This window comes from Hippopotamus amphibius, chromosome 9, assembly GCF_030028045.1.
Source record: "Hippopotamus amphibius kiboko isolate mHipAmp2 chromosome 9, mHipAmp2.hap2, whole genome shotgun sequence".
Lineage (NCBI taxonomy): Eukaryota > Metazoa > Chordata > Mammalia > Artiodactyla > Hippopotamidae > Hippopotamus > Hippopotamus amphibius.
Genome location: NC_080194.1, coordinates 40,430,602 through 40,497,089, shown reverse-complemented (window position 1 = coordinate 40,497,089; position 66,488 = coordinate 40,430,602). Strand labels below are relative to the sequence as shown.

General features: G+C 35.6%; 8 protein-coding genes across 8 annotated transcripts; 6 read left to right on the top strand and 2 right to left on the bottom strand.

Moving 5' to 3' along the window:
• Nucleotides 1-1,736: 1,736 nt before the first annotated feature.
• LOC130861576 (olfactory receptor 52J3-like) lies at nucleotides 1,737-2,678 on the top strand. Its single transcript, XM_057750597.1, has one exon. The coding sequence runs from the start codon at nucleotides 1,743-1,745 to the stop codon at nucleotides 2,676-2,678; it is 936 nt and encodes a 311-aa protein (XP_057606580.1). The 5' UTR covers nucleotides 1,737-1,742.
• Nucleotides 2,679-9,128: 6,450 nt separating this feature from the next.
• Nucleotides 9,129-10,064, top strand: LOC130861493 (olfactory receptor 52E2-like). The gene has a single exon (XM_057750432.1). The coding sequence runs from the start codon at nucleotides 9,129-9,131 to the stop codon at nucleotides 10,062-10,064; it is 936 nt and encodes a 311-aa protein (XP_057606415.1).
• A 5,447-nt stretch (nucleotides 10,065-15,511) lies between these two features.
• Nucleotides 15,512-16,466, bottom strand: LOC130861473 (olfactory receptor 52E2-like). Its single transcript, XM_057750390.1, has one exon. It carries the CDS (start codon nucleotides 16,464-16,466, stop codon nucleotides 15,513-15,515), a length of 954 nt encoding a protein of 317 aa, XP_057606373.1. The 3' UTR covers nucleotide 15,512.
• A 12,082-nt stretch (nucleotides 16,467-28,548) lies between these two features.
• LOC130860845 (olfactory receptor 52E1-like) lies at nucleotides 28,549-29,493 on the top strand. Its single transcript, XM_057749393.1, has one exon. It carries the CDS (start codon nucleotides 28,549-28,551, stop codon nucleotides 29,491-29,493), a length of 945 nt encoding a protein of 314 aa, XP_057605376.1.
• A 4,254-nt stretch (nucleotides 29,494-33,747) lies between these two features.
• On the bottom strand, nucleotides 33,748-34,731 carry LOC130829308 (olfactory receptor 52D1-like). The gene has a single exon (XM_057695681.1). It carries the CDS (start codon nucleotides 34,729-34,731, stop codon nucleotides 33,748-33,750), a length of 984 nt encoding a protein of 327 aa, XP_057551664.1.
• A 10,922-nt stretch (nucleotides 34,732-45,653) lies between these two features.
• On the top strand, nucleotides 45,654-46,595 carry LOC130861376 (olfactory receptor 52E2-like). Its single transcript, XM_057750204.1, has one exon. The coding sequence runs from the start codon at nucleotides 45,660-45,662 to the stop codon at nucleotides 46,593-46,595; it is 936 nt and encodes a 311-aa protein (XP_057606187.1). The 5' UTR covers nucleotides 45,654-45,659.
• A 5,292-nt stretch (nucleotides 46,596-51,887) lies between these two features.
• LOC130861535 (olfactory receptor 52J3-like) lies at nucleotides 51,888-56,358 on the top strand. Its single transcript, XM_057750501.1, has 2 exons — nucleotides 51,888-52,802; nucleotides 56,350-56,358. Exons 1-2 carry the CDS (start codon nucleotides 51,888-51,890, stop codon nucleotides 56,356-56,358), a joined length of 924 nt encoding a protein of 307 aa, XP_057606484.1.
• Nucleotides 56,359-62,934: 6,576 nt separating this feature from the next.
• LOC130861674 (olfactory receptor 52J3-like) lies at nucleotides 62,935-63,870 on the top strand. Its single transcript, XM_057750762.1, has one exon. It carries the CDS (start codon nucleotides 62,935-62,937, stop codon nucleotides 63,868-63,870), a length of 936 nt encoding a protein of 311 aa, XP_057606745.1.
• The last annotated feature ends 2,618 nt before the right edge of the window (nucleotides 63,871-66,488 follow it).

Below are 66,488 nucleotides of genomic sequence, written 5' to 3'. Positions count from 1 at the left end.
TTAAAATGGAGATTGGGTAGCTTGAAAAATATCTAGACAATCTAAGGCATTTAAAATCTGTCTTCAAAAATGGTTATTTAGTTGGTTGATAAAGTAGAATTTCTGCTTCTGCTATAAGCTATAGGGATCAAATGAAATGGACTTATGAAACATGATGAAAGTCTGAGGCAAGCAGTGGTTATTGAGAGTTTATTTCCAGAGATGAACCCAAGGTAGGCATCACAATATCTAGAAGGCTTGCTCTTGGCCAGCACCCTGGCAGTGCTCAATGGCAATTACGTGGAAGTTTCAGTTTTCAAAACGCACAAATAAAGGAACATTGCAAAATACAGCTCTTCCCTCTCTCTCTCTCCATCTCTGCCTGTCTGTCTGTCTGTCTGTCTGTCTCTCTCTCACACACACACACCCTCCCTCTCTAACTTCAGAATGTACATAACACATTTTATTTTTTCAACCTGATATATTTCCCATGGAAATATGGAATTATACAAAGGATAAAAACAGAAGTCTGTGCTACTTTATTCTGATCTTGAACCATTCTGCCTCAAGTTAGAAACCCAGAGAAATTCCCTTTATTTCATTATTTGAGTTTATGGGGTTTCTCCTGATTGCTTCTCTATCATTTTGAAAGCATTGCAAAAGTACTCTATTTCCTTTACATAATTACAGAAAGTAATTCTCTCTCCTATTAGACTTTGTTATTCCAGACAATTTTGTGATGCTTAAAAATGCCTTACCCAGGTCCATAATGACCTGAAGCCTTCTAGGTTGCCCTCTACCCACATTTCCGTGTCTCTGCCCTCTACCCACATTTCTGTGTCTTAATCAGGCAGGAGTGAACTTAGTACAGGCTAGTTCTGAAGCAGTGATAAAATTAGCAGGTTTTCTCAGAGGAAATGATATAGAGTGGAGAGTGGATGAAGAAATTGTCAAATACCACTGGAAACCACCCTAATCACAACAATCTAAAATGAGCCACTATGAAATGGAATGGCCTTGGGAAAATAGAGACATCAGTGAAAATCTACAGAAGTTTATTATTATCTTTTTATTACTATCTTTCCTTCTGGGCTCTCTCAAGTACAGAAGTATGTGACCAGCCTGTGTCTGCTCTTGTGCAGGCATCCCAGAATATCTGTTTTTGTTTGTGATAATGTGTATCTCTGATATTTTGTTTCTGTCTTTTTGACAGCATACTAGGTTTGATCTTGGAATTTTCTCTACGTCAATAAATCACGAATGAATCATTAGAGAATTTCTGCATTTTCCAATTATAGAAGTGTTTTGTACATTCACGGCTGTGACTTTACTTTCTCATCTGACTATCTCCTTTTGCATTATGTCTGCATTTTCATATGTGTATCCTTGATTTTTCACATGTCCCTCTTCAGACAGGGACTTCACAGAAGGTATGAGGAATACCAAATTATTCCACACTTAATGCTATGTTCTATGTTTTATAATTCTGCCATGGGCTTCATGACAAAACTTACATGTTAAAAAAATAGGATTAAATCTGTATAAGAATTACATTCTTTGAGACTGGCCCATTCAAGTGAGTATGGCTCGGTTTAGAATTTAAAAAAAAAATTAATAAGTCCTTCCAAATAGCAAACCTTTTCATTTTCACTATATATTGAAGCACTAAGCTAATCATTTTCCTAACCAGTTCTTATTGAAAGTTCTTTTTTTCTTCTCTTCTTCTAGGAGTGACAACTTCCCCTGCTCTGTTACTTGGAAGGATGTTTTATCACAATAGGAGCATTTTTCACCCAACCACATTTTTCCTCATTGGAATCCCAGGTCTGGAAGAGGTCCATGCCTGGATCTCCCTGCCTTTCTCCACTGTTTACCTTGTGGCTTTACTGGGCAATGCCACAATTCTGCTGGTCATCAAGATGGAGCAGACCCTCCGGGAGCCCATGTTCTACTTTCTGGCCATCCTTTCAACAATTGATTTAGCCCTCTCGACAACCTCGGTACCCCGCGTGCTGGGTATCTTCTGGTTTGATGCTCATGAAATTAACTTTGGAGCTTGTGTGGCCCAGATGTTCCTGATACATACTTTTACTGGCATGGAGTCTGAGGTCCTGGTGGCCATGGCCTTCGACTGCTATTTGGCGATCTGTGCTCCACTCCACTACACGACCATCCTGACATCCAGGGCTCTGGTGGGCATCAGTTTGTACATTGTAATTCGTCCAGTCCTGCTAACACTTCCCTTGATCTATCTCATCTACTGCCTTCCATTTTGCCAGGCTCATATACTAGCTCATTCCTACTGTGAGCACATGGGTATTGCAAAACTGTCTTGTGGAAACATCCGTGTTAATGGTATCTATGGGCTTTTTGTCATTTCCTTCTTTATCCTAAATCTAGTCCTTATTGGAGTCTCCTATGTTTATATTCTCTGTGCCGTCTTCCACCTCCCATCCCAAGATGCACAGCTAAAAGCCCTAAGTACCTGTGGTTCTCATGTTGGGGTCATCTGTGTTTTCTATATCCCCTCAGTCTTCTCTTTCCTCACACACCGGTTTGGACACAACATACCCCGCTATACTCACATTCTTATTGCCAACCTCTATTTGGTTATCCCACCCTCACTCAACCCCATCATTTATGGTGTCAGGACCAAACAGATACAAGAGCGAGTGCTCCATGCCTTTATTAAAAAATAAGGACTCTTACTTCATTTATTTAAAAAGCATTTTGATCCGGAAGGACAACTGGTATGTTCTTTCCAGAAAGACTTTTCTCAGTCTAAATTGAGTGCTGCCAAATTCCATGCCAGGGGATTTTATCTTGCCTTCTTATTGATTCTATGGCTTGAATAATCTTCAAAATACTTCAAGTTCAAGGGCTGATTCCTATTGTGGAAGTAAGAACTGTTTGTATGACTTCACTTTGAGCATGAATAGTACAGCATTATGTTTAACATTGTTTTCCCCCCAATTTTTAAGTTCGTTATTTTTCCCTCAGCTTAACAAGAGTAAGACAAAGAAATATATTACAAAGAACTTTGTTCCCATAACATGGGATTAAACAAATATTATTAGCATGATTTATTTATCTTAAATTTTATTTTTAATCAAACATATGAGGCATTTGAGTTGAAGTAACCTATAACTACTAACCCAATCCAGTTCCAGTGTGTGTTTTTTTTTTTTTTTTTTTTTTTTTTTCTTATCCTCATAGACAGAAGTAACGACCACAGGCTTTTTTGTCTTTCTTAGAGTCTAAATTTATCACTTTAAATTCAATAATTTCTGGGGAGGGGGTGGTGGAGGTGGAATTGTGATATTTAATTAATGTAAGTGGTAATGCACTGTGTGTGGCTTCACAGACAATTGTTTCACTTAATATTAAATCTAGAGATCAATCTACATTGATAAAAAAGAGATACAGTTATTTCCTTTCTAAATGTAGTAGAATCTTTCATTTGCATTTTGTTTATCTCTTCATCTTTTGATGATATGTATAATATTTTAGTTATTTTTAAGAGAATCAATGTTGTGACATCATTATGAACAGTTTTTGTACATATTTGAAAATTTTCTAAAGATTCTACACTTGTAATTGTTAGATCGTAGGTTACTGATTCAACAGTATTGTTTTCCTGTTCCTGCTTTCTTCTATTGTATTTCTTATTTATTGTAATTTCCTTCCCACCTCATCATATTTTCTGCCTAGCTTCTTAAAATTCTCATCGCATGAGTTATTTGAATACACTTGATATTAACACTTTTCTATAAACCCTCTTTACTACTTCATTTTCACCTGGCGGATTAAATTTTTAATGAAGTCATTACTGATTATATTACATATGGCACAACCTTTGATCACTTTCAAACTTAGGGCTCTGCATAGCTTTACTATATACCAACATCCCAACATCTATTTTATAATTAGGATTTGTGCATGTGTTTTGATGTGTATGCATTAATTTCTACATTTCCTTGTAATCTAACTGCAATTTGTTTGGTGTAAAATGTAAGGTAAGAAAATTAAACACTTTTCTGTTTCTATTCCTAACTTGTTTTATAACATGACTGAGTTACTAACTCAGCACTTCAAAATTGAATTGTGTTTATTCTTTCTTCACATTGAATTTCAATTTTTTACAAGAATATGCTTTTCATTAATATAGTAGGCTTGTCTGCTTGTACTCAGTATCGTGATGTTTTAGTAACTATAGATTTGTGATATATCTGAATAACTTTTAGAGGTGACTACCTTCTACAGCATAATTATCTTTCTCTTCTTTAGTTCTTTACAATAATTTGTAAAAAAAAAAAAAAGTATTGTCATTTTGCCATAGTTAAAAGTATCCTCATGGAATTTTGAGTTAATTTATTCTTGGCTTCATTTAAACAATATATTCATTTCATAAAATATCAGCTAATAGTTAATTATTCTCCACACTTAGGTAAGCACAGATGATAAAATGTTCTGTGGTGATTTTACACTGTGACTATTTAGCTAAGCTAACTCTGTTTCCCAGAACTCTCTTCCCTATAAGTTTCCAGTTTAGAGTTGCTTACATAAGAAATGCATAAGCTGTGGGTGTAAATGTGAAACAGCAGTCCTTATTTTCTGTAGTTCAACATTGTTTACAGGCAATGATATGTAAACAGTGATACTAGAGGACTCTAATTTCTCCTCACTTCCCCCAGCTCGTGTCCACTCTCCATGGCTACCAGCCCTGCTAACCAAGGGATTACAAGTCCACCATCAGATACTTTACTGCAAATACACAGGGGCAGTAGCCTTGGATTACAAACCACCTTCCATAAATTTCTTCACCCACTTCCCTTATGATTCTGTCCGAGAAGCTGAATGTACCTAGATTTCTGCAAAAACCAACTCATTCTTGCAAACCTAATCTGATTAGTAAATATATTTTAAATTTTTTTCTAGCTCCTTCCACACTTGTATCAGTTCTTGTAATAAATTCTTTTCTCCTTATACTCATAGTAGTTCTGAATCCTAACTGACATAAGTATATACAGAAAAAGCAGTGCTTGGGTAAGAAGTTCTTAAGAATGGGAATCTGGGATTAGTTCCTTATTTGATTAGTCTTAAAGTCATTATGATCCCTGCTGCTGTTGGTAAAGAGGACGTTGGTGGCATATGGGATGCAGTGACAAAACTGTTATGTGTATTATCACCTCTAGATCTCCTTAACAAAGTGCTTAAAAAAGGCAAGGCTTTGAGTGTCCAAGTATTTCTGCCAAAAAAGATTTTGATAAGAATAAAGAGAGTACGGATTTGGCTTCTTGTGAAAAGTAAGCTAGAGAACCTGAATAAAAGAAATAATGAGCTCAGGGTTTTAAATACCCAGCCCAAGGTCCAGGTAAGGAAATGGAAAGCATTTTTGACTGTCCTAAAGAAATATTCATCTCCTACTAGTGCATTTATTGGGAAGAAGTAGAGTTCTAAGAATTGGAACATTTGCACTGGCGAATGGAACATATAACATTGGCATTATGTGAACAGACTCCAGGGAAGCAAATCCTGAGTTCTGCCAAACTTCCTTTACCATTAGAAGCAGCTCTTCTTCTCTTTTCTGAGGTTGATAATCTCCTCCTGTCCAAAGAAAATGTAATACTCTCCCCTGACATAGCTCACAAAGTACATTGCTTATCTATCCCATAAACTATTCCCACCACTCCTTATTGTTTCTAGAATGATGATCTTAATAGAAATAAAGTGTGGGTCACCTATGTACTTAAAGCTTTCTAGCAATCATGTTACAAAAGTTGAAGCAAAGTGAAATTAATTTAGTAGACTAATTTAACTTGGAATGTGCAGAAATTCCTTAAATATAAAATCAATATAAAATATCAATTAAATATTTTACCTCCCTTAAATCTTCTAGGTAAATCTTCTTAATCCAGTATTTTACACTTAAAACACAGATTATTCCCTACACTAAATTTTCAATGACAAATAAAATGCAGCCTTATAAAAACAAAGTGAAACACTGTGTTGAACTAAAAGTATTTTATACTACTTCAGATTTTAAACTTAATTAAAATAAATATTAAAATTCAGTTCCTTCCTTTCATTTGCCACATTTCAGATGTTCAATAGTCATGTGTGGCCGTGTCTAACATATGGAAAAGCACAATTCTAGACCTATAACTGGACTCAAAAGGCAGCAGACTCTAGGGAATAAAATATACTAACTGAAAGAATTGCAAGATTTTATAACTCTATACAGATAGAAACCTGGGGAACATGTGCCATAATAAATTCTAAAAGTATTGGATCTGAGTAGAAGGCATATGACATTGCATGAGGCTGAATTTTAAAATGAGGGCATTAAATAGAGATTATAGACTCAATGTGTCTGCGAGCGACTCTCAGGGTTTGTTTGGCTGGTTGACTAAGACCTGAACTCGATGGCCTTCAGTAAATGAAACTGAAATGCCAGAATTTCCTTGGAAAAACTGCAAAAGGAGTTTCCAAAGACTTCAGGGAGCATGGAAGTTTAGAGTGGACTTATCAAGTAATTCCTGTTCAATCAGCCCCTACCTCTATTCTCAGAGGACCCAGAAAACATTCTTTTCATCATGGCTGGGATAAACATACTCATGAGGAGAACTTAGGAAACCAGGAAAATATCTGTTTTGGCTATTCTCTGTAGACCAGGAATGACATCATAAACTTTTGCTGTCAAACTGTTTTCTGAATTCAGTCTTGAGACAATTTTGAAACATCCAGCCCATTGAACTGGAAGCTGTATTTCTTTGAGGAAGGATCCTGCTAAACAGTTAAATACATACTGGTCTTCTTGAAAGGGACATGGGCTCATTTGCCATCAAGACTGTGCATTGGGAAGCAGAATAGCTAGAGTCCTGGGGGTGGGGGTGGGGTCACTGCACACTGGTCCTGAACTGACATTAATATCTGAAGAAGCAACATGCCACTGTGGTTCACTACTCAGTGTAGGGGCACATGAAGGTCGGGGAATCAACGGAGTTTTGCTACTGTCCATCTCACAGTGAGCCACAGCGTCTTGGAAGCTATCACAGAAAACAATACCACATTCACAGATAAATTGCAGAGATTAGTTCCACCATTAAGAGATTAAAATGTTTATTCCTACCATATCTCCATTGAACTTGCCTCTCAACTATGTGAAAGACAGACTGATCTTGGGTAGAATCCATGGGGCTTGGGCTCAATCACATTAACATGCTGTCTTTGAGGGGGTTAAAGAGTTTTCATGAATTGCCAAGGCCTATCTTCCAGAAAAGGAGTATAGTTGGTTCACCTAGGCTCAGGTGCACATCACTGATTCTGAATACTTGGTATCCTTATTCCCAGAGGAGGGCAGAAATCCTTGCTGGATTTTTCTTTCTTACTGCATTTTCATTTTTTCAATCATTATAAGGTCAGGTGTCTCAACCCAGGAAGATGTGTTCCTTGTTTCATATCAGAATGAAGTGAAAAAAAGAGAGAGAAAGAAATCCTAGATGTGTCTTTTCATGTCCCAAGGCTAAGGTGGTTATAAATAAAAGGTATATAAAAAGAAACAGTAGAAATAGTCTGGTCCATTTCTGAGCACTGCTGTGTGCTGTGCAGATGAAGGATCCACCCCATATTCAAAAAGAGTATTGTGCTGTATAAGCAGTTTATAGCATGTATGGACACTAGGAGGGAAACAAACAAGTAAACAAACTGTTATTTCTCCAGAAGTCACAAGGTTTTGCTAATGTATTTCCTTGTAGAGTGCTGGCTTATGACACTTATCTCTTGGGGTCCAGAATTTTCAGTTTCTAGTTCTTTGGAGGGGCATGTATTGTGTATCAGAAAATCAACCATTTCCTGCAACCATAAAGAATTCCCTACTTTATCAGCTAAAATTCCCAAGACAGGCAGTAAACCTCAGGTCCACTTCATGCTTATCTCCATCACTCAAGCTTTAAGACTCTTTTAGGAAACATACTATTTAAGCTATATGTTTCTTTTTATCACAGAAATCTTACAGAGTACTTATATTTTGTTTATTACTTATTAACAACAGAATACAGAGATCACAGTTGAAATAATCTCTGTATTGTACTTTATGTTCACCATTCAAAAAATTCCTTAAAATATGTATTTAAAATTCCCTTGGGACTTCCTAGGTAGTGCAGTGGTTAAGAATCCACCTGCCAATGCAGGGAACACCGGTTCGATCCCTGCTCCAGGAAGATCCCACATGCCGCGGAGCAACTAAGCCCCTGTGCCACAACTGTTAAGCCTGTGCTCTAGAGCCCGTGATCCACAACTATTGAGCCTATGTGCTGCAACTAGTGAAGCCCATGTGCCTAGACCCTGTGCTTCGCAACAAGAGAAGTCACTCCAATGAGGAGCCTGTGCACTGCAATGAAGAGTAGTCCTTGCTCACCACAACTAGAGAAAGCCTGAGTGCAGCAACGGAGACCCAACACAGCCAATAAATAAATAAATAAATTTATTTAAAAATTTTAAAAAATAATAAAATAAAATAAAATTCCCTTAACCAATATGCTAGGCTCAGTACTAGATTTTGGGTATAGACACATAAGTAAGAGAGAGTTTCTTTAACATTAAAGAGCTCACTGTCTAGAAATTAGATTAAAATGGCAGGTAAATATAACTTTAAATAATTTTGTAAAAGGCATTCAAAATATAATATATATGCAAGGGAAAGATCATCCTGTCACTATTCCTTCCTGTCTCTCCAAATTTATAAGACATTTACTTTCAATAAAGAGCTTAAAAAAAAAAGCCATGGGACACACTCAAATGATGTGTTACAGTGAAGAGGCTCCATTAAAATCATTCTTAAGGTTACATGACATCCTATGTTCTAGGCTCTTCTTCCCTTCTTCCCCCTCTTTGTTTCTATGAAAGAAAGATTTAGAATAATAAAACTAATCCAGTTTTCTGTAACTAAATTCCAATTATAAGTTTTATTAAGATAGAGGATTTCAATTATTGTGGCAAAAAGGCTACTGATGAGGTTTCTGACATTAGGATAAACAGATAAGTGCTTTTTTCCAGTACTGTTAAACATCATGGCAACAGACTACAACCTCCTAAGGCGGGCTGGCACACATCTGCAATGAACAGATTCATAGGAAATCACAAGCAACATGCCTCTTTCCAATGGCACCCAGCTTCACCCTTCCTCCTTCCTGCTGCTGGGAATCCCAGGACTGGAAAACATTCACATCTGGATTGGCTTTCCTTTTTGTGCTGTGTATCTGATCACACTCATAGGAAACTTCACCATCTTGTTTGTCATCCAGGCAGAACACAGGCTCCACCAGCCCATGTTCTACTTCCTGGCTATGCTGGCTACCATTGACTTGGGACTGTCCACAGTCACCATCCCTAAGATGCTGGGTATATTCTGGTTCAGCCTCAAGGAGATACTTTTTGACGCCTGCCTCACTCAAATGTTTTTCATTCACACCTTTACTGGCATGGAGTCAGTAGTCCTTCTTGCCACGGCTTATGACCGTTATGTAGCTATTTGTAATCCTCTTCATTATAGCACAATCCTTACTAACAAGATAGTATCTCTTATTGGTTTTGGGGTGGTTGGGAGATCATTCCTCTGTGTATTTCCCTTTGTGCTCCTCATTTTGCGATTGCCCTTCTGTGGACACCGTGTCATCCCCCACACATACTGTGAGCACGTGGGTCTTGCTCGTCTGGCCTGTGCAAGTATCAGGGTCAACATCATATATGGTCTGGGGACCATATCTGTCCTGGGATTTGACATCATGGCCATTGCTCTCTCCTATGTCCAAATTCTTCCTGCTGTTTTCCATCTTCCCTCCCATGAGGCCAGGTTCAAGTCTCTCAGCACCTGTGGTTCCCATGTCTGTGTAATCTTGGCCTTTTACATCCCAGCCCTCTTCTCTTTTATGACACACCATTTTGGTCAAAATGTTCCCCGCTACATCCATATCCTACTGGCCAATCTCTATGTGGTTATTCCACCAATGCTCAACCCTGTCATCTATGGAGTTAGGACCAAGCAGATCCATGAACGAGTGCTCAGAATATTCATCCTGAAATAAGTAGCAAATGAATACTTCCAGATTTGGTCCAAAAGGTTAAATGTTAATGTGTATACATGTGAGAAATGAGGAGAGGCCTTGAAAAGGGTAAATAAGATATAACCATGATTACTTGCTGGGAAGATGTCTTTTTATACGTGTATTTTACTCATTCAGGGAGTGAGAGAAGCTTTGAATTCAAAATATCAAGGTGGATGAACAAACATTTTATATGATTATTCTGAAGATGAACATAAGATTATGTTCATGATTCCCAGAGATTTAGGTGGTCAAGTCACAGAAGACATTTTTCCATTTCTGCTATGTATTCCTCTTCCTTCTCCTCTTCCCTTTTCTCTCTCTAGCCCTCTCTTTCTCCTTTTTCTTCTTTTCCTCTCCTTCCTCTTCCTCCTCCTCTTCCTTCTTCTGTTGCTCATCTTTATTTGTTTTCTCTCTCTCTCTCTCCTCCAAATTTCTGTCAGCCTGCTTCGGTGTGTCTTACTAAAGCTCTTTCTCCCTGCCCTGCACCCCTCTTCTTAACCTAGTTTAGTTCTCCACTTTATTTATTCTCAAAGTACAAGCAGCTTTTTTCTTATTGGTTTTATTGAGCAGTTGAGTAATTGGGTTAGTAATTAGACACAGGAAGTATAAATAAAGGAAAGCAGCCAAGGGGACCAAGTGGAAGGAAAACGCACTCTTACAAATATTAGAAATTCTGTGTGTTTAAAACTAAATACATAAATGTCATTAAAAATATTCTCTATATGGTTTATAGAGTACTATTCACTTAGAAACCAATGATGGATATATTCTGGTCATATCAAACGCCTCTCTTTTAAGGACAGTTTCTTAATTGCCTGATGTTATTTGTACACTTTGGCTGTAAGTGTAATTTGCCTTACAAAAGCTGGCTGTGTATTTGTTGAGAAAACTTAGAATCTCTGCAATGAAACATGTTGAGAGAGGAACATATAGGTTTACCAAATACTACCAAATCTCTCAATAAGAAGGGATTATTTCTATTCGGGGAGTGAATACATGCTCAGTTATCATCTATAAGTGAATGATTGGCAGGGACTCCTAAGACTACTTTTCTATTAGGTACACAAAGGCATTTCAAGAAGAGAAAATATGAGGATGATCACAAAGATTTGATAAAAACTTATTTTTGCAGAGTCACACGTAAAGTAGAGCAGTATGATTAATACTGAGATTGAAGTGCGGACCGAAGGTCATAGGGAAGGTTTTCATCAGCTCATGCACCACCTATTTTCTAAGACAAAGGACTGGGTATTTAACTTACAGTAACTAGCTCTGCAACACTGAAAGGGTTCTCATGTGTAAGCTGGGCCAAATTATATTTGTTATGAGGAAAAGAGATAATATGAACAAAAGGCTAACACTGCAACTAACACATAGCATGGACTTAAGAAATTATATTTTCATTGTCTCAGAGATCAGTGCTATTTTTTGGAACAGATTAAACATTATTGCTTTGATATTATTCTCAAATTTAATTGGAAAATATATTCCTTCCATATATTTAGTTAAAACTATAAGTAGATGCTCTAATTAATATCCTCAAAATACAATGATATACTTTGAAGATTATCAGTCAAGAGTAAGAAAGAGGTGCCCATAAACTTAGATATGGGTATCAAAACATAGTATCTTTGAAGTCAGTATGATCTTTTAGATGTGCAACTAATAATAAAGAAACAAATAAAATATTCAAAATCATATAATGGCTGATGCTTCTGAAGCTCTTATTGTGTATCAGGTACAGTTTCAAATACTTTGCATATATTATTTGATTTCATTATTAATGCATTCCTATAGCTCAGGTGTTATTTTTATCCTCTAATAATTGAGGAAAATGAGATATGTAGATATAAATTATGTTGCCCTAGATCAGGCAGCTAGTAAAACAAGACGTGGAGCCTGGATTCCAAAACTGGGAGTGTGATTCCAGTTTGATTTTTACAACTATGCTACAGTGTAATAGTATCTATAAACTTTAATGAATTGTTTTAAGATATCTTACTTGCATTGGACTCTTTTCATGATTCTGTATTAAGTGAAAAATGCAAGTTATAAAATTGCATAGCATACGAAAAATATCAAGAAAATACAATTTTAACATATATATTTACCAGATTTTTAAATGATTTATCTTTACATTGTGAGATTTATTTTTTGGAATATTTTTAATTGTATAAAATGTTTAATGTTGAACATCTATCATTTTTTATCATAAAATACTATTAAGCCATGAAAACATAACAGAAGAAGGTTAAAAGAAAGTCAAATTGAATATCTACTATTTAATTATTTCTTCTTCACATTTTTCTGGTCACTTTTTAACCTCACTTATAAATAAAAGCCTGTTATTGTCAAAATTTCTAAAAACACATAACACTCCTGTATTTCATACCTTAATTACTGTAGGTCATTACTAGTCCACTTTATATAAGCCTAATAAAAATAAAACATGGACTCACCCTTGAACCCTCTCTTTCTCCTACAATCCACATCAAAACTGTGTCAACTGAATTTGCTCTGTCTTCAAGTTACATACAGAATCTGAGCATTTCTTGAGATAAATTCAAGTTCTGAATATTTCTTAAGATAAATCTAAGGTCAATCTAATTATCAAAATTCAAATTATAAGCTCTCTAGAAGAAATAATAAAGTAATATTTTTGAGATCTTAGGGTAGGAAAAGATTTCTTAAACAAGACACAAAAAAAGAGATACACCTTGGATTTTTATCAGAATTAAAATATTGTATTCTATAAAGAAATTATTTAAAAATGAAAGAGCAAACCACAATCAGGAGGAAAATAGTTATAATACATTATTCTGATAAAGTTCATGTAACCAGACTACATAAAGATATTCTATAACTCAATTACTGAGATGAAAAAAAAAAACATAAAAGAGTGGGCAAAAACCTTGAATACATACTTATAAAAAAAGATATGTAGTATGTAATAAACACAAGAAAATATGCCTAGAAAATACTATTTTTACTATTCTGAAGAAAAATAACTGTCGATTTCAGAATTGATTCCCAGCTAAATTATCATCTATGAGAGAGAAGAAAATATACTTTCAGTAGTAAAAATACAAAAAAAAAACCCAAAACTCCTACATATTGGGCCTGAAGGAGTTCACTTCATTTTAACCATTTACTTCATATAAAATATAGTATACATACATAGCACTTCTATGTTGTATGTAAGTGGGGAAAAGATGGACTAATAATTAAATAATTCTAGAACAATTAGCTCCTCATTCTGAGAGCAAGAAAAACACACACATATCCATACACACATGAACCAGAGAGAGAAAATACATCTTTATTTTATTGAGCAATTCTATTCCTGTATTGATACACTAGCATAACCTTATTAATGCCACTATCTTAGTTTTGGTTCTCTTGAAAGTGTAGTCTTGGACAAGGACTTGTGAGCATATAGTTTATTTGAAGGTTCATCTCAGGAAGCGCGGTAACAGAGTGGGGACATTAAGTAGGAAAGGAAAAAGAAATCACTCCAATAAAATTGATGTGTTGGTTACCATTGTGGGCAACAATATTGTACTAGGGTCTCTGAAGAACCAGACTGAACATACCTCAGAGTTGTCCCTCTGAAGGATGAGAAACATATTGCTTCAAAAAAATTGAAAACAACCTAGACATAAAACATCAGGGTAATGGCTAAATAAACCTGTTACATACATGCAATGAATGATAAATACCAGGAAAATATCAACAAATAAATCAATAAAGTAATGTAGTATATATAAACTCTAAAATATTATTGTCATAAAAAGAAGGAACTCTTGCCTAGAGGACATTTTGCTAAATGACATGAATCACATGCAGAAAGACAAATACTGTAAGATTTCACTTTTAAGTGCAATCTAAAAAAAGTCAGATTTACAGAACCAGAGAGTAGAATGGTGGCTGGGGAATGGGGAAAACAGGGAGATAATAGTAAAAGGTATAATTTTCAACTAGAAAGTGAATAAGTTCTGGGGATCTAATGTGCAACATGGTGGTTAATAATACTGTATTGTATACTTGAAATTTGCTAAAAAGAGTAGATCTTAAGTGTTCTCACCACACACACAAAAAATAAGGTAACTATGTGAAGTGATGAATGTGTTAATTAACTTGATTACGGTAATCATTTCACAGTGTGTACATACATTAAATCATCACATGGATACCTTTAAAATTCACATTGTACAAGCTAAATATAGACAATTTTACTTGTACTTCCATAAAGCTGGATAACCCTAGTTAATCTAGAATTATATATCCTTTAAATAACCTTAAAATTAAGATGAAGTAAAATTATTTTAGGCAAAGAAAAGCAAAAACTCACCACCAGCAAAACTGCATCAAGGAAATAAGATGTAACTTTATTCCTCACACATGAGTAAAATCATTACAGATATAGTTTTGAAGATGCAAGAAGGAATAAATAGCAATAGAAACAGTAGATATTTGGGAACCTTTACATGAATATTTACTGTTAAATATACTCATATGTATATGAATTTTAAAATTAATAAGAAGTAACTTAAACCGGCAATAGTATATATTAGAAAGCATATACACGAACTCATTTTTTTCTAAGATCCTTTATTAACCAAAAGGCAGTAAGACTGCTAATTTATATTAAAATTTGATAAGTTGTATGGGCTCTTGAGGGCAATGGCTAAAGTAATTGTAATTATAAAATTATTTATAAAATCAAAGCAAATGGGACTTACAATAGTAATAAAAATAATTCAAAAGATGAAAATCTTTGTTGTGAAAGATCTATAGCTCAGGTTGAAGTAAAAATAGTAAATATAAGGTGATAATTTAACAAAACAAATAACAGTAGTTATGTTAAATGTGCATGAAATAGTAGTATATTTAAGATAAATTGTCAGATTGCTTTAAATATAAATTGATGCTTGTAAATAAAGAGAAACAAATATCAGGATATTAAAAGGCTGAAGAAAAGGATGAATGTTTATAAACTGATTTTTCTGGCTAATTTTAAACTCTGCAAATTCCATAAAGTCAAGGAAGTGGCACAGTCAGCATTTTATTCCCAGTAGCATGCAGTTATGAAAACAGACACTCAAAATGATTATAATTATATTAGGAGAAGAAAGAAGCTTCATGGAACACCAACTGATCCAGCAACAATGGATGAATTCAAAATTATGACATAAAAATATCAACCAGATATTGAAAAGAATAAAGAAAAATGACATAATCTGCTAGATGGAATTATAAGGGACAAAGAAAATGCAGCGCTGGATGCTGAAAAGCTAGTGGAAATTAAATGCACTTAAATACTTACAGAAGAGAGCCAATATAGATACACATTTAACATTTTTATGAAAAAGTATTTCTCTGATTTCAGTTTAATAAAATTGCATATTGAACCTCACGTGTTAAATGTCACTCTTTTTCCTTTCTTTGTTTCAGTAATAATATTTTCTTCACACGGACATAGATCTGCTTAGTTCTAACTCCATATATGACAGGGTTGAGCATTGGTGGAACTACGACATAAAGATTTGCCAGGAGTATATGGATATAGCGGGGAACATTTTGTCCAAAGCGATGTGTCATGAAGGAAAAGAGGGCTGGTGTATAGAAAGCAAGAATTACAAAAACATGAGAACCACAGGTGCTAAGGGACTTGAGTCTGGCTTCATGGGAAGGAAGACAAAAAACAGCATGGAGTATCTGAACATAAGAAAGGGCAATGGCTATGATGTCAAAGACTAGACTACAAATTGCACATAAGCCATAAATAATATTGACCTTGATACTGGCACAAGATAGGCGAGCAAGACCCATGTATTCACAATAGGTATGAGGTATGACGTCATTCCCACAGAAGGGCAGTCGTAAAATGAGAAATACAAACGGAATAACAGAAATAAATGATCTCACTAACACACCAAGACCAATTGCAGAAACAACCCTGTTTGTGAGGGTAGTACTGTATCGGAGGGGTTTGCAGATGGCCACATAGCGGTCATAAGCCATTGCCAAGAGGACTGCTGATTCTGCAAGTGTGAAGCTGTGAATGAAAAACATCTGGGTGAGGCATGCTTCAAAGAGGATCTCCCTGAGACCAAACCAGAAGATCCCGAGCATCTTAGGGATGGTAGCTGTGGAAAGACCCAAGTCAATGGTAGCCAACATGGCCAGGAAGTAGAACACAGGCTGGTGTAGGCTGCTCTCAGACTGGATCACAAACAGGATAGTGAAGTTCCCTATGAGTGCAATCATGTACACAGCACAAAAAGGGAAGCCAATCCAGATGTGGAATGTTTCCAGTCCTGGGATTCCCAGCAATAAGAAGAAAGAGGGGTGAAACTGGGTATCATTGGGAAGAGACATCCTATTTGGTAATGCATATGTCTTCAGAAATGTATGTTCACCCAATCCATAAGACACCAGATAGGTTTCTGTAGCTTTGAAGACCTAAAGATAATATAAGAATACTTAATTAGCTACCTTCTCTCATTATCACTATCATTACCAACAGACCCCCTGCATTTCGACCAATTTAAGGTTCTGCAGCACCTAACTACATTTATGGCAATTAATTCCATTTGATTGAATGGCAACACAAGGATTAACACACAGGATGGATAATGATTCAAAAATGATGTGGATTCATCAGAATTTATGGCAAAATATTAAAAATTACTTTAAAGGATTAAAATGGATTCATCTGTTAGTATTTAGTCATGAATATTACAAAATAAAGTAGGAATAATAGTGAAAATGGCAACATTGACTATCAATTATTGAGGTGCTGCCTACTATTTATGAGGCTTTTTTGCAAAAATCATACCTAAAAAAAGACCACCTTTCAAGAAAAGAATTAACTTTACATATTTTACATATAAGTTGTCTAAGGATCAAAGAGTTTAAGAGGTTTGTCAGAAGTTTAAGATGCTTTCAATGGAAGTTTTGGGAAATTAACCTACAGAGAAAACTGCTGAATGGAAATGGAAGAAAAATGGAAATAAAGGACATGACTTACCTATGTTTTATATATATAATTACACAGAAACACATAATACTCCATTCATATTATACAAATACACGATCATTTTTAAAACTCACAACACCCATCTGAATAGAATATGTTAGTATTTCTCATTTATAGCTGAGTCAATTTTGACGTTCGGAATTTAAGCTAGATGTCAAAATATTAATCAAGAACGAGAGAGACAAAAAATTTAGGAGCATTGTTAAATTAAGTGCGTGACAATTCAATCATTTTCAAAGTTCTTTAAACCCTTCTTTATATCTTCATGTACTCATAGTTTGCTTGTAACATTTGATAGGGGATTTCCAAAGCGTCTATTCATTCATGTGTGTAATTATTTTGTAGTGAAAAGTTTCTCTTCTGATCATGTGAAGATTCCATGGCAGCAATACTAATTATGACAACATTTTCAGCAAGAAAGTCAGAATGTTATTTAGATATTGATATAAGGAGGAACAAGAGTGTAATAAACAGAATATGGAAGAAGTAGTTGAGTATGAACGGTAAACCTGAAGAGAAGCAAAGCTATGAGCAGGAGCCACTCTGGCAGTTCTGACAGGAATAGAGTCTGCTTCCATAAGGTTATGTCATTACAATGGAGCTGTGAGTGCTTTCAAAGGGTATGGCACTGGATAACAGGAGGAGTGAGGGTAGAATTCACTCATGGAGGCAGGTTGCTCTGTAAATCCCATTGGTGGATATCAGCAAAAAATCAACAGTTTTCCTTTATCCAGTATATACATATGCAACAGTTTCTCGTTTAATGGAAGTTTACTTTAAGTACTAGTTCTAGATTTGATTGCTAAAGGATAAAATAAGCTACTTCTTTGGCTTTTCTAAGAGGGAAGGAATGATACTATATTCTTTGATTGCAAATAAATTAAGTGAAAACTATGCTCCCTCATCATACACAATTATATCCTATGATGGTGCAAATGGTAAATATCAGGGAAATACCAGAAAGTGGTATGAATAAACCAAGTGGAAGACAGATACAGACAAAAACACACACGAAAAATAGAGTGAAATAAGGAATATGGAGAAAGGAGTAAGATCTAACTTCTCAGCTATATAAATCTTTATGTTCCTGTAGACTTTAAACAGTTTTTCTTAGCTGATTGTTAAAGAGCAAATTTTGTAAAACCCCAAGTGCAACATGTAACATCTATGGGTATATGAAAGTGGGAAGAAATAGTAAAGGTAGCCTTGTACCTGTTGACAAGGCCTTCAGGAATTACAACAGTTTAGATGGGGCAAAGTTACAGTGAGATGGATGTGCTTAAGGAAGGATTGTTAGTAATTTGGGTTCTTGTCGCTGAAATCAAGGATACCTACAATCTTGTGTTTAAACCATATTGAACTTTCACTTCTGCCCAGAGGTATTATATCCATTTGATGTTACCGTGGGAACACCCTGATATTTTCTCCTTGACTCCCTTGTATTTAAATTGATAAAAATATCAGTGTTATGTCCAAGCACCTAATGGACAATAGTGCATAAATAATAATGGAAAGTCCCATCAAACAAATTTGTTCCTTCAAGACAAACTGAGATATATACTCAGGGCACTGGTGAATGACTTCATACAGACTTGATGCATTTTTCTTCTGTGTTCGTAAAAATAGTTGGCTATAGAATACATAGTAAAATACTATACATACGAACAATCTACAACTGCATGCCGTAGCATGGAAGTATATTACCAAACGATGATGAGAGAAATAAGTTGCCCATTTATAAAAGTTAAAAATAGTAAAAACTAGTCTAGAGTCTAAGAAGTCAGGATAGTTGTTACTTTGTGGAATACTAGCAGTCAGCAGGAACAGGACTCCCAGGGTGCTGATAATGTCTGTTTATTCACTTATGTACTGATTCCATGAGTGTACATGAGTGTAATCAGTCTGTAAAAAATTTAATTGAGCCGCACTCTTATAATGTGTACTTTGTTTATGGATGTGAAAGAAAGTTCAATAAACTATTTACAAAATATGATTTCTTTAGTGGCAGATAGAATATATGTCATTTATTTTTGTCTCCCAGACATCACTTAGTACAGTCTATTGCATAAAGTAAGAAGTTAATATTAAAATGATTAATGGCCATAAAGACTTCATAGTCTAGATGTAATTTGTTCTCTAATCTTGTTAATAGTTTCATACATGTAAGTGTTACTCATTAAATAAATATTATTGGATGTGTTCTGTGTCAGAAACTGTTGTGAGACATTTTTTAAATTTGAAGCCTGTGCAATCATGAATAATAATAAATGTTACACATTTGACCTTTGAACAATGTGAGGATTGGGGCACCGACCTTCCCCGCAAAAGAAAATCACACATAACTTTATTGTCAGCCCTCCATATCTGCAGTTCTGCATCCTCTGACTTAACCAATTAAATGTATCATGTAGTACTGTAGTGTTTATATTGAAAAAACTCCAGATATAAGTGGACCCACAAAGATCAAGGGTCAACTGTATATAATCTCACGCAGTGCTTATAAACAAGGATATTCAAGGGAAACAAATTTCTAAAAATTCATAAAATTGTCTCACCAATAGTGAAATAAGCTTTACATTAATATTTGAATTCAATTGTGTAATCTGCTCTTAAAATAAATATGGAATAGAGTTTCTCAAAATTATAAGGCATTCTTATTCACTCATACATAGCATCTCTCAAGAGCAAGATCAAATGCTTCTCTATAATTGTCACCATTGTGTGAGGCAATTCTATAAATGATTTTTGTAAGCTCTGGAAAGATAAATGCTGTGATATTGAACATTTCAGATTTTATTTCTATCTCTCTAATTTCATCTTCTCATTCTCCTTTAAAGACATTTGTTCCTCGGACCATTTATTAAATACTAGTAATTCTTAACCAGCTTTAGCTCCTGTTATTTCTCACTTAATTTAATATTTCGGAATGATCTTGTCCACATCCATTGCTTTAAAAGGTATCTTTATAATAGATTCCTAAATAAATGTCACCAGCCCTCAAAATTATAACAAATGCAGATTCACATAACCAAATTCCTCCTAAGTAACTATCTTCACATTTTCATTTGTGAAAATATTACAAATAAAACATTTCTAAATTCAAATCCCCAATCCTGCTTCTACCAAACTCCAACTCTAATTTCATCTTAGTTTTGTTGTTGACTACTTCAGTAAATGTCATTACTATTCAGTGATTTGGCCCATTCAGAAACAGGAGGGTCATTCTTTTCCCTTCTATTAAAAAAATAAACACTATTGATTCTATTTCTAAAAATGTCATTAAAATTAGTACACTTGTCCCAACCCTAACTAGGATGGTTTAAACCACCATTTTTTTTTTTTATAGCATGGTCCTTCCTAGTGCATAAGAGCTTGAGCTCTGTGGTCAGACTGACTGTGTCAAAACCTAGCTTCATGTAGAAAACAGAAGTAATAACTGTAAATAAACCCTTAACATTAACCCCTTACATTTAGAAGAGATAATTCTTTCAAAACACTTTGAACCATGTTCCAAAGATATCCATCATTCTTTAGATATCAGGCAGACAAATTTTTCTGAAAAGCATGTTGAATGGATTTAGGCTGAAATGCCTAGGATTATATGATCCTTTCTAAATGTGATACTATTCTTTCCCTAAGCTTCATCATTAGTCTCCTTTCCTCAAAACTTATCCCATGTCTCTTCTCTTCCTCTTCCATTTCTCTTCTTTCCCTTCACCAATCACTGTGTCCTATAGATGCACTGTGACCTGGGGGACAGAGAAGACTCACCAGACTGAGCACCAGGATTGAATCCTGCCTGTTTTGTCCCAATCTGCTTAGTCTTTATGAGGGTACTGCTCTTTGCCTGGGAGGAGCTTTCATGAGAAAATTCCCCAGAGCCAGTTTTGTAAAGGACACAGGTTTCTGAGGATTTTAGTTTCTAATCTGGCCCTGGGTCATGAATAAAAAGCCGTGATTTCTGAGGAAATGAATATGAAAGATGGTGAGATTTCTTGTGAGTCTCCATTAACCTTTTGTTAACTTGCTCTGTGTTACAGCACACATAATTAATAGAGCTCATTCTCTCACCATCCCTGATCGTCATTTAGGGAGACAGTACAATTTTGTGTTTAGAAACAAGCACTCTCAAGGCAAAATACTCCTACTATCTCTATAAGTTTACCAGCAAATGTGACATTGGACATATTATTTAGCCTCTTAATTTTGTTTTCCATTTTTTTTTCAGTTCTTTCTGTTTTACTGCAGTAACTCATTTCTCATTCACAGTTAATCTCAAATGTAATAATTTACTCTTTCAATTCCTTTTATTGGCCTTTAAGATTGATATTAAATTTTGAGTTATATCCAATAGGCAAAATTAACATAAAATTTTGTAATGGAATCCTGTAAATTTACCAATAGTTTTAAGCAGATGCTCTCATAATGTGTCTTAGATGTTTCAAGTAAGTCTACTTATTATATAAAAAATAAAAACTTTATTAGTGCATTTATGGTCCTACACAGTCCTTTTGACTTCTTTTTTCTCCCAGAAATAGTGACTGAAACCAATATATCTCGAAAGTTGGACTTGCAGAGGCTTAGTTAATGACAATAGGCTTTTTATGGGTGTTTGACTGATACAGTCCTCAAGATCCTGCTTTTAAGAGGGGTCCAATGCATGAGGGTTACCACTCTGTGGTGCTTAGGTTCATGGCTGTCTTGAAAATTTTGAACAATTTTATCTTTGAATTTATGTTCTATAATTGAGAAATCTTATATGAAAATGGGGCAGGTGCTGGGATTTGAAATCAGACTCACATACATTCCCACCTGCTGTACTGGCTGCATCTTTCCAGAATGATATCTTGGCCACTTGTTACCCTACCCTTTCCCAGGGACTGCTGCTGCTGCCCTTTGCCCTTGGCATGCTCCAAATCCTGACCCTATCCACAATGGTAAGCAGTGCTCCACTTCACAGGACAGGGACCCTCTGTTCCTGTGCATGTTTTCTCTTACCCCACAGTTATCCTCATGCTCCAAAGAGAGATAATAAAAGAGAAAATAAAAAACAAACAGCACAATTGCTCAAAAGAGAGAGACCATCAAAGAAAAATAAAAGTTCTTTGTTTCCCTGTATTTTTAACAAGGATTCCAGCAGCTTCACTTTGTATGGGCTTCTCAAATTCTTCAGCCAGCAGTAGTTAAGACACAGGTTCATACATAACACCCAGCAAGTTTAGGTCACTGTTATGGACTGAAAGATTATATTCCCTTCAAATTCATATGTTGAAACTCTAACCCCCAATGTGATAGTATTTGGAGATGGGGTCTTCAGCAGGTAATTAGGGTTGGAGTAGCTCATGAGGATGGGGCCCTCATGATGGGATTATTGGCCTTATGAGAAGAGGAAAGGCCATGTGAGGGCATGGCAAGAAGGTAGACATCTGCAAGCCAGGAAGAGAGCTCTCACCAGGGGCCAAAAAGGCTGGCACCTTGATTTTGCCCTTTCCTGGTTTAGAAATGCCACTAAGCAAACTAAAGAACAGCTATGATTAGAATCCAAGCCCACGCTTCTGTGGCTTCTACATCTTCCACTGAAACTAATTCTATGTCCAGAAATTAGCGTCAACTCTTTACAGTGATGACTGCCCCTCACACACTAGGAATTAGAGTGATGGGCATAATTTATAAATGGCCCCTCCCTCTCCAACCATTTTTTCTGAAAAATTTTTCCAGATTTTTCTGAAGAATACACTTGTTCTCTCCTGCAAATTCCTCTGAGTTTTACCTGAACACACCTGAACTCATGCTGTCTTCTCACTTTTGTGTTTCGCAAAACAAACAAACACCTAGAAGAAACATAAGGGGAAGAGGTCTTGCAAGGAAAAGCTTTTGCTGAGCACAAAGGGAAGTAATGGGGAGAGGTGTGAGAATCTTTGGAGCCAGAGCACTACCTTAGTCAGTTGTTGGAACCCAGAAAGTATTAAGAAGGAGAAGGAAGACAATCAGAGATTCAGTGGCATTTTGATACTTTACTCAGGGTTTTGACAGAACCCTAACTTATGGCAGCTATCAAATTGCGCTGGCAGATTAAAGTATTCCTGCTGAAAGGACGTGAGCCTCCAGTGAAGTAGAAGTGAAGAGCAGAAAGTTTCCATACTAGACACTTAGTCTGGGATGTTATAACACCGGGGAACAAGTGGAAATTCCTGGGTGAGAGTTGAAAGCTTAGAACTTAGAAGTAGGAATGTGTATAAATGTCTGGTTACAAGACTTGAAAACAAAATGAATGAACAATATCACTCTTTGAGGACTGTGCATCAATTGGAGTTATCTAAAAATATGTGAAAAGGACCATACAAGCCCAATAAAGTGTATAATCTCATTTTCCTCAGCTCATTCCAACTCTTTTTAATCCAGCATCCTACCCAATACCCTACTAAAGCTGAAACAGCTCTAGTCAAGGTGATAAATGACCTCTAATTACCAAACCCAAACCAATGCTCCTGCCCTCATCATAATACAACTCTCAGTAGCACGTGAAACTGTTGATCATTCTTTCATTTGAAAACTCTCACCTGGGTCCATATTGAAAGGAAATTAAAATAGGATATTGAAAGATATCTGCATTTCCATGTTTCTTGCATTAATAGTCACAATAGCTGAGATATGAAAAAAAAAACAAAAAACCTAAGTGTTTGTCAACTGGTGAGTGGATAAAGAAGATGCAGTGTATATACACAATGAAATATTATTCAGCCGTAAGAAAGAAGTAAATCCTATTGTTTGTGACAACACGGATGGAACTTGAGGACATCACGTGAGATGTCAGACAGGAAAAGACAAATACTGTATGATATCACTTAACATGTGGAATCTAAAAAAGCTGAACTCCTAGAAACAAAATGTAGAATGATGGTTACAGGGGCTAAAAGTGGGAAAACTGAGGAGATATTCGTCAAACAGTACAAACTTGCAGTTAGGAGATGAATAAATTCTGGGAATCTAATTTACTGCATAGTGATTACAGTCAATAATACTGTATTGTATACTTCAAAACTGCTAACAGATTAGTTCTTAAATGTTCTCACCACAAAAAAAGTGATAATCATGTGATGTGACGGAGGAGTACCTAAACTAATACTAAGGTAATAATCATATTACAATATGGAAATGTACTGAATCAGGTTCTACACTTTAAACCAACACAATGTTATAGGTCAATTGTATCAGTAGAAATTAATTGGGATTGTGAGCATAAGGCAATTTGTACATGGGTTGTGGTATGATTTACAATAAGAAGTATTTGGCTTTAGTCCCTGTTTCTGGCACAGAGCTCCTAAAACCCTAGGAATTTCCTAAGCGCCACCAAGGTGTCTTTTGTTGTGTTAATGAAGTGACTTTTAGACAACCCTGTAATTAAGAGGGTTGTAATTTTCAGTCTCCACCCCCTAGGGGAGGAGAGGGGCTAGAGATTGAGTTCAATCCCCACTGACCAATGATTTAATCAATCATACCTCTAAAAAAGCCTCAACAAAACGCCAAAATGATGGGGTTTGGAGAGCTTCTGGGTTGGTGAAGATGTGGAAATTTGGGGAGGGTAGTGTGCCTAAAGAGGGCATTAAAGTTCCCTGTCCTTTCCTCATATCTTGCCCTGCATATCTCTCTCACCTGGCTGTTCCTGACTCATGTCCATTTATAATAAAGCAGTAATCTAGTAAGTAAAATGTTTCTCTGAATTCTGTGAGCTGCTCTAGCTAATTAATTGAACCCAAGGAGGAGGTCACAGCAACCTCTGATTTATAACCAGTCAGTCAAAAGTACAGGTAACAATCTGGACTTAAAACTTGCCACTGAAGTCCAAAGAGTGAGTTTAGAGCCTACAGTCAACCTACAATCTGGTCTATAAGGCGGCTGGTCAGAGGCATGGATGATAACTGGGTTTGCAATTGGTATCTGAAGCGGGGTAGGGGACAACCTCGTAGGACTGAACTCTTGACCTGTGTGATCTGACGCTACCTCCAGGTAGATAGTGTCAAAATTAAGTTAAATTATAGGTTATCCAGCTGGTGTCCGGAGCATTGCTTGGTGGTGTTGGGGGTACAGAACCATACTTAATGGTTTTATATAATTAGTCAGTAGGAGAGTGATGACAAAATGCAAAATGACTAGTTTCTCTTGTCTGAATTTTGAAAGAAAACTGACAGAAAACTTCTTCTGGAATGACATGATAGATTTCAATATGATGTAAAACAATGCATTTCTTCAATTTGGCATAGTGTGATAATGCTAAATATTGAGTCGTGGTGAAATTATAATGTATTTATTTTTTAGCTCTTCAATTATACTAAATATTGAGGCAATATGGTAGTTGTGCAATGCTAAGAAGATAGACCCAAATTAAATACAGCCATTGCTTTATACAGCATGACACCTGGATCAGCCCCAGCCATCTTGAGGATTCAGGATTAAGAGCCTAGAACTAATCCCAAGAACTCTGCTGTGAAAAATGTTTAAGGATTTTACAAGATTAAAAAAATAATAATAATTTTCCTTTGGAAATAAACTAATCCTAAATTTGAAAGTATGCATCCAGAATTAAGACATGGGCTATTTATGTCTGGTGACATTCTATTTCCCTGGGAAAGGAGTTAATTCAGATCTCAGAGCTTTGTTGTTCCTCTGTCCTCCACCCCCAGAGTGTTCTAATACAACCAAAATCTCACTCTGGAGGCTGTGACCACAGTACCAAAAAAACCTCCCACCTAAGAAAATGGAGTTCAGAAGGATGCTAGGGGAGATCTGCTAACTTCTCAGGAGTCTCTGCTGGTAAATTAGGCTTTAGGAGTGCAGATCTTTTTCTGTGGCCAGCTGAGAACAAGGAAAAGAGTGGTGGGTGGTAGGATAGGGGAAGAAAGGATATCTTTGCCCTTCTTTCCGTGCACTAGAGCTCTTTGCTAACCTGAATCTTATCTACTTACTGATCTATCAAAGTTTTTCTCTTCATGTTTTCTTTCTCTTTCTCACTGTTATCTCACCTTCAACACTTTCTAATCTAAATAAAGTTTGGAAAAATGCCCCCATCCTGAGACTATATTCGACACAGAAGGAGAACCATAATTGAACTTACCTTAAACCATTCAGAAATTATCCCTCATCAGTTACATCCTAGTAAAACACAACCAACTTGCTAGTTTCCTCCAGCTAGAAGGTAGTCCTAATTATTTTGGGATGGTGCAGTCTCCAAGTATGTAATGTGCATATCTGTGAAAATGTCTAAGGATAAGGTTAATCCAATGTACTTCATTATAAATACACTAAACTCTATCAAAATATTTATATGCAGATGAACTGAGCATCAGGATTTAAAGTCTGCCCTGATGTAAGAATTTCCTGACAAGTTGAGATATGTCAGAACCAAGTTCACTATAGCTCTCTGTTTATCATGTTTGTATCAACAGGTTAACCAGTAACTGTAACTACTTTTTGATGAACCATCTTGGGCGCTGTAAACCTTGCAACAACCAGCATTGTAGGCAATTTAGCCTCATTTCATAGGGGAGGAATTTCAGACTCAAAGAAGGGAAATTATTTACTTAAATTCACATGGCAACGAGCAACAGAATTTGGCTTTAATTCCTAATGTCTGCATCTACATATTGTGCCATTACCCAAACACTAAGCTCTAAATTAGCTAAACTCAAATCACCCAAAAGAAATCTGATGATAGGATTCTACTTCATTTCCTTCCCAAATCCCCTGAATTTAAATACCACTCCTTAACACAACATTGTTAATTAACTATACTCCAATATAAAATAAATTTTAAAAAATCACAATTATAAATGTATAAATAAATACCACTGTTTGTATACAGTCATCCCTCTTGAAATTAGAGATTTTTGCTACATAATTCTTATTTCTTTCTCAATATCCATCATCTTTTTTCTCAGTCTAGTAATTTGTTTACCTTTGATTATTTTAATTCACATTTTTAAAAATCTCCTTCCTCTATCTGGTATCAAATTCTCCCTTCTAGAATTTCTCAAGCAATGTGTCCAAGGCTCAAGCAGCAATGTACCCTTTCAAGACACACACACACACTTTCATGCCCAGAAATATTGTTCTAATACAGTTTACCTGTCTAATGCAGCTTGTCCTTGTATTGCATATGTATACACCTATTTATATCTGTCTAATCTATCATCTATCTACCCGAGAGCCACAGTATGTGAGTGTGTGTGTGAGTGCAAAAGAAAAAGAAACAACTCGATTACAGTGAGCTTAGACTTATTAAGGTGATATATCATGGTGACAAATTAGTAGAGTGAAAGAAATGGTAGATTTGATTTCAGAGAGTGATTTGTATAAATTAACTCATTTTACCTGACAATTTTGTGGTATTTTATAAACCTGAACATTAATGTTTGTGTGTGTATGTTTGTGTGTGTAAATCTGTGTTTCTTTCTTGACAGGAAGACACTTAAATGCTAAGGCTCCATTTGCCTACCACCTGAACAGAAATGAAGAGGGAAATGTACATTCCATACTAAGAAGACCCAGATTACAAAGATCATCCTGAGATGAAATCTTATGTGGCTTCATTAATAAAACCAATGGAAGGTTATTCTATGATTTAGTACCAACAAGAAAAGAGAGATCAGAAGGTGACTATGACATGAGAAATGGTTTTGGGTGGCTTAAATAGTGAGAGGCCAGCACTGATCCAAAATTGTCTTAGAACGTTCCTGTTTGCTACACTTACAGTTCCTTTTAAGAGTGTATTATATATTTTCAGGTCAGAAATGTGGTTACATTCAGGATAATAATGGTTGTCATCATTTTTTTTTTTCACTTTTTAAAGAACAGCTTTATTGAGGTATAATTCACAAACCATAAATTTGTCATTATGTTTGACATATTCCCACTTTGTGCTTAAAATATATAGTCATGAATCAACCATTTTTTCTATAAAATAATAGTAAAAGATTTTCAGGAAAATATTTTGTGTACCCGAGTAGCAAGGGAACACCTTTATCTTAAAAATTATTTTATTAATTTGAATGGCTAATTTGTATGACTTTTTCAACCCTTAAAAATTTAAGTTCCACCAGGAAAAGGACCTTCTTTAACTCATCTTTTGCAATCAGTCTTAGTATAGAACTTGGTGTGTATATGGTAGATAGCTGGTCTATGTTCATTGAACTAAATATTAGATTTAATTGAATGGATCTGATGAAGCACATTGAAATCTTGTGGCCATGTTTTACCATTAAATTTTATAGACTTTCAGGCCTCTAGGACGCAACAAAGTCAGCAGTTATAGTAAAAGTTCCACTGATTTCACAATTTTCTCTGTGTATTGAGCAAGGAAGAGAACTATTCTGTGAATGAAAGGACCTTGGTCTATGATATATTTCCCTACAAAAAGATTCCAAAATGGTGGCCTCACTTAATGCCACCCTATTTCATCCCTACACTTTCCTCCTTCTGGGGATACCTGGGCTGGAATATATGCATATTTGGATTGGTTTTCCTTTCTTTGCTGTGTACCTGACAGCTGTACTTGGGAATATTAGCATCTTTTCTGTGATTCAGATTGAAAGTAGCCTCCATCAGCCCATGTTCTACTTCCTGGCCATTCTGGCATCTATTGACCTGGGCCTGTCCACATCCACCATCCCCAAGATGCTTGGCATCTTCTGGTTCAACTTGAGAGAAATCTCCTTTGAGGGCTGCCTCATCCAGATGTTCTTCATCCACCTATGCACTGGCATGGAGTCAGCTGTGCTCGTGGCCATGGCCTATGATCGCTATGTGGCCATCTGTAACCCTCTTCGCTACACATGGGTGCTGACAAACAAGGTGGTATCAGTTATAGCATCACTTATCCTCCTGAGACCCTTAGCTATCGCAATCCCCTTTGTTCTGCTCACCCTAAGGTTACCCTTCTGTGGGCACCAAATCATTCCCCACACATACTGCGAACACATGGGCCTTGCCCGCCTGTCCTGTGCCAACATCAGGGTCAACATCATCTATGGCTTATGTGCCATCTCTATCCTGGTGCTTGACATCATAGCCATTGCAATCTCTTATGTCCATATCCTCCGCGCTGTCTTTCGACTTCCTTCCCATGATGCTCAGCTCAAAGCCCTCAGCACCTGTGGCTCTCATGTGTGTGTCATGCTGGCTTTCTACACCCCTGCATTTTTTTCATTCATGACCCACAGGTTTGGCCAAAATATACCACGCTACATCCACATCCTTCTGGCCAGTTTTTACGTAGTCATTCCACCTGCTCTCAACCCTGTAATCTATGGTGTCAGGACTAAACAGATTAGAGAATATATGCTGAAACTATTTTCCAAGAAAAAACCATAGCTCTGGTAAAGAATCAAATATATGAAGGGAATGGCACTAACACTCTCAAAATGGAAACTAAACATTTGGAAGTTTTGCAGGCCTATCTTAGGGGAGGCCTGTCAGCTTCCTTCTCAAACCTAAAATCGGAAAGTTAGGCCCATGTCAAATGCATTAATAAAAGTGTTTCATAATTTTCATTGTTTGGAAATAATTTAGATTCTTCACGTGGAAGAAAATCAACACTTTGGTTTGCTTCTACTGTGACTGAGCACATCACATTCCACAGTCACCATCAGTTTGAAACTAAACTATGCCCCCCCACCCCCGAAAAAAATACAAGCAAACAAAAAGCCCTTTGTATCCTGATTTAAACAAAAATAAGTGAGTTATGCTGACCAATGCTAGTTTCAAAACAATAGATGCTGGAGCACTTCCCATATGCCTGAACTCCCTGTCAAGAAGAACGGTTATTCCTGACTTTGCCATGTTAATGTCAGAGGATGTGAAACTGACACTGTGAACGCGCCATGCGTGAAGGTGGGAATTTTCCATGAACAAAACTGAGGAAACTTGGCAATCTCCGTAAATGTGTAGTTTTTTATTATTATTTTTTTTATTTTAAAGCTGTACTGTGTTGCTTGTTTAATGGATGAGTTCTTATGGAGTCTGGCTTACTGGCTTCTTTTTAAAGAAACAACTCTTTTTCAAACAGTTTGTCTCTGTGTTTTCTGCCACTCCATAGAGGAGTTTCACCCTAATGGAATGTTGGAAGTCTTAGTGACGTTCCAAGTCCAGTGTTATTTTACCCCCGTGCGTGTGTGTGTGTGTGTGTGTGTGTGTGTGTGTGTGTGTGTGTGCTTAAGATGAAACTCTAGTTCCACGTGATACCACTATTATTTCTATTTCTATATGGCATTACTGACATTATTTGCAGGAAGGATTCAAGGTAAAATATGTTCGTAAATACTGCTCAATAAAAGTAAATTTTTAGCTATATTTTTACTGCAGGATTCTTAGAGCTTTTAATTAACAAATTATTCATTTTAAACTTTCAAATTATATTGGCTTCAGAGTGCTCCTTACACCATATTATGACACTCATATTCTATAGAATACACTTCAGGAAAAAATCCTACTTAAATTATTGCAACAGAAAATATAATATCATAAATTCTTACAGGGAGTTTGTATTATAACATCACACACTGACTGAACTTGAAGTTATTTTAAAACAATCAGTTATGCTTTGGCTTTTCTAGAACCCCACTGTGAAAACTGAACTCATCCTTATTTATCCATTTATTCTACTTATGAATGGACTCTAATTGTATAGCCCAATTGTACCTTAAATGATTTAGAAAGTGTTCACTATTTGTATGTTTTGGTTAATTTGTGGAGAATTGGTATTCAGCCTTTTAAAGTTTAGTGGAATTCACCAGTGCAGCCTTTTGGGCCTGGAGTTTTTTGTGTTAGAAGGTTGCTCACTACAGATTCAAACTCTTTAATTGGTAAAGGACTATTCAGGTCATCCATTTCTTCCTGCTGTTGCTTTGAATGCCTTCAGTGAATGAATCACAGGATTCACCTCCCTCTAACTTTACCTTTTACTCAGGGTGAGGGCTGATGAGTCAGAAGGTTTTTCTAACGTCTACCCCAGTATCAGCTTTGGATCATCTCTTTGTTCCTGTGCCACCGACAACACCACTCTCCATATTCTTCACACTCCCTCAGGAGAAGAGCACAGTTACTTGTTACTTGAACCCAGTTAGTCTGATGGTGGGAGCTGGAGAATGTTATCTTTTGATCATTCTGATTCAGCCTGTCTTAGGCAGGTGCAGTGTTTACGTGTTTCGAAAGTGGAGACTTCTCTGTGATTCTGTCCCTCTCTTAGTGCTGTAGGATACTTGAGGTTACAGAGCTTGTTTCTTCTCCTTTCCCTCAGGGGCAATGGGTTTTCACTTGTTCCTTAGGGGAGAGGAACTGGGAGAGGTGTAGTTCCCATCCTACAGTGGATGCTATTCCCATCTGCCAAGCCTATTCCATGATGAAGGCCTTCTCAGGCCTCTAGTCCTACCTCCAGACTTTCCAAGAGTACCTGGTTGAGGTCTAGGGACAACAACCTGAGTGGGTCTGAATTCCCATTTGTGTCATACACAGATGACTCCCAGCCACTCTGTATTCCCAGTAGGTCTACGCACAGCTGTGAGGAATTTGCATGAAAATTTTAACCAATTCTTTTTACAGGCTTGTATGGCATCTGACATCTGGCCCTGGTAAGCACGGGATCGTGTTTCATCTACCTTTGGACCTGCCTATCTTTCCTTAGATTTTGTGTTGGTTAGTTGCTCTCTAATTTCAGCTATCTGACATTTTCAAGAAAATTGTGAATTTTGATTATTCAGCAAATTTTTCATAAAGTTTTGAGTGACATGCTTTCCAACTTTATTCCAATTAAAAACTATAAGTCCTGGAAGGAATTTCAAATCATGCTATATACTCTAAGTAAAAGGACATTTATGTGTCCAGTCTCAGCTTCCTACAAGAGTATTTCTCAAAGCATGGACTGTGGACCACTGAATCATAAGTATTCAAGATGATTTTTCAAAATAAAATGGGATTTTATTTATGGGATACACCACAGAAGTTTTGAATCTTAATAGTTTTAGAGTATACCTGAGCAATCTGTATTCTTACGAGATTTGAAGCCTTCTAAACATTGAAAACTATCATTCTGGAAAGTTGGAAATTGATTATTAATCAAAATGGTTCATTGTCAGATGGAGAAATTGGATGATCTTTGAGAAGTGTGACGGTTGAATGAAGAATTGGCTAACTCAAAATTGGACACCTCCACCCACCTAACACACACACAAACACACACACACCTGATTTGACCTAATCCGCACGGAACTTTCTTTAATTATCTACCTAATGTTCCTGATGTCCTATCTTCTGGGACAGTTTTCTGACTTCATAAATTCCATAGCCTTGGCTAATTATCTATTTTGTACTCCTATCATAGCACTTGTCATACTGATATATGAGTGTGTAATGTAACTAGATATAGTGTAGTGGCTGAGAATGTAACCCTATATGTGGAATCGTGATACTAGAAGAAGACTATGGTTTTAGAGCTACACAGACTTCAAATCCTAGCTCCTCTATTCACTAGCCCATTGAATATGAGTTTGTTGAGCTATTTATCATATGGGTATTTATGATAATTAACTCTAGAAAATATTGTAAGGGTTAAGTGATTACGTATATAAAATACATAATGAAGAGCTTGGAACCTAGCAAATGCTTAATAAAAGTTGATTCATTTCAAGTTTTTAGCTTGAGGGGTGAAGTACATGACTAAAATATTTTCCCATTGGTCAACTAATTTCTCTGTGTCTTAATCTGCACAACTAAAACTCAGTTTTAGCTGCATCTGTGAATTACCCATGGAACTTGAAAACATGGATACCTGAACACAACCCCACCATAATTTTGCCTTCCCTAGAGTTTCATTTAAACAGAATTATACAGTATGTAGTCTCTCATGTCTGACTTTTATCAGTTAGCATAATGCCTATGAGATTTATCCATGTGAACCTACAGGACATCAAAAAAGGCAAAATGATTTAATGACAAAGAAAAGATAAATTGATGACAATCTGGTCAACAATGAACCTTTTCAAAGTAATAATAGATTCCAGAAGACTGTAGGATAATGATGTCAAAGGCTAATGAAATGGAATAACTGCAGAATGGAGTTGTGTAGCTAGAAAATCACCATTCAAGAAGATGGTGAAGTGAAGAAAACTTTAGATGAACAGATAACAGAGAAGTTAGTACCAAGAGATTCTCACTAAGAAAGTGTTAAAACATGTGCTTGAGAAAGAACATTTAGTAGAGAAGAAAGAACTGAAGCAAAAAAATGGAAATTGCTAAATCTGGTAGTAAATTTTATACTGTAAACCAAAGATATGTGACTATACGTCATGTTGATTTTTAAACTTCTCTTATTTTTCGCCTCATATGATTCTCCATTTTTTGAAACAATATTTTATTATTTTGACAAAGAGTCTTACTTGGTACTATATCTGCCTCAATGCATTAACTATTACAACATAAATATAAAAATGTAATAACATCTTTGAATAAGTTACTTCCTATAGAAAAACCTTAGCCCTTGAGCAATTCAAAGAAGATCTTGATGAAGAAACCACACATTCAAAGTTACATAATATAATGTTTGTTCGGGTATTACACACACAGAAAAAAGATTTAGTCCAGAGGCTTTGAAAATTTGAAAAATTTAAGAAACCTGTCCCGTATCTTCTTGGTCCTTACCCCATAGATGAGGGGATTCACCATGGGTGGGACCAGAAGATAGATGTTGGCCACAAATATGTGGACATGGGGTGCTACATGGTGCCCAAACCTGTGTGTGAGAAAAGAGAAGAAGGCTGGAGTATAGGACACTAAGATCACACAGACATGGGAGCCACAGGTACCCAAGGTCTTCAGTCGGGCATCCTTGGATGGGAGGTGGAAGACAGTGTGGAGTATGAGCACATAGGAACAAACGATCAATATGAAGTCCACTCCTCCTGTAAGAAATGCAACAATGAGGCTGTAGGCTCTGCGGATTCTTGTCTCAGCACAGGCAATCTTGATGAGGGCCATGAACTCACAATAGGTGTGGGAAATGATATTGGTTCTGCAGTAGGGAAGCCACCGAAGCAGGAAGGGGTGAGGACTGAGAAGTGCTAAGCCCCGGAGTACAATAGCTAGACCCATGCCCCCAATTGTAGAATGTGTCAGAATAGATGAATGTCTTAATGGATTACAAATGGCTACATAACGGTCAAAAGCCATGGCCAGGAAGAAGCCAGACTCCATGGTGGAGCAAGAGTGAATCAGAAACACTTGGGTGAGGCAGGCTTCAAAGTGAATCTCTCCATCATGGAACCAGAACAGGCTGAGAAGTTTGGGCACAGCTGTAGTGCACACAATAAGATCAGCCATAGCCAGCATGCAGAGGAAGAGGTACATTGGCTCATGAAGGCTGGGGTCCATCTTGATGATAAACAGAAGAGAGCAGTTTCCCAGTAGGGCCAAAAGGTAGCCCACACAAAAGGGGATGGAGATCCAGATGTGGGCAGCCTCCAGCCCAGGGATGCCAATGAGAATGAAGGTTGATGGATGGACGTCGGTCTTATTGTGTGCTGACATAATCAACGTTAGATGTTTTAGTTTTCTATTCATGGGTTTTTGTGTAACGCAAACAAATAATAACATACATTTTGAAGCCTCTGATAAGTAAGTCAGCCAAAATGCAGGGAGTTGGAGTCAATGGCATAAATGCGATGTCTGTAAATATTTAGATAGAAATTATGTCATTATCTGAGTGTGAGATATTATTTCAAAGTTATAATTTGCAATGTGGCTGTTCTGTAGTTGTTAAATGAGGGAAAATATCTAAGTATCAAAAATTGGCGTTAAATATATGAAAATCTAAAATCTTCCATGGAGAAAAGGATATCAGTTGAAAGCCAAAGACTGTGTAAGAGTCATTGGTGTGGATGACTTAGTAACAAAAATGCAATTGTAAGATACAAAATAGAGTGAAACAGGAGGGACGATAGAAGATCTTGGATAGAAAATACTTTATTTTACATTTTAGTTATAATAGTTTGGACACATGCCAAGTTATAGAGGGCCGCTTTCAGATTTAAATTCCACAATTTGGCGGGATGCGTCAATTGTGGAATAAACAGTAGGGGGTTCGTTCACACCAACATGTGACTCATTCAGGATGATGGCAAGAGTGGCCTGATGACAGTGTGTCAGCAAATGAACAGCTCACTGCATTGCTCATGACCCTCCCCTTGCCCCAGAATTTGTGTTTACTCCTGGCCTTAGTAGGCAAGAATTACAATATTATTATAACCTGTATTCTGAGCTTCCTTCACTTCCTTAACATTTATTCAATTAATGAAACGACTTTATGACTTGCTTTCAATTAAGTTCAGTCTATAGGCAGCCTATTTCATCAGAACTTTATAATCTTTTCTTTGCTCTGAAAACTTCTCCTGCATTAGCTGATCCCTACCCTCACTGCATATTGCAATTTGCTGACTGCACTTGTTCCATTTCTTAAGACTTTTAGAGCAACATTTTGAAAGTTATACTGTTTTCTTAATACTCAGTGTGATTTTCTTCTTCTTAGAAACACAATTGGCACTGTTCTAAAGACACTCCTTTTGCTGTACTCACTAATATAGATACTTGTAGATTATGGAATCTTTGTGATTGGGAAAAAAGCCTTTAAATGAGCAGCCATTGAAGTAGAGATTGGGATATACATATCAGACTGGGTATCAGTATTGATTTATAATGATGACACATGTTTTTGCCTTACATTCTGTTGAAGTTTTGTACTCAGAGTTACTGCTTACTCTGTCTATTTGGCCCTCAAGGTCCTCAGGGATGGATATTTTCTTTTAAACATGGAAACAGCTGGATATGTGAGTCAAGGGGCTTTGGAAAGTCTTGAGAATGACATTTGTGAACTGTGACATAAACTGGACAGATGATGAATACAGGGAAACCAGATTATTGGGAAGTTATGTAATAATTTATCATTTCTAAATGTTTACTGTGAATCAGTTGTTTTGCTGAGAACATTTAATATGCTAACATATATTTTAACCTCAATTAACATAAGGAGAGTTTAAGTATCATATATAAGGTTAAACAGCTATTAAATGATAGACCTAGTTTTCACCCTAGACACTTAACCTAGAGCCCTTGTTCTTTTTTTTTAATAAATTTATTTGTTTATTTTATTTGTTTATTGGCTGCATTGGGTCTTCGTTGCTGCACAGGGGCTTTCTCTAGTTGAGGTGAGCGGTGGGGGGGGGGGGGCGGGGGGCTACTCTTCATTGTGGTGCAAGGGCTCCTCATTGTGGTGGCTTCTCTTGTTGTGCAGCATAGGCTCTAGATTCTTGGCCTCAGTAGTTGCAGAACATGGGGCTCAACAGTTGTGCCTCATGAGCCCTAGAGCGCACGCTCAGTAGTTGTGGCGCATGGGCTTAGTTGCTCTGCAGCACTGGGATCTTCCTGGAGCAGGGCTCAAACCTGGGTCCCCCTGCATTGGCAGGCGGATTCTTAACCACTGCACCACCAAGGAAGTCCCTAGAGCCCTTATTCTTAACTGTAGTGCTAAATTGCCCTAATGATGTAACAATCTTTTTGCTTCTGTATATAAAGAAGGAAGGTGAGGACTGTTCTGTATCTAACATTAAAAAATACCATTATCATAATTTGATTATAGATACTACTTGGAAAGTGTCCCTGTTGTTAAATTCCATAAAGGAACTGTTCCAAATCTAAGTCATCCTTTTCTTAATTAACCCTCCTCTAATGTACTTACTCTCAGAAGATGAACCCTCACCTCAGAGGGAAAATTAACATTTGTCATCAGACAAAATCTGTCTCAATTTAGGTTTATGTCTACACTCGTTGAGCTAAAATGCGTTTTTACATACTCTCCCTTTCGATTCTCAAATGCTACTTTATATTCTTTTATCTACAGTTTATGTTTCCACCAACATTCTCATATTTCTCATGCACTTTGTTTCACTTTTTCTTTTTGTTCTACCCCCTCATACAATTTAAATATATTTTCCCGGTTGAAAATAAGTAGACAGGTTATGCAGAGAAAAAAAATTCACACTGAAGTAAATGCAAATATTCAACCATTTAAAATAGATTTCATCCTTACTTGCAATCAGGGAATTCAAAACTAAAATGAATGTGATACAAAACATACTTAATATTTTTAACCAACAGAATATCATGACTGTTGATAGCAAGCATTAGGGAGGTTTGGGCTAAAGAACAATTAGTATGCATAACTGGTAAAGACAGTTGACCCAACTTTTAGAGAAAAAATGTATAGTAATCATTCTCAAGAAACAAAAGTTTTGGCATATCAACTTAATTATTTGCCATCCTAGGGAATAATGTTCACATATAAACATGGAAGTATACACAGTGATTCTCACTGTAAAAGTGTCTGTAATAGAATAAAACTGAAGCATCTAGTGTCCATCAATAAAGTAATATCAAATTAAAAAAATCTGTAGCGTATTTAAATTATGGAGTACTCAGGAGCACTGAGAATGAATAAAGTATATCTGTATATCCTGACATAGAAAGAATCCAAATGAAAAATGAAAGAGAAATTTGATTTTTCCATTAACATTAAAACACATGGGAAAATTAAACATAGATAGATGTGTATATGTATGTGTATACATATAATATATAATACATTTATACTAAGAATTTTATAAACACTTAGGAAGTATAGACTTAGGAAGAGTCGAAAATGTGGGGTTGATAGACAGAGTATAATTTAGCTGTATCACTATGGTTTAACTTTGTTAATAGTGCCAGTGTAGTCTATAAATGCATGTGTTTCCTGTATAGTTTAAGGTAAGTAAATAAGTAATGCAGAGTTACAATGGTATTCATCATAAAAATACAAACCAAGAAATTACAGATGATACGAGGTCTTCCATGTCTTAAAAAATATTAAGACATTTTTCTAACCTCTTCAAATAACTTTCCCACATCTCTCTTATAGAGAACTTGTCACCAACTCAATTCATGAAAGTGCTGACCCTGTGATTTTGTTCTTCATGGTATTTTTTCCACATAAAACCCCTCAATTACTTGGTTAGAACTCAAGACTTTACTCACATATCACTCCTCTGAGATTATTTTTCTAGCTACTTTGAACCATCATTGACACCCTTCCTCAGTAATCATATGGTATGAGCACTTACATGTCTCTCTATCTTGTCATATTGTATTTTTATTTCCAAACATTTTTCTCCTCTATTATATTACAAATTCTTACTTGGCGGAGATCATATCTTTTCATATGTTTGACGTTCCAATGAATGAATAAAGAAGCAGAGAAAAGGAGAAGGTAAGGGAGTGTTATTATTTTTCTGGTAAATGATTTCTATTTAAATTTAAGACAACCAATGGAATCACTATAAACTGATTCTAATCCCCATTAATCTCCAAACACTATAGTGTATTAACAGTTTATACTATTTATATTATTTTCACACTATTTATACTGTTTATACTGTTTTCACACTATTTATATTAGAACTTTTAATACTATTTTTATACTGTTTACTTATTTTATAACATTAAATATTTAAGACATATCCAGGGATTAATTTGCAACAAAAGTAAATTCTGTCAACATTTTTTTCCTTGTCTGATTACAAGATGGAAAAAAAAGAGGGAAAGGAGGAGAAGAAATTCAGATCCGCTTTTGGGGATGAATAAAATAAATGACCTATAACATCTTCTGGCTAAATTCTACATCTCTATCAATCTTTTAACAAACATAAAAGAAATCAGTGTGAACTGAGCATCTACTAGGTACTATATTATTTATATTGCAGGCATTATCTTATTGAATCTTTAAGGGACTTTTTCGGCAGGTAATCATACATATAACACAGATATTAAAACAAGCGAACAACGTTCATTTTAGTTTCCTAAAGCTCTTCTACTATGAATTCAAGGAAGTCAAGTTAATCACAAAGTTTGTAATTTTGTAAAACTTTAAAATGTTTATATTAACCATTAAGAGGTAAATGATCCACAGGGTTCTGTAAATGGAAAATGACATAATGAATTTGAGATAGCTTCGGGCAGCATGAAACATTGTTCAAATATCATAGATTTCTAAGGTTTGCTCAGAATATAGGGCTGATACATCTGCACTCCCATCCTCTCTTTCATTGGCTTTCCCTGAAGGACTGATCTAAGCAGAGGTGCCCACGCACACACTTATTCTCAAGGAAAGTTGCAGCCTGAATCAATTCATAACAGAGTAAAACAGAGGCCATCTGCTCAGGGGCCACAAATCCAGATGGGCTCAGTTGCCCCAAGAAATCTTATACAAGCCTGTTTTTCAGACCCTGTTTGCCCTGACTAGAGCCCTAGAACCTTCTATCTGGCTATTGTCCACCTAGCCCAGGACACAAATGAGAGCAACTGCATTGTCTTACTTCACCAGGGGTTCTGGGGGGATGAGGATGAGCACGCTTCTCACCTGGAGGAAGCTTCATGATTTACAGCTTTCCCTAATGAGCTCAGTTATAGACTTGTTTCCCAATTTCTGAGGCTCCCTTGGGCATTGAGTGGGAATGGTCTCCCTATAATGTCAGGGAAAGAAACCATTGGGAGTTAAAGATTTGAGTTCAGAACTCAGGTTCTAAGTTTTTAGAGCTGACATCTTAGTAACAGGAAAATCCAACAAAGGGGACAGGGAAGGAAGATGAGTCTTCCTTGGTTGTCTGGAGCTTGCCTTTCAGCAGGATTGCTTGAATCTCAGAATTGTTTGTTTTTAAAAATATCATATATATATGAAGCAAAAAAGTAAAGATAGTGTCTAGTGTCTATTCCCTTTGTTTTAAATAATGCCTTTTTATTTTTAATATGGGAAAACAAAGAAAAACTAACATCAGTTCTAATGTCACTTTGATATTTGGTTTATCTTTCATAATATTCATATTCATATGACTTGAAATATTTAAATCATATTAGCCTTTAAAATTTTATACCATAACCCGTTTCAATCATGATATATACTTTATTCCTTTCAGAATAAATTCTACTGAATTTTTTTCAATTACACACATTGTGGAAGGATTTCCCCCCTCCCCATATCTATCACCTGACATATTTATTTGTATGTGAGAACATTTGTGTGTGTGTGTGTGTGTGTGTGTATAAGAGAAAACGTTTAAGTTCTACTCTCTAGTAAATTTTGCTTATAATATAGTGTTATCAACTATAGTCCCCATATTAGATGCTAAATCCTCAGTCCTTATACATCTTGTAATTTGTCCCCTTTTACCAACCTCTTCTCACTTCTTCCCCTCACACAGCCCTTGGCAACTACTTTTCTACTGCTTTTTTCTATCACAGAAAATTTATTACATGAAACAAAACTGTGACTTAGTTGAAAATTGAATTGCATCTAACATTCCTGTGGAAACTTTGACATCTTTAAACAGGCAATCCTCTCAGCTGCTGAGATTTATTGCTTGACTGTAGATGTATGTATTCCAGACTACTTTTAAACCTTTAAATAATTTTTCAAATTGTTTTTTGTGTCAATCTTACTAAATTTTTTAATTGTACAACTTGGAATTTTATCATTTAATTTTAAATTTAGTTATATTCTTTATGTTTGTCATCAGCATGAGTCATATAAATTACACATGTACAGTGCAACCCCATTATTTGGAGATTCTATACCTGCAAATTTGCCTATTCTCAAGAATTTATTTGTACCCCAAATTAATACTCATGACATTTTCATAGTCATCTGTAGACATGCAAGGAGCTAGGAAAAGTTAAGTTCACTGACGTGTACATTCCCAGCTAAGGTTGCACAATGTGAGACTCTGACTTTTCATTTCAGCTCTAACACTGTAAAAAAGTGTCATTTTTGCATTCTATTCAGTGCCACATTTTTCTTATTTTTTGTTTTTTTTGTTGGTGATCTCACTGTTTATAGTAACTACCAAGTGCACTAGAATAAATAAATATTTTAAAAATTTATTTATGAAGTATACTAGAATAAAATAACATTTATCTAGTGTTCCCAGGTGCAATAAATTTGTGATGTGTCTTATGGAGAAAATAACTTTGTCATTGTCAGGTATGAGTTAAAGTACTGTTGGTTGTGAATCAAAAACATGGTACCCCCAGACAAAGGAAGAGAAAATTTGCCTACCTGTATACAAAGCCACCTTAGAAAATACTAATGTCTATAGTGTGTGCTAAAGAGAAGGAAAAGATGAAAAATATGCTAAATTTTGGCATTTGTGAGATGATGACATTTAAAAAGTGTAGTGAACAGCACTATTGTGAGGTCAAAAATTTAATCAGGTCAGAAAAACGTCACTCTTCTTGAGCAGTGCTGGCTGGCATGAATACTTCAAAAAGCAAAGGGGCACGAAAGATAATCTTCCAGCTGAGGAAGTTTCCGCTCATCAAGGGGCTACAGAAGAATTTTTAAATGTCTGCTATGTGTACAGGGAAATCAGTATGTGGAAGAACATGTTTTTAATACTGTTGAGACTGGCTTAGTACAAGGATGTTGGTATATGAATGTATATAACACAAGTGGCCTCCCCAAACTCCTGGCTTTTAATCATCTAAAGATCATACAATTAATCATTAGTAAGAACTATGTATTAAATGTGGTATTGTTAAGCAAAAACATACATAAAACAAGGTTATGTATTGATCAACTGACGAAAATGTTGTGACAAGAAGTTTGTAAGGACCTAACTCTGTATTTCCTGTAGGAACAATAGTTCCCTATTTTTTAATTCAGTGTCCATGATGATTGTATGGAATATAACTATTGAAAATGATGAAAATGGACTGTGCTTGTGCATGAATACATATTACATGTATGTGTACACACACACACACACACACACATCCAGTGTCGGGATTGCTCTCTCATCCACCCATGGGAGAACTCATGGGCTGAGGGAATCTCTTGGTGCAGAACAGTGTCAGTCTGGGGAAGGGTGATGTGAGTAAAATGAAACCTTTCTTCTTATTCTTATTAATCTGTCTTTGCTTGTTCTGTGGTCTGCCAGGGTCCTGTAACCTCCCATCTAAATTTTGGAACCCTTATAGAGGTATTTTCATCCATTAACGGTTGATCAATAGGTATTTCTGTGGGGGAAAAGTACAAGGACCTCCTATTCTGTCACCTTGTTAACCTAAACCTCACTTTTTTGTTTCCTTTTCCTTAGAAGCCAGGGATCCCTAATGGCTCTATCTTTTTGACTCAGAACCAGATGAGAAACTAAAATCCTCAGAGACCTTGTATCCTTTACAAAACTGGATATAGGGAATTTCTACTGAAGGCTCCTCCCAAACAAAGAGGAGTGCCCTCATAAAGACTGAGTAGGTTGAGACAAAACAAAGACAGGATTCCATCCTGGTGCTCAGTTGGGTAAGTCTTCTCTGCCTTCCAGATCAGTGTATCCATAGGACACAGTGACGAACAAAAGGAAAGAGAGAAAGAAGAGGAAAAGAAGAGACACAAGATAAGTTTGAGGGGAAAAAGACTAAGACAAGCTTAGAGAATGAATAAGGTCACATTTAGGAAGGACCATATAATCCTAGTATAAACATCTGGATTTTAGCCTGAATCTACCCTGTGCATTTTAGAAAAATCACTCTTCTGACATCTAAAGAATGATGGATAACATGGTATCTTTTAAGTGTTCAACATTTGTTTAAAACTAACAACATAAGTAGGGTTTTTATCTTTATTACCTCTTTTACAGATGAAAAATGCTTGTCACTTACTTTCCTTTGATTACAGAGTAAATAAATCATGAAGCTGGGTTTCAACACAATTAGTCTGACTGCAGACCTTATACTTTTTAACTACTGTAAAGTACTGTGCTGTAATAAATCCAAGAAATAATGATGATTTGAACTAGTTCCATTATGATGGAGATAAATGCACTGATTTTAAAGATGCTGAAGAAGTAAAATCAGTTGTATTTTTTTTTATGTGTGTGAGGAGAGGAGGATGCTATTCAGATTTTTTTCTTTTTTCTTTTTAAAATTTCAGGTACAATTGACACATTATGTTATATTTGTTTCAGGTGTACAACATAATGTACATATTGTGAAATGATCACTGCAGTAAGTCTAGTTAACACCCATCACCATACATAGTTAGAATTCGATTTTTGATCTAGCCAGTTCACGGATGGTAATGACATTAAGACAGACAAATACACACTTTCATTGTTCTGTATATGTCTTCTAATTATTTCTGCTTGAGTATTCATGTCACTGACTCTCTAGTGAACTAGCTACTGAGGCCCCATTGTAGGATATAACTTTCTGAGCTGAGACATGTAATTCCCCTATTATTTTATTTTAAAACACAGAATATAATACCATCTCTCCCTCTAACAACAATGAAAACCACAAGTGTAGTTTATTTTTATCTTTTAATGATGAGCTCTCTACCTCTTATGTACTGTAATTTTCTTACTTACTGAGAATCTACTGCATATAAGTATAAAGAAAAAGGAAAAACACTGTTTTTATAACTTTCTGAGACTATTACCTACATTCCTGATCTTGAGAAATATTACTTAGGAATATAAAAAATTACTTAATAAAATAATCTGTCATTAATTTATGTTAATAAATCAAAGAAAATTTTGCTTCCATAATTGAATACTAATTTCAATTATCTATATCACACCTTTTCAGAGTATTCACTATTACATTACAAGGCCATATCACACCTTTTCTAGAGTATTCACTATTGTAGTACGAGGCCAGAACATTACAGAAGAAAGACTTTATTCTTAAGGACATCTCATAGAGTGTCTCTTACAGATAACATCTATTGTTTTTAGCTTCCCTTCTTTTAAAACGTTTACCATTTCCTCCTAGGAGTTCCTTGTTTCCTCACACATATCAGGTCTAGCTGATACTTATGGTCTTAGTGAAACTGTGATCACAATTTCCATTGCTCTTCTGGAATTTTCCAATAATACAAAATGATGTAAAGACACTTTTTACTACAAAACAATTATAAGTAATGAATGATCAAATTCTTTTAAAATACTCATCTAAAAATTTCCATAAGTAAAGCACATGAAAATGTGTAAGAACAGCTTTGATAATTTTGAAAGTGATAGATTCAGTTTGCTCACAATATGCTTTGTATCTAGTCTTTTCTTCAACATATTTGCTGTGTATCCTAAACTGTTAAAATTATGATTGCCTTAGATTTATAATGAAGACACTGACACCTTATATTCAGATGGATGTGGGTTTTAAAGGAGATTGTGTGTTTGTGTGACTGTGCATAGAGGAGAGGGAGCTGTGTATATATGATGTGAATGAGGCATGAATTATTTTTTCCTTATTTCAATTTTCTTTTCATTTCAATTTATTATTTTCTCCTCTATTTTCCTCTGTAACTATAAGCATTACAAGCATTTGGCAAGTCTTTTAAACTATTTAAGGTTCAGATCCATATGTAAACATGGGGCTAAAGTGTTTTCCTATATGTATTTATAAAGATTAGAGATGATATTTGCACAGATTCTGCAGCACTGAAACTAGTGGGCAAGGACCTTAATGAATGGAAGTTGATGCTGCCATTTTAACCACATTTACTTCTTATTTTGTAATAATAATGAATAAATATTAACACATGGGTTGGTTTTAGATTTATTTTTAATTTTTTAGATTACATCTTAATGAATATGTGTTCATTAACACTTATGACAAAACCTGTGTGTTACCATCTAATCAAATGGAACCACATACATAACTTTAGAGGCTGGCAAAGCCCTATGTATGTCAAAATTGAAAATAAATTATATTGATGATAATGGGAGAAGGTAATTAATGAAGTAGGTATTAAGGCAAAATCTTAGCATAACACCGGTGATAAAGCCATTGCAAACTAGCAGAGAAGAAAGGTGCTAATAAAAATGAATATGTTGGACTTCCTAGGTAGCGCAGTGGATAAGAATCTGCCTGTCAATGCAGGGGACATGGGTTCAATCCCTGCCCCAGGAAGATACCACATGCCATGGAGCAACTAAGCCCGTGCGCCACAACTATTGAGCCTGAGCTCTAGAGCCCATGAGCCACAACTATTGAGCCTATGTGCTGCAACTACTGAAGACCACGCACCTAGAGCCCATGCACCACAACGAAGAGTAGCTCCCGCTAGCTGCAACTAGAGAAAGACTGTGTGCAGCAACGAAGACCCAACACAGCCAATAAAATAAATGGATAAATTTATTTTAAAAAATGAATATGTTATGTGGAATCTTTTTAAATTACAATCCACTGCATAACCTCTAAAACCTTCTCAAGAATTCACTTTTTCACATTGCTCTTTATGTACTACATTTCTTATTGTGTGAATGAACTGAGGAAGAGAATGTACACAATTGTATGGTATTCTTAGTTTTCCACAGGTTTAAAACATTGCAGAGCTTTACCCAGTACCCTGAAGACTGGTGAACGTATTTTTGTAAGGAACATGGACTTATGCATTACCAATCAGGATGTCCCTTCACAATGATACCCAGTTTCACCCCTCCTTCTTCTTGCTGTTGGGAATCCCAGGACTGGAAACACTCCACATCTGGATTGGCTTCCCCTTTTGTGCTGTGTACATGATTGCACTCATAGGGAACTTCACTATCCTGTTTGTGATCCAGTCTGAGAGCAGCCTACACCAGCCTGTGTTCTACTTCCTGGCCATGTTGGCTACCATTGACTTGGGTCTTTCCACAGCTACCATCCCTAAGATGCTCGGGATCTTCTGGTTTGGTCTCAGGGAGATCCTCTTTGAAGCCTGCCTCACTCAGATGTTTTTCATCCACAACTTCACTGGCATGGAGTCAGCCGTCCTCTTGGCAATGGCTTATGACCGCTATGTGGCCATCTGCAATCCACTGCGATACAGCACCATCCTCACGAACAGGGTTGTTTCTGCGATTGGTCTTGGTGTGTTAGTGAGATCATTTATTTCTGTTATTCCGTTTGTATTTCTCATTTTACGACTGCCCTTCTGTGGGAATGACGTCATTCCTCATACCTACTGTGAACACATGGGCCTTGCTCGTCTGTCTTGTGCTGGCATCAAGATCAATATCATCTATGGCTTGGGTGCTATTTCAATCCTAGTCTTTGACATCATAGCCATTGCCCTTTCCTATGTTCAGATACTCCGTGCTGCTTTTCATCTTCCTTCCCGTGAAGCTCGACTCAAGTCTCTCAGCACGTGTGGTTCCCATGTTTGTGTAATCCTTGCCTTCTATACACCAGCCCTCTTTTCCTTTATGACACATCGCTTTGGCCGAAACATTCCCCGCTATATTCACATACTTTTGGCCAATCTCTATGTTATAGTGCCACCAATGCTCAACCCTGTCATATATGGAGTCAGAACCAAGCGGATCCATGAGCGTGTGAAGAAAATATTATTACAAAAATAAGAAATTGAAAAGGAATAGCACCTCATATGTATAGGCTGGGAATTTTGAGCAGAGAGACACCTTGTTAAATTATGTGCATTTAAGTGTGATTGACAGAAATATTCATTTTGGCTCCCTTCTGTAACTATTTTATTGAGTTCGGAGATTGAAAAATCTAAGCTATGTGATCCAATTTATATGGTAAGTGATGGCCCATCTCAGTCTTATACGTGATTCTTGATCACTGGTATCAGTAGATTTGAAGTACAATTCATAGAATGTACCGTATTTTTTTGCACTGCCTCATTCTCGTGGATTGTTTTGATGATTCTCACTCCCTTTTTATCTGTAAGCCTCCCTGTATCGGTTTCTCTCTCCTTACTTTGCATCCCCCTCTTCTCTCTCCTTCATTTTGCTTTTATCTCTATCTTCAGGAATCAATCATTTTCATTCTAAGACTAAAATATCATATCCTGTGATTTCATCACTAATATTGTAAACATCCAAAATTGTGTCATAGATTAGGTACTGATTTCGTACATGAAACGGAAGTAAGGAAATGAATGGGACTACAGAAAGCTTCATTACAAATGTTGGTGTAGAGTTTGTCACAGATATATAGGCTTCATAAACCAAACTATGACATAAATGTAAAAGAAACCAAACTAACAGCCTAGAGAGGTTGCTTACTTACTTTCACATTCTTAGTTCTATTTGTTTTCTAACTTATTTTTAGACTAATTTTGTAGTTGTTTCCTTTGTCCTTTAAATAGACAGAACTTGAGTTTGGTCTTAATTCTGTCTTTAATATATGTTTCAATGATCCTCAATTTCCTTATTTTATAAATACTGTCATAGTTTTATTTCAAAGATTAAGCATGAAGACTCAATTAATGTTTATAAAGTAATCAGTATAGTGCCCTCTATGTTCTTTATAGTAAATACAAAATTGTTAGCCATTAATGTTATCATTATTATTTGTGTTGCCATGTTTTGTTATTTATTCTCTCCCTTGACAACAATGTTTCTATTAGAGATGTTTATGGGTTTTTATTTTAATATCAGCTTCATATAAAATACCCTGAAGCTGAAGAGACATAACTAAAGTAAATAAGTGTTAAATATAATATATATTATAGATAATATATACATATTATATATATATACACACATACACACACACACAAAACTAATGTTCAACTAATTTGTTGAGATTTTATAAAAATGTGACTATCTTGAAGTTCTTATTTAAGGGAAACTGGAAAAAAATGTTCATTTTCCCTAAGTCCACCACAAATTATATATATATTTTTATATTTATGTTTAGCATTACCTCTTCGTTGTTAAAATAGAAATCTGCAATTTGGAAATAATTACTTAGATAATTTATTCTTCTCTTTCTCCACGTGTAATATGAGAGTAGTAATCTCCATAGTCTTTTGTTGTATCATTTATATTCTCTTACTTTTAATCATATGTTCCTCTTTCTAACTTCCTGTATCTTAATTTCTTGCATCAACTATGTGATAACTCTCTCACTGAAGTACCTTTATCACCAGGCACTTTTAGCCTTCCAGGTCAGCTGATTTTATGTCTTAAATATCTCAAATATTTTCATTTCTGTCTCTGATGCTACCATCTTACTTAGTGTTTCTAGTGACCAGCATATAATATTTGTACTTTTGCTACATTCTCCTTGCCAAAAATCTTTCCCAACTTCAGTTTTGCTATTACATTTAACATTTTTCTTGGTCTTCATTTTGTAGAGATATGCCTATTCCTTGATAAACTCCTCTACAATACAAATGTACCTGCTTTATAAGACTTACTGCCTTTCCCTCCCTTCCCCAACAACTAAATACTAATGTCAAGCCAATTTTCTGGCATTTGCATTTTAAAATCTACTACTCAAAATCTTATTCCAGAAAAAGAAAAACACTGGTTCACATGGGAGTGAATTTCTATACGTTAGCAAACTCTAGGGCAATTTTCCTCACACCATTGAAAATAGGACAATGCTTACTTTTCTTTGTTTATTGTTCGTGTTCATTGTTCTCTTACAACTTCATATAACAACATGCAATGACTGTCTATCATCCCCTCTCCTCTCAGACCATAAGGAATTTGGTGCTACTTATTTACCTATTAAATGACTCACAATGTCACTCACAAGCTACTCAATAAATGTCTGCTGAATGAATCAATCTAAGAAAGGATGAAAGAGCTCATGTGCTTATTATCAGTCACAGTACAATACAAGAAAGTTAGCATTAAATATATGTATTGGTATAAGTTATTATGTCAAAAAACTGTATTGAAACAGGCTGGAAAACGGATATATTATTGAGAAGAAGAGAGTAAATGATTTAATCCTAAAAGTAGTGAATAAGTGAGCGAGAACAGCTTTCCAACCCAATTAATTAATTCATACAAAATGGAATATAAATTGGCAAATTATTTGTGACAAGTGATTTTATCATTATATAATAATTGTACTAAATATTTTTACAATTACCATTGCGGTTAAGATGCCTTAGGTTGTAAATAAAAGAAAACCGTAGTATAAATTTACTTCAGTGTAATGAACTATATTATTTCATATAACAATAGGCTCAGTAGAAAGACAGGATCCAAAGTTGATTGTTTCAGTTGCCCAAAATGTAATCAAGGTTTCAGTTTATCTGCAGCCTTTTAGGAGCTAAAAAAATTCTCTCAACAGGGATACTGAAGTCTTCCTTTCATGACTGAATGTCCAGCTGTGTTCCTGAATTTTTCTATGATTAAAATTTATAATTTTACTTGTATGTTTTATTCATTGTTTTAAAAAAATACATCGTGATTGGTGACTTTGAAATATTAGGATAACACATCTTTCTTTTATTTGTCTTCTATTTATTTCATATATCTAAATATACTTTTATTAATTTTTATTATCTTACAATTACAGCCAGTAAGAGTAACACTGCATGGGAAAAAATCAAAGACTTTGTCTTCTAATTATGATATATCAATAAATTATTGGTGAGTGCTAAGACATGAATGTGGGAAAGGGAAATATACATATCAGTAATCAATGTCCTAAATTGCATTTTTATATCTAATAAAATCAGGATGCAAAATTCAGCCAACAGGAGATTCTGTTCACTTCTTCTGTTCGCTTCATATGAGTAGGTTTTGGTGGCATTAGATTTATATCTCTGACATTCTATTAACAATACATGTTTGTGTTGGGGGAAGGGTGTGGAGTAAAGACTATATGTCTGCCTCCACATCAGTCCTCTGCCCCAGGCGCAGATAATGGGATTTTCTCAGGAGACTCTGGGGTGTTAATCCTGGTTTATACAGGGGATTGAGCTGGCTTTATTTTCAGACAGGATCCCAAAGATGCTGAGTACAGTCAGTATAAAACCTTATTCACTTTAGTAGATATATTAGAGCTCTCTAGCCCTATTCCTCCTGGAGGTGAGTTTCCTGTTAAATGTGTGATGGAGATGGATGGTCATGAGAGACTATTGTTCAGGAGTTAAGGAACAGGCTACAGTTGAAATTATTAAGCTAATATATTCTAAATTACCACTGTAGAAAGATTTTCTGACTGAAAGAGCTTTTCACTGGATCATGCTGAAACAATCTAAATTTTTAAATAACTACATATAAAGGGAACTTAAGTTATGGTATAAATGATGATCTCCACTCCCAGTGATAACTGTATATTTGGATATGGACGTCCATAATAATTAAAAAATAAGGTCATCATAGACCCAGAGTTAAGTGCTGGTTGATAAAGCTGATTACCAAGAGGGAAGCAGAGAAGTACGAAGCCTGAAGGTGGAGATTAATTATAGTCTAGAAAAATTTACTGGTTGGGGAATCTCTATTGTATTAATATCATTATTAAAATACTTCCCCAAATTTGGACTTTTTCTCTTACTTTAATTGAGTCAATTAGAGCTGAGACTCCCCTTCCCTCCTCCCTCCTTCCCTCCTTTCCTTCTCTCCTTCCTTCCTTCCTTCTTTCCTTCCTTCTTTTTCCTAATCATTTTCTTTCTTCCTTCCTTTTTACTTCCTTCATGTTTCCTTTTTTCCCCTCCCTTTATTTCTTTTCTCTTTTCCTTCCTTCCCTCTTTCCCTTTCTTCCTACACTCCTCTGCCCCTTTTTTATTTTCATTAGTGCAGTATTATCTCTTCTTGTTTTTTTTTTCTGAAAGAAGAAAGAAAGAAAAAGGAAGGAAGAGAAAAGAAAGAACGATGGAAGAAAAGAAAAAGAAATGAAGGAAAAGAAAGAGAAAGAGAATGAGACAGAGACGAGGTGAGGAAGAAAGAGAAAGAAAGGAAAACAATAACAGCAATAACTGCAGTGTGATAAATCAGAGGCATGGATTTCATCAGCCTGAGGTTGACCCTCACCATTGTTGTTAGAAACATGTCTTTATTCTCTGAAATCATATCGTTTTTAACAAATCTTTTCACTGTTTGCCCCCAAACTGTCCCCAGCACACATCCAAGAAAGGGTAGAGTTTTTAGATATCTTGGGGTATTCATGAGAATTTGGGAGCCAGTAGAAACCTTGGAGATTCTTTATTCATATATATCCCATCAGAGTTAATATCAAAGAGACACATTTGTCTCCTGGAGATTATTTCAGGATGTAGTGTTTCCCATTTTGTGTAACTATATTCATACCTGATGTACAGTACATCTTGCCTATCTTTGTGCACCTCTTTTTATATCTGAGATACAGTACAGTGTGTCTGCGGGGGTGAAGCATACCTCTTCATTTTGGATCAGGTGTTCATTGTGAAACTGATACTGAACAAACCGGTTTAAGAAATCCTGCTTGATTTCCATCACTCTGTATATTTAGGTACAACACTGTTGTTGTAAATGTATATGTATATAAATATATATATATATAATGTTCTGTGTGCAGGTGTCTGTATCTGAAGCTCTGATTTTGTATTGATATGCTTAATTAAGGTGTACTGTCTTCAAAAAGACAGAGATCTCAATATAAACATAAAACCCTTCATGTTCCCTTATATCATTCTGTGTTTTGTATGGGGTTTGAGCAAATGAGTATAAGATATTACTGCCTAATACTTCAGAGAGAAGCCTTTCATAAAGTTAGTTTTCCTTTCACTGAAAAGTATTCAGTCTGTGTCAACATCTGCCATTGTACACACATTTTAGCATTAACTTTTAGAATAAAAAATACAGATAAAAATTAACCCTATTGGAGAAGGTTTGAGTTTTTATCACTCTTGTTTTTGCTTCTAGAGGTGGTCAACTCTTTGTCTTCTCATCAATGGCAAGATGCTCCACACCAACACTTCCACTTTCCATTTCCACCCAGACACCTTTTTCCTCATAGGCATCCCAGGGCTTGAGGATGCCCATGTCTGGATCTCCCTGCCTTTTTGCTCCATTTACTTAATGGCTCTGCTGGGCAATGCTACCATTTTGCTGATTATCTGGTCTGACCACACTCTGCGGGATCCCATGTTCTACTTTCTAGCCATCTTATCAGCCATAGATCTGGCCCTCTCCACATCCTCAGTGCCCCGGATGCTGGGGATATTCTGGTTTGGTGCACATGAAATTGGTTTCTCAGCCTGTGTGGCTCAGATGTTCCTGATACACACCTTCACAGGAATGGAGTCTGCAGTTCTGCTGGCAATGGCTTTTGACCGCTATGTGGCTATCTGTGCACCGCTGCACTACACAACCATCTTGACGCCCCGAGTGCTAGCAGGCATTGGTGTTGGGATTATAATGCACCCAGTTCTGCTCACGTTGCCCATTGTGTACCTAACCCATCGTCTGCCCTTCTGTGATGCCCACATCATTGCTCATTCCTATTGTGAGCACATGGGTATTGCCAAGTTGGCCTGTGCCAGCATTCAAATTAATGCCATTTATGGGCTTTTTGTGGCTTCTTTTCTTATTTTACATGTGACATTGGTTGGAATCTCTTATGCCTACATCCTCCATGCAGTCTTCTGCCTCCCATCTCAAGATGCTCGTCACAAAGCCCTTAATACCTGTGGGTCCCATGTAGGGGTCATGTGTGTTTTCTATACACCCTGCCTATTCTCCTTCCTCACCCATCGATTTGGACAAAAAATACCCCGTTATGTCCACATCCTTGTTGCCAATCTCTATGTGGTCATCCCACCTGCCCTCAATCCTATTATCTATGGCGTGAAGACAAAGCAGATTTCTGAACATGTGATTTGTGCTTTCACCTCAAAGTAGGGTTTTGTTTCCTTAGTTCTTGAAGGCATAGATATAATTGAAATAGTAACTTTGAGTCTACTGTAGGTCGATTATCTTTTTAGATATTCCTTATATCAAAAGCTCTTGCAGATATTAAAAGAACAAACTTTAGAGAATGTTTTCTGGTCTTAAATCCCAATATTTTCTCTCCATATTGGTGTTGATTGTTTATTCTTCTGAATGTAGGGTTCCATTACAGTAGGGAAACATTCAGCTGGAAGTCCCTTCATTTTTAACCATGGAGATTGAGTGAAACTCCGTCTGTCTGCTTGAAAATAATACAGTATTCCAGGAGGGCAAAATTCATTTATTGTATCTGCCTTGATTTTCTTCTGAATAAATTCAAAGGTAAAATAGAAAAAGACTTGGTAGAATGCAGCAATAAATTTAAATGTATCTGATTTATTTGAGGATAATACTGGCTATTGAATAAAGTTGTTAAAAATGTCTCCAGTTCTTCCTTTTAATTTTAGTGCCCTTTTCCTTACTCTTCAGGAAAATCTATAAGCACTATGTGCCCTCACTGTGCCACTATACTTCTCTCTTTCTGGAGGCATATGAAGTGAAAGTACATGAAAAAAGTACTTATATTAAAGCTTGAAAATTTTGTTATGAGAAGAATGAATGTACGGAATTCTAACAGTTGGATTTGAGTCATGTTTAATTAGGTTTTTTTTAATGGAGGGGGTACTTGAGTGTATTTACATGTGTTAAATATATTTAGGAAAGTTTCTACCTAAATAGGCCACTTCTTCTTTTCCAAAGGCCTCTTTATTTGTGGAATGCAGAATGCGTTTATCCTTTTGGTTGATGCTTTGCAAAAGTAGTTGAATTTCAGACAAATTTAGGTAGAAAACAACTTTTCAAAGTCTGCTAATATACAGGAATTTGATGAATATTCTTGCAGTTATTTTTTGTTATCTTAGAAGAACATATCTTCACTATGACTCCTTGGCATCTAGGGCATTTTTGATTAATGTTCCTAAGTTAGCTGTTGGCAGAAACTAATTTCATAAAAATAATGAAACAAAACAAGGTCGACTGTTTTGGAGGCTAGGAACTGCTTTTCTGATGGCAAATTCACCATATGACAAGAGAAAAATGCACAATTATACAACATCACTAAATGAATCAGAACACATATTTTCAGAGATTGGAAGTGTGGAAGATAGGGTATCTTTCAGCAAGCAGCAGGGGCTCAAGATTCAGTAAAATCTTTCCTGAAGGAATTAATGTAAGGCGATACAAGGAACATCTAAATATGATTATATGATTATCTGAATAATTTATTTCCTGCAACACCTTAAGTACTTAAACGTTCTTTTTTCCTAGGGAGTGGAAGATACATATAATGAATTTTGATGACATCTGTCAAGAGTTCATCCAAGAGCATTCTTTCGAATATTTTTCTTCATTTGGATGTTGTGTCTCATTTTTAGCACAACTCAAATTTAATAATATTACAAAATAAAACAAAAAATAAAGAGTTTTTTCTTATTAAGTTATTAATTTACTTTTATTAAATTGATTTTTAATCTTCATTTAATGCGTGGCCCCACCTTCAAAGTCACCCAGGATTACCAAAACGATTCCCAAAGAAATTAAATGCAGTGTTCTATCTTTAAAGGGAAAATGTACAGATTTCAAAATAGTCTGATAGGATTCATATGTGTTAATCAGTAAGCCATGACATTCACTATTAAAACTTTCAGTAGCTTCATAATCAAATTCTAACAATGTTTTTGTACTCTTAACATTCATTGACTCCAACCATACAATCAAAATGTCTGAATCGTTTCCCTTTTTCTATATAACTATGACTAATGGTAGAGAAACTACTTTTTGTTACTTCTGTCTTTTAAATCCATTTTTACCTATAAAAACAATCTCGTGTCATCGTTTTCCTTAGGCATATGCTCTAAGCTAGTCAGTTTACAAGTTGCTTGTTTTGTTTTTGCATCTTTTAAATTTGGAGTAATAGGCTACATATCACCACTATGAAGCCACTTTTTAGTCTTAATTGCTAACACAAAATTCTTAGCTTTAGCTATAGTTTCCAGTTTTTCAAGAAATTAGTTCTTGAAAGCATACCTAACATGAGCATAGGTAAATTCTCTCATCAGCAGAGTAGGTCCTGAGGAATTCTCATGTAGTGAGTTTTCGTCTATTGGGAAAGACACCTCCAGAAGAAGTCTCTTCAACCTAGCTGGGGAGACCCTTATCAGGTACTGCCAAACAACCCTGTCCTGCTAAAATCCAGAGAATAGACTCTTGGATTCACACGATGGACCTAAAGAAAGCACCGAACTTTGATTAATCTTATCCATCGTCTGATAACCTGAAAGTAAATATTTCTCACAATTGAAGCAGATGAGATCATATGAGACAGCTTTCTAAAGATATCTGAACCAGGGCTGTTGGTGTTTGTCACGAAACCTTTGATGATGACATAATGCTTCAGATAATCTCCAATGTCTATGATTTTGATAATCTATGGACTTTAGACAAAAAGTGCCTATGAGTTCTTCTTCCTACCTCCTTCTTACCTGAATGTGGCCTGAATATTTATCCAACCTGTGTACTTTCCCTCCAACATAAAACACAGTACCAGGAAAGATCCTTCCTGGCATTTGAGGGACAAAAAGCTGCTGAAACTGGAAAATATGACTCTTGATCAGTAGTGTTTTCAGAGAAAGATCTCAATGCAAAGGGAAAATTAAAAAAATTAATAAACAGAAACCTCAATTAAATAGAGCTGGGATATTAGAAGGGGGAGCTCTCACCGCTTGGGGCAATACTAGAGCCCAACAGGAAGAAGAAATACACCTTTTCTAACAAGGACTCAGTCAATAAAAAGCCATGGACCCCTTGTTTACTATGGCCCTCCCAAATTCCTTTTATCTTGTGGACATAAAAATGTTCTCCTTCCCTTGCTGTGTGAGGTCTGGCATGTGGTTCTCTATGATTATAGCCTCCAAATTGTAATTCTCTGCTGATCTTCAATAAACCCATTTTTGTGGGAGAAATATCTGGCAGTCTATTTGTTTTAGGTTAACATATATTACTGAGAAATTTATTATTGAGATTTCATATTTGAGGATTTTCCAGCTATCTTTCTATTACTGATTTGCAATTTAGTTCAACTTTGTTGACAGAACTTTTGTTTAATTTGAATCATTTATTGATATATGTTTTATAAGTCAGAATATATTTTATCTTGGTAAATAGTAGTAGAGCACTTGAAAATAATTTGTATTTGACTCTTTGGGGGGAAGTGTTCTATTAACGTCAATTATATCAATTGTTTGAGAGTGTTAGTGACCTATTTATAGCCTTGATTTTTTTTCTGCTTGCTATACCAATTATTGAGATTTTTAGTCTGACAAATACAATTATGATTTTGTGTATGTATCACTGCAGTCCTATCAGTTTTTTCTGCATGCATTTTGATGGTATTATAGGAGGTGTGTTAAATTTTTATGATTGCAAAATCTCTAAGATAAAATGACTTCTTTTAAAAAAGAAGGCACTCTTTATCTCTGATAAGAGAGTTGCTTGGAAATTTACTTTTTCTGGTGTTAGTATAGTCACTTTCTTTTGATTAGTGTTAGTACGCTATTAAATTCTGCATCATTTGATTTGAACAAACTTGTTTCTTTATATTTAAAGTTCTATTCTAACTGTACACTTTAAATATATGCAGTTTATTGTATGTCAGTTATATCTCAATAAAAATTATTAAAAAAAATAAAGTTGTATTTTAATAGGGACTTCTAGTAGTTGTAGTACCAAAAGGTTCGTGATGTTGCCATGAGGATAAGGATGTAAATGGATGAAATAGACTCGAGAGCCCACAAAATGAACCATATATCTACACTTGATTGATTTTCAAATGCCAAATTAATTCAATATGTAATAATACTCTCTGCAAAAAATAGTTCTGGGAAAACTAGATGTACAGCTGAATAGGAATTAAATTGGACATCTACCTCACACCATGTACAAAAATTAAGTTAAATGAATTAATGACCTAAATACTAGAGCTAAAATAATAAAACTCAGAAAAAAAAATAGGAGTAAATTTTCATGACCTTGGATTTGACAATAGATTCTTAGATAGAACATCAAAAGCATGAGTAACGAAAATAAATAAATCAATTGGACATCCTCAAAACTAAACAAAAACCAACAACAGAAATAGTTTTGTGCATCAAAGCATATTATGAAGAAATATTAAAAAACCTAAAGAATGGGAGAAAATATTTACAAGTTGTATTTTAATAATAGTTTATTATCCAGAATATATAAACACCTACATTTCAATAACAAAAAGACAAATATCTAGTTAAAAAATGGACAGGGGGGCTTAATGGACATTTCTTAAATAACATACAAATAGCTAATAAGTACATGAAAAGAGGCTGAACTTCACTAATAATGAGGGAAATTTAAATCAAAACCACAATGAGATAACGTCTTACACCCACTAGAATTGCTTTAAACAAACAAACAAAAAATAAAGTAAAAAGTGTTGGTGAGTATGAGAATGAATTGGATCTCTCATGCAGTGTTGGCAAATATGTAAAATGGGGCTGCCACTGGAGAAATTATTGTAAATTTCCTCAAAATATCAACCATAGATTTGTCATATGACACAGCAATTCTACTCTTAGGTTTATACCAAAACAAAGGAAAAGAGGGACTCAAACAGATATTTGTATGTCAGCATTTGTTGCAGCATTATTCACAATAGCCAGAAGGTGGAAACAATCCAATTGTCACCAATAGATGAATAAACAAAATGCGATACCTATGTTGAATATTATTTAATCACAAAAAAAGTGAAGTTTTGGTACTTGTACATGATGGATGAACCTTGAAAACATTAAGCTTATGGAAACAAGACAGATACAAGAGGGAAAAAAATGTATGTTTCCACTTATGTGAAATATCTAGAATAAAAAAATCATAGAGACAGAAAAAAGAAGTACAATGGTTTAAGGAGAGGGAGGAAGGAATGGAGAGTAGCTGCTTAATGAGTAGAGTTTCTGTTTGGGATGATGGAAAAGTTTTCAGAATAGATAGTGATGATGGTTGCATACTATTGTATTTGTAATTAAATCAATGGAATTTTGCACTTACTAAGAGTTAATATTATATATTTTATGTTACATACATTTTACTATAATAGAAATTTTTTTAAAAATTAAGAACTTGATTCAAAAATATATTTGTACACACTATCAGTAAATGATCCAAAAATGACATTAAGAAAACAAATTACTGGCATACATGAGGTAACATATTATTTACATTTATATTTAATCCTTAAGTAAGTTTTTGGGTAGGTACGACACAGATAAAAAAAGCAAGCTTAGAATGTTTAGTTCCCCAAAGCTATTTTGTGTATTCAAGTAACTGGAATTTAAGCCAAACTATAATTACAGAGTTTGTAATCTTTACATTAACCTTAGGATATGTGTATTGCATAGAGTTCTGTAATAAAATATTTTGCCCATTCACTACATAATTGGATTATTTTCATTATGACAGTACAATGTTCTACCAATCCAACTAAATGTCTCTTCACTGCACTATCGGTTCTCATCTGTTGGTCATTTCTGTAATATTTTTTTTTAACGGGATTCCAATGAAATACTCAAATTCTCAATCTTAGAGATAAGGTGCATTTCTCTGCTCCTTTTCCATCTTCTCTGTTCCCAGTCTCTCCACCACACTCTCTCCCACAATTTTAATTCCTGCTGCTCTCTTTCTCCCCTCCCCACTGTCTTTCTCATTCACTGGAATATTCTTTCTGAAACACACATACATGTACAAATGCACCCCTAAACATGTGCTTGCACACACAGAAATGACCTTCTTCATCTGTAGGTTGGTGCATACACATATGTCTATGTACATACAAACACAAATACACACACACTTTTGGAAGAATTTACAAAATGGAAAATGTATTTCTGTTAGATAAATTCTCCGAACATAGCCAATTCAGGTAACTGTGGTTAAACAACCAGACTCAACATTCCTTAATCTTGATAGCCTTTATTAGCCAGGTCCCCGTGTGGTTTTTTTCAGTAGAAACACTGACTACAGACACCTTTTCTCATGTGCAATTAGGATCACAGCCAATTAATCAATGTGCATAAAATGTGACCACATTAAAATTTTTTCTCATTAAGGAATGTAAAATTGGAATGGAATATTACAATCTCAAAATTAATTAGCCAGTAACTTTTCCATAATACTCTACTTTTTTCTTTGACATGACATTTTGTTCCAGTCAGTAACTTCATCATTTTTCAACAAATATTTAATAAGTAACATCACTCAGTATATTGTGCCAGGTACTGTGGTATACATAAGGATAAATATGATGATTTCATGATTTTTCTCCTCCTAGATGAAGTATATCAGCATTATATAATACAATGTTCCAAGTGAAAACAGTGAGTGCTGTGAGTGTATAAGGGAAGGGAGAAGGGAAAGAAAGTGCTTGGCGTGGGGGGTGGTGATGACGAACGAGTCCACAGTCACGTTGTATAGAAGGATAAGTTGAGTTCTCTAGGCATGAATAATTGAGTACATTCTAGGAAAATGAAAAGAAAATATAAGCATTATATTTTTGACTTGGCTTATATCACTGCATTTATTATGTGCATTCTATTAAGACTCAACTGCAATCTGGCAGATGTGGGGCAGTTACTTCCTCCCGATAGTCCTATTACCTCTTGTGCCATTACACTTATTTGTACTTTGCAATCCTCACTCATTCCTTGGCTTACTACTCAGTTCACCCTTTCATATTTTTATCTTCTGATTCATGCAGATATAGGATTTTTTTTCTGGTCTTTTTTCTTGTCCCCAAAGTTCCACTTAAAATTAGTCAAGCATAAAATTCTTACCACAATTTGATATGTCTGACTATTCTCTGTTTTTCCATGCTTCTGTTAGATTAATCCATTTTTGATGTAATAATAGTTTAGTTGTGCTTTCTTTTTTTGTTTGCTCAGTATTGTTTTATTATGTTATTAATTCATAGTATTTTCTTTATTAATAAACTTAATATATATATATTCTACTGTTGTAAAATATTTGACTTTTTTTATTATGAATAAAGTCACTATAAATATTTTGTGTTTGTATTTTGGTGAACATAATCACTGATTTCTTTGAAATATTTACCAGGACTAACTGTTCAACCCCAGGGAATATTTACAATTAATGGATGCTTCCAGTTGCCAAAGTGGTCAGTAGAAGATCCCTATGTCAGTGAATAATTAGAATCAGTAGTCTTAATTTCAGCCATACTGGATGGGTTGTAGGATGTCATACTGTGGTTTGAATTAGCATTTTCCTGGTGAGTATAGTGATGATTTTTTTTTCTTGTATTCACTGAAAGTTTTCTTCCTTTTAAGTGCCAGATTAAGTTTTTATTCCCTTATTTAATATTGAGAAGCTTGTCATTTCTTTATAGACTTATAGTAATTTCAATATAATGTTTTAATGTGCTATTAAGTGCTTTAACTGATATATGTAATGGGATTATCATCTCCTGATTAGTGATTTTCTTATGGGGTCATCATGAGAATGGCAACTTTGGTAAGTGGTGTTCTTACATTTTTCTATAATTAATATTAGTTTCCTTTTACTTTTTATTCATTACATTGAAAAATTCATTTTGATTTGTGACTTTGCAATATTAAGATAACATATCTTTTCTTTTTTGGCTTTCATTTATTTCATATGTCTAAATATATTTCATGTTACTTTATGATTACATCAAATTAATTTTTACCACTTATATTTATAGCATTAAGACTAGAAATGCATGAAAAATCAGAGACTTTGTTTAATTTGGTACCATGTATATTAATAAATTATTCATGAGTGTTAAGATATGGATGAGGGAAGATTAGTAATTAATGTCCTAAATTGCATTGTTATATCTAATAATATCAGGATGCAAAATTCAGACAATAAGAAATTCTGTTCATTTCACATGAATATGCTTTGGTAGTATTAGTTTTGTATTCCTGATTTCCTATTGCCAATATGTGTTTTGGAGGAAGGGTGTGGAGCAGAAGGCTATGTCTGGCTCCACATCAGTCCATCTGTCCCAAGTGCAGATAATGAGATTTTTCTCAGCAGACTCTGAGGTGTTAGTCTTTGTTTACATAGGGGATTTGAGTTGGCTTTGTTTTCAGACAGGCTCCCGAGAAAAATAAGTAGGGCAGTATAAATCTTTACTCCCTTTAGTACACATACTAGAGCTCTCTAGCCCTACTTTTGCTGAAGGTGAGTTTCCTATAAAACGTGGGATGTAGATGGATCAGATATTCTTGTTTAATAGTTAAGGAATAGACAACAACTGAATTTATTAAATATCCTATCGTACTACTGTAGAAAGACTTGCTGACTGAAAGGAGCCTTTACTGGATTATGCTGAGACAACTTAAATTTTTAAATAACTGTCTATAGCAGGAACTTAAGTTCTGGTATAAATGATGATCTCCACTCACAGTGATAATTGTGAATTAGGGCATGGTCTTATAATAAATTAAAAATAAGGTCATTGGAGGCCGAGACTTAAGTGCAAGTTTATATACCAGATTACCAAGGGGGATGAAGAAGAGTAAGAAGCCTGGAGATGATTATTACGTACAGTCTTTCAGGATTTACTGCCTGGGGAATCTATTCTTTTGTTATTATCAAAATAATTCTCAAAATTTGGACTTTTGTATCTCACTTTTATTGGGACTAAATCAGAGCTGAGACTCCCCTTCCTTGCTCCCTCTCTTCCTCTGTTCTTCCTTCATTTTTCTATCCTTTTTGCTTCCTTATTTCTTACAGTCCTTTCTTCTTCTTTTTCTCTTTTGCTCCTCTCCTTCCCTCTCTTCTTATATGCTCTGTCCCTTTCTTATTTTTTTCTATATTCTGTAGAGCTGACAGAAAGAAAAAGAAGAAAAGAAGGAAGGAAAGATATTTTTTTTTTAAGAAAGTAAAGAAGGATGGAAGGAAGGAAGAAAGGAAGGAGAAGGAGAAAATCATTGAGAGGAAAAAACACAAAGAAAGGTCATAACTGCAGTGTGGTAAATCAGGAGCCTGGATTTCTTCAGCTTGATGTTGAACACCATCATTGTCATTGGAAACATGTCTTTATTCTCTGAAACCATCTCCTTTCAACAAATAATTTCACTGCAATCCCCAAACATTTTCCCCCTATACACATACAAAGAAGGGTAGAATTATTAGATTTCTTGGGATATTCTTGGGATTTTGGCATCCAATAGAAACTTTGGAGATTCCTTATTTGTATAATTTCCATCAGAATATGCATATCAAAGTGATGCATCTGTTTCCCGGAGATTATTTTAGGTTGTTGTGTTTTCCCATCTGTATGTAACTGTTTAAATATCTGACACATCTTACAGTGTGCCTACCTATCTTTGTGCAATATTTTTATATCTGAGACACAGTACAGTGTATCTGTGGGGGCATATGAATAAATATGAAAGGATGAATTAATGAAACATAGTCTTCATTTTGGATCTGATTCTTACTGTAAAAATTGATACTGAACAAACTGTTTTAAGAAATGCTGCTTAATTTCTATCACTCTGCATGTCTAGGTATATCTACGTTTTTATATATATTGTCATGTTCTGTGTGCAGGTGTTTGCACCTGATTTTCTGTGATTTTGTGTGTATGTGTTTAAGTATGGTGTACTTTGTCTTCAAAAAAGACTGAATTTCAATATAAATATGAGCATCTTCACATTTCCTTAATTCATTTCAGGTTTTGTATGGGGTCTTAGAAAATGAGTATAAGATAGTAGTGAACAAAACTTCAAAGGGAGATCTTTCATATAGTTAGTTATTTCACATGAAGAGTATTGAGTTTGTGCCTACATCACACTCTGAACTCAAGTTTCAGTATTAGATTTCATAAGAAAAATACAGATAAAAATTAAGCCTATTGGAGAAGGTTTGAGCTACGCATTTATAAAACCCTTATTTTCCCGTCTAGAGGTGGTCAACTCTTTGTCTTCTCATCAATGGCAAGATGCTCCACACCAACACTTTCACTTTCCACCCAGACACCTTTTTCCTCATAGGCATCCCAGGGCTTGAGGATGCCCAGGTCTGGATCTCCCTGCCTTTTTGCTCCATTTACTTAATGGCTCTGCTGGGCAATGCTACCATTTTGCTGATTATCTGGTCTGACCACACTCTGCGGAATCCCATGTTCTACTTTCTAGCCATCTTATCAGCCATAGATCTGGCCCTCTCCACATCCTCAGTGCCCTGGATGCTGGGGATATTCTGGTTTGATGCACATGAAATTGGTTTCTCAGCCTGTGTGGCTCAGATGTTCCTGATACACACCTTCACAGGAATGGAATCAGTTGTTCTGCTGGCAATGGCTTTTGGCCGCTGTGTGGCTATCTGTGCACCGCTGCACTACACAACCATCCTGACGCCCCGAGTGCTAGCAGGCATTGGTGGTGGGATTACAATGAGCCCAGTCCTGACCATGTTGCCCATTCTCTACTTAACCCATCGTCTGCCCTTCTGTGGGGCTCGAATTATTGCTCATTCCTACTGTGAGCACATGGGTATTGCCAAGTTGGCCTGTGCCAGCATTCAAATTAATGCCATTTATGGGCTTTTTGTGGCTTCTTTTCTCATTTTCGAATTGGTACTGGTTGGAATTTCTTATGCCTACATTCTCCATGAAGTTTTCCACCTCCCACATCGAGATGCTTGTCACAAAGCCCTGAGAACATGTGGGTCCCACGTAGGGGTCATGTGTGTTTTCTATACTCCCTCCCTATTTTCCTTCCTCACCCACCGATTTGGCCGCACAATTCCCCATTATGTCCACATCCTTGTTGCCAATCTCTATGTGGTCATCCCACCTGCCCTCAATCCTATCATCTATGGTGTGAGGACAAAACAGATTCGTGAGCATGTGATCAGTGCGTTCAGCTCAAAGTAGGTTTTCTGTTTCCTTAGTTTTGAAGGTGTGAATATGACTGAAAAATTAACTCTGACACTACTCTAGTTTTATTAACTTTTAAAAAGGTTCCTTATATCAAAATATCCTGCAGATCCTAAAGGAACAAAATTTGTAGACTGCTTTCTGGCCTTAAATCCCAATGTTTCCTCCTCTTATTGGGGTTGAGTGTTTATTCTTAAGAATAGAGGGTTCCATTGTAGTAGGGAAAACATCCTACTGAGAGTTCTTTATTTTTTAGCTATGGAAATTTAGTGAAACTCCATGTCTTTATATTTTAAATTAGGCCAGGAATTCAGCTGGCCATAATTAGTTTATTTAAACTGCTTTGGTTTTCTCTGAATCAAAGAATGAAATTCAAATGTAAAACAAAGAATATCTTGGTAGTCCTTAGCTGTCAATTTTAATGTATCTGTTTTCTCTGGGGATAATACTGGGTTATTGAATAAAATTTCAAAAAAATATCTCAAGCCCTTCCATTTCATTTTTTGTACCTTTTTCCTTACTCTTCACGAAAATCTATAGGCACTATGTGCCCTCCCTGTGCCACTACCTGGGTACCTGAAGTGTGAAGTGAAAGTATCTGAAAAAAAGTCGTTGTGATAAAGAATGAAAATTTTGGGACTTCCCTGGTGGTCCAGTGGTGAAGATTCTAACCTTCCACTGCAGGGGGCACGGGTTCTATTCCTCGTAAGGGAACCAAGATCTTGCATGCTGAGCAGCAGAGCCAAAAAATAAAAATAAAATAAAAAATAAATTAAAATAAAACAAGGAGTATACTAAAAAGAAAGAATGAAAATTTTGTTGTGAGAATCCTGAACGTATCTAACAGTGGGATTTGATTCACATTTAATCAGTTTTTCTGGGGGGAATACTTGGGTGTATTTGCACATGCTACTCTATTAGAAACTTCTATTTACATGGGTCACTTCTCTAAAGGCCTTTTTATTTGTGGAATGTGGTGTACAGTCATCCTTTTGGTGGATGCTTTGCAAAAACAGATGACTCTCTGACAAGTTCAGCTAGAAAACAAATTTTCAAATTCAAGGACTTTGATAGGAATTTGCTCAATATTCTTATAGGTATTTTATGTTATCTTGTAAGAATATATCTCCACTTTGATTCCTTGAGAACTAAGGCATTTTTTGACTAATGTCCCTGAGTTTGTTGTTGGCAGAAACTAATGTGCACATAAAATAATGAAACAGAACACAAGATACACTGCCCTGGTGGTTGGGGACTAATTTTCCAATGGCAAGATCACCATCTGGTGGGAGAAAACTGTCCAATATTACAACATGACAAAATGGACCACAACTCATATTTTAAGCAATTGGAAGTATGGAAGATACAGTATTTTTCGCAAAGAACATGGACTAGAGACTTCAGTAAAAACTTTGGGAAGAATTAATGGAGACTGACACAGGGGATATATACATATGATTATCTGGAGAATTTATTTCCTGTGAACACCTTTATCACATTAAAGGCTGTTTTCTCTTAGAGACAGGTATTGAACATAATGAATTTCCGATGACCTCTTTGTCAAGGGTTCATCTGATAGTGTTCTTTCGAATAATTTTTCTTCATTTGGATGCTTTGTCTCATTCTCAGTTCAACTCAAATTTAACAATATTGAAAAACAAAACTCATAAACTAAAGTTAATTTTTATATACAGTAAGTTATTGTTTTAATTTTATGAAATTGATTTTAAACCTCCATCCAATGTGTGACCCCAACTTCTATACCACAGGATTACCAACAACATTCCTCAAAGAAACTAAGTTTACATGTCCTATGTTTAGAAGGAAAGTTATACAGATTTCCAGTTAGTCTGATAGGATTCATATGAGTTAGTCTGTAGTTAATGGTATTCTCTATTAAAACTTTAAAAGCGGTTTTATATTCATGTTCTAACAATGTCTTGTATAGTCATAATGTTCATTGTCTGCAAACATCAAATTTGCTTCTTGTTTCCATGCTCTACAACTAAGAGATATGTTGGTAAAATCACTGGAAATCTGTAAGTTCAGTTTTTCATCCGCAATTTAGCCTACATAAAGCAGGAAATTTACAATTCTAGTAAAAAGAAGAAAGGTAGAAAAAGTGTGGATGTGGGGGGAGGAGATGAGGAAAGAGGGCAGAGTCATGTTGTATGGAAAGGTTGATTTCTCTATGCATGGAATAACTGAGTACCCTCTAGGAAAATAAATAGAAAATACGAGCATTATATGTTTTTTTTTTTAATTTATTATTTTTTTTGGGGGGGGGTACACCAAGTTCAATCATCTGTTTTTATACACATATCCCCGTATTCCCTCCCTCCCTCGCGAGCATTATATGTTTGACTTGGCTTATATCACTGCATTTAGCACGTGCATTCTACCGTACTGCGATCTGGCAGGTATGGGGCAGTAATTTTCTCCAATAGCCCTGTTACCTCTTCTGCCATTATGATTATTTCCACATAGCAATCCTTACTCATTCCTTGATTTAATACTCACTTCATCCCTTTATATTTTTATCATCTGATTCATGCAGATATAGAGGATTTTATTTGTTTGTATCCTTGCCCCCCAAAGTGCCACATAAAATCATT

Excerpts from the sequence above, each read along its gene's own strand:
- LOC130861535 (XM_057750501.1), top strand. The coding sequence starts at position 51,888 with ATGCTCCACACCAACACTTCCACTTTCCATTTCCACCCAGACACCTTT.
- LOC130861674 (XM_057750762.1), top strand. The coding sequence starts at position 62,935 with ATGCTCCACACCAACACTTTCACTTTCCACCCAGACACCTTTTTCCTC.
- LOC130861376 (XM_057750204.1), top strand. The coding sequence starts at position 45,660 with ATGTCCCTTCACAATGATACCCAGTTTCACCCCTCCTTCTTCTTGCTG.
- LOC130861473 (XM_057750390.1), bottom strand. The coding sequence starts at position 16,466 with ATGTCTCTTCCCAATGATACCCAGTTTCACCCCTCTTTCTTCTTATTG.
- LOC130861576 (XM_057750597.1), top strand. The coding sequence starts at position 1,743 with ATGTTTTATCACAATAGGAGCATTTTTCACCCAACCACATTTTTCCTC.
- LOC130860845 (XM_057749393.1), top strand. The coding sequence starts at position 28,549 with ATGGTGGCCTCACTTAATGCCACCCTATTTCATCCCTACACTTTCCTC.
- LOC130861493 (XM_057750432.1), top strand. The coding sequence starts at position 9,129 with ATGCCTCTTTCCAATGGCACCCAGCTTCACCCTTCCTCCTTCCTGCTG.
- LOC130829308 (XM_057695681.1), bottom strand. The coding sequence starts at position 34,731 with ATGAATAGAAAACTAAAACATCTAACGTTGATTATGTCAGCACACAAT.